General features: G+C 42.1%; 3 protein-coding genes across 7 annotated transcripts; 2 read left to right on the forward strand and 1 right to left on the reverse strand.

The window, feature by feature from the left end:
- Nucleotides 1–8,146: 8,146 nt before the first annotated feature.
- On the forward strand, nucleotides 8,147–53,259 carry LOC147621180 (ubiquitin carboxyl-terminal hydrolase 18-like). Of its 5 annotated transcripts, none has more exons than XR_015269773.1 (12): nucleotides 8,158–8,810; nucleotides 8,944–9,719; nucleotides 16,515–16,767; nucleotides 16,974–17,062; nucleotides 17,378–17,463; nucleotides 17,633–17,795; nucleotides 17,897–18,020; nucleotides 18,113–18,270; nucleotides 18,366–18,450; nucleotides 18,561–18,769; nucleotides 18,882–18,943; nucleotides 52,539–53,259. XR_015269773.1 is itself a non-coding variant. In XM_086823907.1 (12 exons), the coding sequence occupies exons 2-12, from the start codon at nucleotides 9,286–9,288 to the stop codon at nucleotides 52,771–52,773; spliced, it is 1,902 nt and encodes a 633-aa protein (XP_086680033.1). In that variant the 5' UTR covers nucleotides 8,158–8,810; nucleotides 8,944–9,285; the 3' UTR covers nucleotides 52,774–53,259. The 5 variants fall into 5 exon arrangements, 3 of the variants coding, with proteins under 3 accessions (XP_086680034.1, XP_086680033.1, XP_086680032.1); XM_086823907.1 differs by having other exon boundaries at nucleotides 18,557–18,769; XM_086823906.1 differs by having other exon boundaries at nucleotides 8,312–8,449; nucleotides 8,539–9,719; nucleotides 18,557–18,769.
- Nucleotides 27,987–29,544, forward strand: LOC147621181 (uncharacterized). Its single transcript, XM_086823729.1, has 2 exons — nucleotides 27,987–28,933; nucleotides 29,136–29,544. Exons 1-2 carry the CDS (start codon nucleotides 27,987–27,989, stop codon nucleotides 29,542–29,544), a joined length of 1,356 nt encoding a protein of 451 aa, XP_086679855.1.
- A 16,323-nt stretch (nucleotides 53,260–69,582) lies between the features above and the next one.
- Nucleotides 69,583–70,642, reverse strand: LOC147621182 (DNA repair protein RAD5A-like). The gene is made up of 4 exons (XM_086823751.1): nucleotides 70,636–70,642; nucleotides 70,406–70,413; nucleotides 70,245–70,343; nucleotides 69,583–70,144 (listed from the first exon to the last, which is right to left on the reverse strand). The coding sequence occupies exons 1-4, from the start codon at nucleotides 70,640–70,642 to the stop codon at nucleotides 70,022–70,024; spliced, it is 237 nt and encodes a 78-aa protein (XP_086679877.1). The 3' UTR covers nucleotides 69,583–70,021.
- Nucleotides 70,643–72,089: the final 1,447 nt, after the last annotated feature.

The following is a 72,089-nucleotide window of genomic DNA, read 5'->3' on the forward strand; positions in this document are numbered from 1 at the left end:
CCACCAGAGAGCTGTTGTCAAGAACAAGAGGACTCAGCAACATAAAAGGGCAACTGGTCTCTACATATAGGACAAGGGTTAATGCTATGTTAGGCAAGAGTAGAAATGAATGCTTAGATAGAAGGAATGTATGAAAGGTGCAGTAGTTGTATGCTCTTAACAAATAGTTGTCAGTTATATCATGAAGCTTGTTATAATGATAATACTCAGGGAATGTTAGTCTATAATAGGCAATTGCTCTGTATTAGTTTGAAATACTTCTAGAATATAACTAAGAGCAAGTTTGCCATCTCATTATTGTTCTCAATTTGTTCTCTACATTGTGTGGATTGAGTCTGTTGTATCTCAGGGAATGTTAGTCTATAATAGGCAATTGCTCTGTATTAGTTTGAAATACTTCTAGAATATAACTAAGAGCAAGTTTGCCATCTCATTATTGTTCTCAGTTTGTTCTCTACATTGTGTGGATTGAGTCTGTTGTATCTCTATTCTACTGAACATGCTCTCTATTTATGAAAGAGTGAGTGAGATAGTTAGTGGATAGATACATAGTGAGAACTCAGAGAGTGAGAGTGAAGGTTTTCTCAATAGAGTGGTGTTTTGTGTGTCCCCATGACCATAAGAGAGTTGGTGTTCGTACCTAGAAACTCTAGTGGGTGACTATACATCTCCCATGGCATTGCCTGACTGGTCTGTCATACCCACAGACTGATGTCTTGCCATTTTGCTCTGCCATTTTGCTCAGAAGGAAATCAGTGTGAGAAATAGATTGGTATTGAGAAACATCTTGGTTCCTCTGATGAACATGATGTAGAAGGCACGTCTACAAACATGAACTCAGTTTCACATGGTGTATTACCATGCATAGAATACCTCCTATGCAGGAACAAACAAAGTGGGATGGAAGAGATGTGCAGGCACATGCATTGCTTGCTTTGGCAGTCAAAAGGAGTATCATTCCTCAGATTTGGTCATGTAGGACTGCTAAACATATTGCTTATATACGCTAAGCAATTAGAGTGAGAGCATATGGATGAGAGAGACTCTATGGATAGCTTCCTTACAAAAATCAGGGATTTTAAAGAGGAGTTGGTCAGTGTTGAGATGAAGTATATCCTAATAGTTCATTGGTGCTACTATCTTGAATGCGTTGTCGAACTCGTATCAAGGTTTTGTTTCTACCATCAGACTCATGATGAAAGGTAATCCAAATTCCTTGAAATTTGAGAAGTTGGTTTCTATGCTCTTGCAAGAAGAGCAATCCAGGAGGCAAAACAGATCTGTCATGCATACAAGAGATCAGGCTTTTACTGCTAGTTAACAAAGAGGCAAAGATCCTCAGGGTAGTTATAAGCTGAAATCAGAGTCATCAGGCAAGCGTGTCGACAAGGAAGGTGACAAGACAGAGAAAAAGGGAAAATGAAACTATTAGAGGTAAGCTACATTAATGAGTGTAGGAAGCGACTGGAGAAGGAGAAAAAGAAAGACTCCGATATGGTTGTAGCCGAAGTGTCATCATCTAGTGTGAAAAACAAAGAATCTACAAACTAGGCACATGATTATTGGACTTTCATTTTTCAATGCAGCTATGACCCTTCGCATAAGGATGCAGCTATGACCCTTCGCATAAGGATGTATGCATGGCTATTACATATGTACATGTCTGGTATTTTGACAGTGGTGCTAGTAAACACATTACTTCTCATCATAGTTTGTTCTCACCACTTGAATCTTATCCATAGGGAAACACTGTATTGTGTGCAAACAACTCCTCATATTATGTAAAAGAAGTTGGTAAAATTGTTCTCATTGATGCCAATGGTGGAACAATCACGCTTTCATATGTATTCTATGTTCCAGGGATCTGTCTCTGCTAAGGCTGGCTTAGTGGTTAAGTTTGTGGATGACAGATGTATTGTTCATGATCGTCACAATGGCAAGACAACTGTTGCTTTTGATACTTTTTCTCATGACCTTTACAAGCTAGATGCATATGAAAGAAAAAGGCATACTATGTATAGTTTCTACCACAAAGGCAATGGGTGATGCTAAGCTGTGGCATGCACACTTTGGTCACTTGAACTTTGGCAATTTGTTGCGTTTGCATAAACATGACATGGTGTCTGAACTGCCACATCTTGAAGCCCCTATCAAACATGTTTGTGAGGGTTGTATTCTTGGAGAAATGCAGCGGGCATCATTTCCCAAAGATGGTTTAGTTAGATCCATCCAAAAATTGTAACTTATACACAGTGATGTATGTGGTCCTATGAGGACACCATCTATTGGGGGCTACCTCTATTTTGTCACATTCATCGATGATTATTCTAAACATACCTGGGTATATCCATTGAAATAGAAATCAGAGGTTTTTATGTGCTTCAAGCACTTTGCTGCTATGGTTGAAAATGGTTCTACATGTAAGCTTTGGTACCTTGCGTACTGATCAAGGAGGGGAGTATATGTACTGCTATGGTTGAAATCAAAGGTTTATGTGCAAGCATTTTGCTGCTGTGGTTGAAAATACTTTTGCATGTAAGATTGGTACCTTGCATACTGATCAAGGAGGGGAGTATATGTCTAAGGAGTTTCATGCATACATGGCTAATCATGGGATAAAACACCAATATATTGTGCCTTATACACCTCAGCAAAACGGTGTAACTGAATGTAAAAATTGGCCTCTCATAGAGATGGCATAATGTATGGTCAAAAGTCTTGAGTTACGTCATAGTTTCTAGCTAGAAGCAATGTGTGTGCAACATATGTTTTGAGCAAGTGTCCTACAAAGGCATACAATTACACCTCTTGAAGTTTGGAATGGCAGAAATCCCTCTGTGACTCACTTAAGCATTTTTGGATGTCTTGATTACACACTTGTGCCTGAACAAATTTGCAGCAAGCTTAACAATAAGGCTGTTAAATGTATTTTTGTGGGATACAACTTGGAAAGTAAGGGTTATCGTCTCTATCATCTTGCTACCAAGTAGATTCTTATGACTAGAGACGTATCTACTTATGACTAGAGATGTTGTATTTGTGGAAGATATAATTCAACCCTTGCTTTCGTGTAAAAAACAACACTATGTATGTTCGCAGGACATATTCGACACTCTCCTTTCATTGTTCAATGCAGGACACATCAATATAGAGCATTTGGGTCAAAGGAATGCTAAAAATCAGCCCACACAGGTTACAACTCAGCATGTTTTTCAGCCCATAAATCAGCCTATTGATGAGGCAAATGTGGACGATGTAGGGAAATTGAGGAGTCAAAAAGTATGCCAAAATAGCTAGTGCAAACACTACGTGACAACAAATTGGCCACTCCTTTGCCTAGCAGAACACGTGCAAACTCTCATCATGCATCTCTTGTTAAGGCATGTTATGCTCGTATTGCCAGTTTATGTGATGAAGAGGAATCTCTCCTTTGCTGAAGTAAAGGAATCTATAAATTGGATGAGTGCTATGCAATTTGAGTATGATTCGATACTCAAAAAATGATACATGGGATTTGGTAGACTTGCCACTTGGCAAGAAGGCCATTGGTACGAAATGGGTTTACATGCTCAAACGTAGAGCAGATGGCAATGTTGAGCGATACAAAGCTAGGCTTGTTGCAAAGGATTATGCACAAGAGAAAGGCATTGACTATGGTGAAACCTTGCACCCACATGTCATATGATTACCATGCAGACTATCATTCCATTTACAACACATAAAGGTTGGAATCTACATTAGTTGGATATCAAAACTACTTTCTAGAATAATGGAGATTTGCATGAGGAGGTCTATGTCTCTCAATCTTGTGATTTTGTTTAGAAAATTCAGAAATCAAAAGTATGCAAATTGAAGAAAGCTTTATATGGTCTTAAGCAGGCTTCCAAAGCACAGTACAAAAAAACACATGCATACTTGGTTGCACATGGTTTTTGCACAACATCCCTACTGGCAATACCCTCTATATTAAGGGGACTAAGGATGTTTTATTAGTCATCATGTTATATGTTGATGACATGCTGCTCACAGGCCCTAATGATGATCATATTTCAACTTTTATAGCTGATTTAGAGAAGTATTTTGAGATGTCTAAACTTGGACCGTTGCACTATTATTTAGGCATTGACTTTTGGCAGCATAATGATGGCATTGTTATGCCACAAAGGAAATACAGAGATGCATTGTTGAAGAGGTTCAATCTTGAAGACTATAAACTTGTGGCTACACCTATGGAGCAAAGTTTATGACTAAGTCTTGAAGATGCAGGTGACCCTTTTGACGTTGGCTTGTATTAAGAAGCTGTTGGATGCCTTATCTTTTTGTGTAACACCAGGCTTGACATTCAGTATGTGGTCTCAATATTGAGCAGATTTAAGCATAGCCCAGGCACAAAGCATTAGCAGTATGTCAAACAGGTGTTATGTTACCTAAAGGGCACCAAGCACTTTGGGTTATTTTATCCCAAGAGGGTAAATCAGAGTTGCATGCATTTACAGACTTAGTTTGGGCTAGATGTTATGACACACGAGTGTCCACAAGTGGTTTTTGCTTTCGCCTTGGTGATTCATGTATATCATGGCTTAGCAAGCAGAAACCCACTGTGGCCACTTCTAGCTGTGAAGCTGAGTACATGGTAGCATTTATAGCTACAGTTGAGTGTGTTTGGCTCAGGCGTCTTATTGTTGATTTGAGTATTGTGGCGAGTCCTCAGCCACTACCATCTTCCCTGACAGTCAGAGCACTATGGAAGTTGCGAGGAATCCAGTTTTTCATGCTCGCATTGAAGCACATTGAGGTGCACTATCATTATGTCAGGGAAAGATGCTCTGTAGGGGAAATCAGCTTGGCTTATGTGTCGACACAGGACAACTTGGCAGATTTGTTCACAAAGGCTCTCCCATGAGATAAGTTTGAAGCTTTTCACAAAGCTTTAAAATTACTTCCCTTTGGGGACTAGTCCTGGCTCCCTATCACAATCCAAAGAGCCTCGCACATCTACGTACTTGTAGTGCCAATGCACCCCTTGTTCACATCATCACTTCAAGGGGGAATTTGTAGCCATATTTGGTAGCGATGTGTGTGAACACACTAGGACCAGTTGGGGCACTTTGTTCATCTTTATTAGGAGGTTTTTTTCCTTGTGCTAGTATACACCCATCTTGGGATATACTTATCATCTTTGTACACATTCATTATCTATCTACCATCTCATTGTGTGCTCCCTTGAGCACACAATGCGTGCGTGCGTGCGCGCGCGTGTGTGTGCGTGTACATTTTTGTAGCCCTATTTCTAATAATTTTTAGCAGCCAAATGACCTTAGATAGAGACATGGATTTGCACAGGTAAAAAGGGTATCATAAACTCACTTTGTATTAAATGTTGCTTAAATCTGATGAAATCACGTGACTGTTCAAGCATAGGGAAGTTTTTTTGGGTATAAGGTTTGTGAAAATACAAAAAGTTTTGCACCAAGGCTAATCTGTTATCCACGCATGGAGGAATAAGGATCTTCTGGATGACGCAAAAATCTACACAAGCTTGTACACATCTTGTTGATGTCAAAACCTTAAGCATATCAAACCTTGATCAATTTGATCCGTTTTATGTATTTTTTAGACATGTTAAAGTATGCCACGGGGATAGTTTTTTGCATATGGCTATCTAGAACCCAAAAGTTCTTTACACCCAGCCTAAAAGTGGTATTATGGTAATCCAATGAGCATCAGTCTTTGCACGGGCCTCACACTTGAGGAAAACCCTTGGCATATGAAATTTGAAGCACATCTAAAGAGTTTTAGCTAGCTAACTAAAACATACATGAATTTTCGACACTGCTCTTGTGTGGTGGAGAAAGACATAATGGAATCAATAGATGTCCATGCCTGCTTCTACAAGGCCCTTCTCATGGTCTATTCATGGCGGAGAAAGGCATAATGGAATTAACATATGTCCATGCATGCTTCTACAATGACATGCTCAAGTATATAGGAAGCCTAAAGTCAATTTGATACATATGATATGTATACAGGCACACTCGAAAGAGGATACCTGACATTGTTTTTAAAAATGGCTAGGGGACAGGTAATAAGTTCTCCACTTCAAGGCATAAACTAAGCTCATAAGACTTACACATGTCTTTGGGTATATAGTAATGCCAACTTGGGCCAACTTAACCAAATTCAACAATTAATTACTAACATTGACTATGCTCTCTCTCTCTCTCTCTCTCTCTCTCTCTCTCTCTCTCTCTCTCTCTCTCACACACACACACACACACACACACACACACACGCACACGCACACACGCGCGCACACACACACACACGCGCGCGCGAAAATAATACATTTCACGGAGCTTTTTCCTCCATTCAAAAATGACATATTCCTAAGGGTAATGCATTTATAAAGTGTTCAGTCACATTATAATGATGGTCCTAGAGAGTGTATTTGTTCATGATGATGAGACTATGGTGAGTTGGATTATTTTTCTTTGTAATCCAAATTAGATGCATCTTTTGGGTTTACACTCAAAGTGATATTGGTATCTCATAGCTGGCACAATACCATTTTTTCAAGCTTATAGGCTTTATGGACACGTGTTTCTTTAATAAGTTTTTTGTACACCCAAGCATGCAAGTCAATGATTCGTAGCCTTACACTTGTGATATGTGAACTCCTTCCACAAAGAAACTAAACTATTACTTATTGTTAGAAAATGTTGGGTGAAATACCTTAAATGCTATGCTCCATTGATGTGTTTTGTTCTACGAAATGCCAGAAGCTTGTGAGCTATTTCCAAATGGTCCCACAAGCTTACGAGCTATTTCCAAATGGTCCCACTAATAATTTAAATCCCCCTTAAATATTTTAAATGAAACAATACACTTAAGATTAATTTAGTTTATAAAGTAGAATAAGGTGGAAAAAGCGTGTAAGAAGGGGATGATGATATATGCGTATGGTGCAAATGTCATGTTTGAAACTCTCCATTTTGTGCGAGGGTATTAAACAACAATCCAACCTTTTTAGGAGTTAACTTGTTCATGAACAAAAAGAACAAAAAAGGAAAAATCACGAAGTGGAGAACCACCCATTAGTTAAAGGTTTTTTTAAGAGCTTTGATCAATGCTACACTACCTTAAGGGACCTTTTTTTTTGTGTAGTTTTAAAGTAAAGAGAGTATGCCTTTGTAGATAATATGTAGTAGATGATTATTTTTGTGCAAATTTAATTTAGGAATTGTCTCTTTTCAAAAGGCTAGGGCTTTGTGAGCCTCTGGTATTGTAATGTAAGGTAGTTGGGTTACTTCAATTATCTAGCCTTGATCTTTCATGTAGAGACTCCCCACATGGCCAAACTTTCTAGAAGTTTGTACAAATTTTGTTTTAAATGCAAAAAAGTTTAAAGATCGTGATGGTGTGATGAGAAAATGACTCTCTCTCTCTCTCTCTCTCTCTCTCTCTCTCTCTAAGGCAAATGTGCGCGCACATGCACAACCCCCCTTTCTTGTTTCTCTCTCTCTCTCGCACGCTAAGGCAAATGTGCACACACATGCACAACCCTCCCCCTTTCTTGCTTCTCTCTCTCTCTCTCTCTCTCTCTCTCTCACACACACACACACACACACAGTGGCACCAGTGTTAGAAAAAAAGTATTTTCCCAAAAAGTGGAAAACCTTCATCTAAAAATTGTGAAATTATTTATATAGGAAAATCTTGAATTTTGAAGGCTTTTGTTCTATGACTTCTTAAAATCTGGAGGTATTTGTACTTTCAAGTTTAAAATTTGAAAGTATATTTCAAAATATATGCAGGTGCAAACTACTTTTTTCGAACATTGACACACACACACATACACACTAATGTGTTGAAATGTAGCTCTTGCTCATCTTTGCTCCATGGCTCTGAGGTTAAATAGAGAGAGAGTAGGTTGCTATGGGGAAGTATATGCTTGGCCTCTTGCTCACTACCGTCACCAACACCACCTTTTCTCGTGTGTACACAAAGAAAATTCTCATTGTCCTTTCTGGTAGCTTTCCAAAATGATTTTGCGTCTTCTCCTACATGTGCATGTGTGAAGATGAAGGTAAGTTATATATGATCAAATTTGTCCGTCATGACCCATCACAAATATCTTTTGCTCTGTGAATAACAAATACTGCAACATTCATCATAGCCTATAGGCATGGAATCGTCCCCTCTGTCTCTCTCTCCCCTTTCTCTCTGTCTCTCTCTTAGCTTGTTGCTGAACTAAGCAAGAACATCCCAGGCCCCATACAGCTTTGGATGCCCTCGCCCTTCTTCTTTGTTGAATTGGAAACCCTTTTTTTGGCATAAAATTGACCCACCATCTTTTCAACCTTTGCTTTCACCACAAATATAATATGTAGGCCACATACCGATGCTTCCTATCTATAGGAGAGCATGTCATCTGCTGATTTTGCACTAGGTCTGTTCATTGATTCAGACAGAAGGTTTTGTCTCCTCCCGAATTCGTATTCCTTCGCTGGTCGAATTTCATCTCCGTTTTTTTTGCAGTGGGTTTTCCGGTGAAATTCGGGGATTTCGCCTGCATCAGGTCGCAGTTGGGTGCCTTTTTTGTACTTTTTCTGCGACTTTTAATCTGGTTTCTGCGACGTGGGCGAAATAAGGCCTCTCTTTGCTAGTGGGTTTTTTCTATTTAGGCGAGAATTTCCTGTTATTATCAATTAAAATAAAAGAACAATTTATTACAAACCCCCACCCCTTTGAGAAATTTCAAGATACTCTCGTTTTGCCGTTTTCGAAGAACACGCACGCTCAAACAACAGGTTTGATCGAAACCAGCCTCTTTTTGAAGGAAAGCTTGCCTTATTTGGGTACTGTGGCGTAGTTTTATCACAGGTTTTTTTTTGGCGGTTTTCTTCTTTGACATTTGGAGGACTTTTTAGTTACAAAAAAAAGGTCCCATTACATAACAAAAGGAGGAGGAGGTTCCGTTTAAAGCCGGCCAATGCTTCTCACTCACTACCGCTGTACGCTGATAAATGTTGAAGAGCTTCACATGCTGGTTAATTGATTTGGTCAGATATCCTGCAGACAGAAGCTGCCTTACCTGGATCCACAAGGTTTCATAAGACAGGAAAATTTGCCCATTTGGGTTTAAAACCCATAGAGCAGAATCCCCCCATCTGGGTTCTGCATGCCTGGACTAAACTCAACCATTTCTGCATGCTCCTGGCATCGCCCAGTTCATCATTTGGTCACATTGATGCAGGCGAGGCAAGCACCAAGTATCAGTTTTAGATGCATGAGGTGGGGAATGTTGAGATTCCAGCAGTTCTATGGGCCATTGCTCTAGTCTTGGTGGTTTACTCTCTCATCCTTCAGCGCGCCAAGGCTGCAGCTGCCCGCAAGGTCCAAATCCGCAAATTGCAGAGATTGGCAGCAGAAGAGGTCGCCAGGGCAGAGCAGCAAGCAGCAGAGGAGTTCTCATCCATGCTCACACGGACAAGGGGCTCTGTTGTTCAAAATCACAGTTCGTCATCTCTGATCATCAGCCATCCTACTCCTGTTACATCAGCAACACTTGGGCCTTTCTCCACTGCTCATAGCAGTCCAGTTGTGAAGCAGGCATCTTTTTCAGGGACCAGCCGTGCATCTACAGGTCTCGGTGTTTGTGCTGTGTGCTTGAATCCAACCAAGAAGCAATGCTCCAGATGCAAAGCTGTCAAGTACTGGTCAGTTGACAATTCCTGTTTTACCCCTTAGGTTGTATTTGACATTGTTTGAAGAGGAAATTTAACTTATATCAAGCTCAGTCATTATACCGCAACCATATTCATATTTTTTGGAGTAGAGGGCACTTGGGAATAGTTTCACATGAAAGCAGTTTTTACAGGCTTGCTGCATACTGTTTTCAGGCACTTTTTCACTAGTTTCTAACATGCCTTCTACTGAAGAAAGACTTGGTGAGATATGTCTCCATGACTTATAAGGTGTTACATGCATCGGATACCATTGGCATGGATTTACTGTAGGTTTACTTTAGCAGGTTATGGCAGCACAAGCTAAGTAGATAAAGGGGCGCAGTTACCGATGTCTTCTTGTAGCACCTAAGTAGATAAAGGGGTGTAGTACCTATGTCTTCTTGTAGGATTTGAACCTACTCATTCATGTGAATAGCTTGATTAAAGAGTTTTTTTTTGGGAAAATTTGTTGAAAGAAACCTTCCCTGGTGCATAGTTGTGGAGAGTGGTGTGGAGAGTGCATTCAACTTGGTGTGCCCGCCTTTGGTGGTCTTCTCTCTGCTGGTGGTGATCTGCTCTTACTACCTCCCTTTGCAAAGAATTGAGTTTCTTCTGCATCTTTCTGTTGCTTATGGAAAGCTGTGGGAACCTCTTTATGAAGCCTTTCTCAACCAAACCTGCCTCTTGAACATTTTAAGTTTTCCCAGGCTCGCTTCCACAATCACGTGCACAACCGACCTGTACGCTGCCCTTTTCTCTTCGTCTGATTCTCTGCTCGCTGTCCAGACCAGCTGCGCAACCTGTTCAGCCAACGCACGCCGCACAGCCCCCTGTGCATGCTGTCCAACACCCTGTGCCCTGTCCAGGCCTCTGCCTGCACTGCTCATGTCCCCTGTGTGCTAGGGTTTGGCCACCTATGGGTAGGCCTTCTCGCCTTGCAGGCTTGGGCGCCCCTTTGGCAGTGCTTGCTAGCCACTCAAGGCTGAAAGGGGTCTGGTGGACTCCAGGATGTCTAAATATTTGGAAAGTACAAGCTTTGGGAATGGGGGATTATCCTAGAATACAAAGGACCACACTCCTAAAATTTAGGAGAGTTGCTATTTTTGGCCCGACTCCGATGGAAATTCTGTTCGCGTCATTACATCTGGAATTGAGCAAATACCGAGAGTTGGCAAAGTGCCTATGACAGAATGTCTACCAATTGGGATATTTTTAGAGATAAAGTTTATGGAAGGACCCATCTCTTAGATTGGGACATGTGGCAAGAAAGTGGACCAAAGTGAGACAAGTGCCCTGACACTTGTTAGAAAGTGGATCAAAGTGAGACAAGTGGCCTCACACTTGTCACTTCAGCTATTGTGTGGCTCTCCACTTGTCATTGTAGCCTTCTCTTGCCATTTTAGCTCATGGGAGGCCCAAATCTATAAATTGGAGCCCTCTCTCTTCATTAATGGAGGCTCTCTTGCTGCACACTAGCCTCTACCACCGTTGGAGGCTTCCCTAATGATGGCTACTCTCTCTCTCTCTCTTGAAGGCTGCCCATGAAGAATACCGGCTGTTGGGGACTGTTTTGGAGGCTTCCATCGCGAAGAAATACTGAAGGCAAGGGTATTTAATCATTTATTATGATTTCTAGCCATTGTACTTGTTGTACCAGCCTTTGTACTGGCTGTACCAGTCCTTGTACTTGCTGTACCAACTTTTGTACTTGCTGTACCAGCCACTGTACCTACTGTACTAGTCACTGTACATGTTGTACCAACATTTGTACTTGCTGTACCTGTTGTACCAGCCACCGTATCTACTGCACCAACCATCGTACCGGCTGTACTAGCCATTGTACCGGCTGTACCGGCTGAATGGAGAGTTGTACTTGCTGTACTAGCTCTATTGCATGAAGACCCGTGGTTTTTGGAGAAGAATCAGTACCCACACGGAGGTATATGGATTATATTGTTGGCTCGGCATTTCTACAGTCTATGCTCCGGCTTGGTAGCCTCATGTTGGGCTGTGTTATGGCATTTGTATATGGATAATCCGGCATCTCCCGTGGGGAGAGTAAGGCCCTCAAAGCTTGTACATGATATTATTCTCCTTGGGTAATAAAATACTCCAGGGGGGGGATCGGCCTATTCCGGCCTCTATGCGGTGTCATGTGTGGAAGCTCCATTTTCAACATTTATGGATGTTTTGTCCAGCTTTATGTATTATGCAAAGTGATGATGGATATGTGTTAAGGCTGTGGCCATGTTTAAATGTTTTAGTATGCATTGATGGTATCAACAAGTGTGTCAAAGGCCCTGGGCACCCGCCGCGAGTTACAGCTCCCCATCTCACTGGTGAGACAGTCACTTGGTGGCAGCATTGGTCTAGTATTCATACAGACCAGGCCACAGGTGTCACAGCCTTTGACTGGGACATCTTTGTCCATGACCTGAAGACCAGATTTCTCCCGCCCTAGTACATGACCGGTCTGAAAGATGAGTTCTATGGACTCAGACAGAATGGATCCCCAGTGCTTCAGTTTTCCGGTAAGGTTATTACTTTAGCACAGCAGCTAGGATTATCTGTGCAGGCTAAGATGGAGCAATTCATTCGTGGATTGGATCCTAACATTCGGTTCACAGTTCGTAACTTTTATCCCAGTACATATAACCGGGCTTTGACTCTCGCTCAAAATGAAGAAATGAAGATGAACGGAGGCAAGCGCAAGCAGTCATCACAATCCAGTACCAAACCCCAACAGGGGAAGGGTAATTCGTCGTCTAAAGACACTAAGACAGACACCAGTCCTAGCTCTAGTTCAGGGGGTAAGGAATCCAAGCCTAAGAAGACCCTTCAGGAAAAGGCTCAAGTAGGCATCAGTGGAGGTTATCTTCCTCCAGAGGAGCAACGACAGTATCAGTCAGAAAACAGATGTTTTTTCTGTCACATCTTAGGGCATGGTAAGAAGGATTGTCCAAAAAGGTAAACAGAGCAAGCCTCCAAGGAGCCTTCTACCACAGTTGCCGCAGTATCCCTCGCTCCTCTAGACCCGCCTGCTACCACCAATGCGGTTCATATCTTACCTTCTATGCATCCCATGCCATGCGTGGTACTTGATGCTAAGCAAAGGGTTAGGCAACAACCACACAGAAAAGCGTGATCCGAGCTTATGGCTCTGCCAAGGGCCGATAGTTCATAATCCTTTTTAACATGGGCAGTTCTGAGGACGCCATCTCTCCCCAGTTGGTGGCTACCAACATGAGCTCTACCTTAGTGTCCTATCATTTGGAGGTAGATGGGTTTACACCTGGTCTCCGCACCCACATTTCCCAGAAGGCACAGCAATTTGCCTTTGAGGTTCAAAAGGCTTCATTTCATCGAGATTTCATTGTCGCTCCTCTTTTGGGATGTGACATGATCTTAGGAATCCAGTGGTTTCGTCAGTATGAATCTATTCCCAATTGGGGGCAGGACACCTTTATCATCTCTAAAGGTTTTCCTGAGCCTGTCACGACTCAGGGGGGTAGGAGCATTCTTGGTGTTCCTATGATTTCTCATCTCCAAGCCCGACGAGCTATGTGCAAGGGAGCAGAAGGAGCATTGATTTATGCTCAGAGAGCTTCTATCTCATCAATAACCGTTGTCTCATCATCTTCAGTCCCTCAGTTGGCAGATCTCCTTTCTCATTCAGACATTTTTAAGGATGATCTCCCACCCAGTATCCCACAGTTAGCAGAACTTCCTAGTAAGTTTCCCTCTTGTCTTTCCAAGACTTTCACGGGCAAGCTAGAATAGCAGTCAATTCGCAAACATTTGAAACCTGTTCCTTATGGACGCATTTTCACAGTCATCACAGACCACCAAGCACTTAAGTGGCTCCTGACGATGCCAAGTGCCCAGTGGAGTGCTCAGCACACTAGACAGGGTCAGCTCTTCCACCAGTTTGGAGGAATGATCAAGTACATCCCTGGTCAGCATAACCCAGTAGTAGCAGATGTTCTTAGTAGAAAGACTAGCATCCAGACCAGTCAGGAGTCTACTATTCTCAACATCTCTGGAAAAGACTTAGAAGATCAGTATGTCGATTTCGCAGAGTTTGGTACTCAACCCAGTTTGGTCCTCAATTTTGAGCCTGGCCATTATTCAGTTCACAGACATGCATGTAAGTTTAGACGAGATATCCACTTCAAGGAAGGGGATTGGGTCTCTTAGTGCATCATGAAACAAAGATTGAAACCAGGGGGCAAACATTGTCCCAAGCTTTCATTCCATAGTTTTGGCCCTTTTCCAATAGTCAAAAAGTTAAGTGATGTCTCCATGAAGTTAAAATTGCCGACCAGTTGGACAATGCATGATGTTTTCCATGTGTCTTGGCTAAAACCATATGTTGGTTTAGAAGTGTTTGATGTTTTAGATGAACAGCAACCAGACGTGCTAGACGAAGCAGAAGTTATTGAGCCCGAGCAGATCCTTCTTCATCGTTGGAAGCATGGTTCCGGTCGACGGATACGTCAGTTCTATACGAAATTCCGAGATCGAGGTACCCACGAAGCCGTATGGCTAGACGAGGAGTTCTTCCAGGAGTATCCCCAGTTGTTGGCGGACTACTTGGAAGCCATGAACCTACCGCCATGCTAAGCAAGAGGGAATGTCACATGCACTCTGCACTCAGTGCATGGTGACAAACTGGCTCATCATCAGCAGTGCAACATTTGTACATTAGTAGAACCCAGTAGGATGATATTTGTCGTTTGCCGTGACCCCATTGTACATCCTCAGTCCAGGATAACAGGCACGAGCTACGTAGGTCATTCATCAGCCTTAGCGGGTCAGTCAGTCAGTCAAGTCCCTTAACCCACTTGGAGAGAATCATTCATGCATGTAGAGACAGTGGAAGCCTTAGGGTTTGCATCAGAAAGCACTCTGCATCTTGCATAATATGCATTCATATACTTGTGCATCATTTAGAACATCCCAGAAGCCTTAGGGAATTTACTAGGATTTATCTAGTATTTTTTTCATATTTTATGGTATTTATTTAGCATTTAATGTCATTTATAAACATAAACTTTATTAAATAAATGACCAGCCAACTTGACCAGCCCCTTGTTAGTATAAATAGGCTTGCATAGGGCTTAGACATTCATTCAATCTTCAGAAGCCAGGCGCCTCTCATCCTCAGCCTTAGGAGCATACATGCCTGCAGCCATAGACTCATCTAGCCCCTTGGAGCTTCTGTGTTTGCTTCTCCAGTCCCTTGAGAACCTGCGTTTCTGCTTCAGTCAGCCCTAGCAGTCCATGTCACCAATTGGCCGACCATTTGGTCCATCTCCAGATTTGTGTCTCGTTCACTTGAGGCCAGGCCGGTGTCTCATGTGAAGGGGCGAGTATTTTCGCATAACATGGACGGGAGCCAGACTGGTGCCACCCGTGTGTTAGCAGGATGGTGTTGTATGGACGGGAGCCAGACTGGTGCCACCCGTGTATGACCTGGAATGTGTTATATCCATGGGATTGTCACGCCATGGAAGAGCCAGTATTTGTGCCGTGTCTTGCCTATGGGACTGTCACTCCATAGGGAGACTCGTGCCTGCATCCGCGTCTTATCTATGGGACTGTCACTCCATAGGAAGACTGGGATTTATGTTTTCTGTCATGCCATCATTGTGCCCGACAGATGTTTAGTACTTGTTCCATGAACGGGAGATATGTCCATGATACTATTTGCACATGCATTCATGTTTTGCATGTTTGGAACTGTTTTCGCATGACTTGTATTCTTGTGTTTGCTTGTTTGACGTGCCACTTACTCAGCGGGGACGCCTGCCACCAGTGAGTCGTGAAGTTTGCTCTGTCTTCTGACGAGTTTTGTTGTGTGTGAACAGGTGGTAAGTGTATTGCACTTGTTTATTTTATAGCATTCTTTTTAACCTTTGTTTTTATAAGGTTGCAGGTTCACACTCATTAATGAGTGGACACCCTCCCCAAATCTTACTTGGTGTCCTTGGTAGGGTGGGCACCCATTTTTGGGCACCCACGTTTTAATCATGAAGGGTAAGGGAACCCTTTATGTGTGGGGGTGGGTGCATGGCCACCTACGCACCCCCCACCTTGGAACTGACCGCCTCCATGCAAGCTAGGGGGGGGCCAGCTAGCTGTTGGACGTGTGCTCTCTCTCCAACACCTACAAAGGAGAGACCACCTCACCAGCTTGGAAAGGACTGGCAGGCATCATCTCTTCTCCGCTTGCCCTCAGGTTGCTGCACTTCCTTCCACTTTGCAGGCGGCTGCGCTCTCCACAGCAGGCGGCTGCGCTCCTCCCCTCCATAGGCGGCTGCGCACCCCTTGCAGGAGGCTGCGCTCCTCTCCACAGGCGGCTGCCCACTCTGCAGGCGGCTGCGCCACTCCACAGGCTGCTGCAGCCAGGCTTCTTCTGTGACATGCGAGGGATTTGACCGTAGTAATCACAACCTTTGTCTAACTAAACTGCACTTAATGATGTTTAAGAGATAGACAAATATGTGTCAATGCAATGCAATGCAGCTATATTAGATGATGAATGCGGTTACAATGAGATCCAAATGGATCTATGCTGTCCTAGATGATGTCTACCCCTGGAAGAGAGGGAAACATGCTGAAGGATGATGAAGGATGGCTGTCCTTTTGGTGTTTTGTTTTCATCTCTTTTTTACTTTAAGGAAAAAGGGCTGTGGTTGGCTCTAGCACTTGAATAAATGTATTGTCACTATTGTTTGTTCATTGTTTAGGACACAATGTGTTTAATTCTTCTATTCTCTTCAGCTCTCAACAATGTCAAGTTCAGCATTGGCGTGAAGGGCACAAACAGGAATGCCATGATTTGGAGAAACAGTCAGTTAGCACTGCTGCACAATCAAATGCTGTGGCAAATGGTTCGGGATTCCCTGTTGCCAAGGACGATGATTCAAATGCAAACAATACCTCAATAGAAGAGAGATTGCCAGCAGCTCCTTCAAAGCCATCAAGAACCTTAGAGACAGTTACGACAGACGAAAGTCTCCCAAAACCTTACAAAGTAATGTTTTATTCTCAACCTGGCAAAGCAACTTAGTTAACGTTCATTTAGGAATTTTTCTCTAGGTGTTTAATTTATAATACTGGAAAATATGAAAGTTATAGGACAAATTATGAAAGTTAATTCTCTAGGTGGTTATTTTGTCAAGAACTTACAAAAAGTACAAAATTAACATAGAACTCTAACCCTTGATGTTTATCTTGTAGATTTTATTTCCCTACGAGCATTTTATAGAGCTTTTTACCTGGAACAGGCTGAAGCTTGTCCCCTGTGGCCTGATAAACTGTGGTAACAGGTATTTAAATTTTATATACATAAATCAATCTCTCCTTAGCCCTCTCACCCAAACAAACAGCACACACAAATTTGAGATTTTCTTTTCTTTTTTTTTCTTTTTCTTTTTATGGGACATATACATAATATATTTAGGTGTTGGGTTCCTTGACCTTACCCCCTTATGGGCAGCATGTTGCAATAGGCAAGGGCCTGCTGATAATATTAATTTTTATAGTCTAAAAATGTTTGCTTTTGGACTTTCTCTGGTTCTAGTTTCAACGCTGGCTCATAAGCTGATGATGACCTATGTGTGTTTTGTTGGTGGTATGTTCAGTTGCTTTGCGAATGTGGTTTTGCAGTGTCTAACATATACGAGACCCCTCACTGCTTATCTTCTGGAAGGACGCCATTCAGAAGAATGTATACACCTTAGGGCCTTCGTAACCTCATATGTTTTCTGCAATATGATAGTTTTTTGGGCTTGACAGTACAGTCCTCCCAGTTGAGGAGAGCATGCCACACACAAAGCGCACATTTTTTTTCCTGCTTTGTTTTGAGATGTCGTTGGGCTTATATAATGCATGTTCAGGCCGGACGAATGGGTGGTGCTTCATGTGCGAGCTCCAATACCATTTTTCAAGAGTAAGGGAAAGCCAGACTCCCTTTTCACCCATACGAATAGTTTCTCAAATACGCAACATTGGAAATCACTTGGGCTACGGACGGCAAGAAGATGCACATGAATTTATGAGGTAAATTGACCACTTTGGGCCTTATTGGAATACTCTTTTGTAAGAGACTTTTGGGCCTTCTTGCCTTGGATCGATAAAGATGGGAATGGTTTTGGAATCAGGTGTGCAATCGAGTCTATGCAGTCCATTTGTCTTGAAAAAGTGGGTGGTGAGAAGGCCGTCGACCAACGGACACAAGAGACGACCCTCATACAGCATATTTTTGGCGGCCACCTTCAGTCACAGGTATGCATATTCCTGTATCAAAGGCATGCTCAATACTTGTGAGGCATGTTTGTGCTAAACGATTGCTTTGGTTTGTTTTGCATAATGATCAGGTGAGATGTATGCAGTGCCATCATGAATCACACAAGTATGACAACATGATGGACCTTGCCGTGGAGATCCAAGGCAATGTTGAAACATTGGAGGATGCACTGGCTGAGTTTACCGCTCCGGAGTGGCTAGATGGTGATAATAAATACAAGTGCGACAGGTGGGTCTGCTGTGTTTTCTTACCCCTGTATCAAGTCAACAGGCTCCCCTCTTGGGCTCTGAACCGAAAACTAGTGAACAAGTGTGGTTTTACAGGTGCAATGCTTATGTCAAAGCCTGGAAACGACTTGTTGTGCATGAAGCTCCAAACATATTGACCATTGCGCTAAAGAGATTTCAGGTTAGCACATTCCTTTCATGGAGGAATAGAACTTGCTTTTGTGAACTTGAAATTATATGAAAATGGCAGCATTTTTCACTTTGCTTCTTGTTGCACTTTGGATTAGTCAGGGAAATTTGGCAAGCTCAACAAGCGGGTGACATTCCCAGACATTCTCGACATGTCGCCTTATATGAGTGAGGAGGGTGACAAGCCACCCCATTACCAACTATATGGGGTTATTGTCCACATCGATATGCTAAATGCCTCCTTCTTTGGGCATTACATCTGTTATGTCAAGGACCTGCATGGTTCTTGGTACAAGATCGATGACAGTAAGGTCAGTTCAAGTTTGAGGTTTTGGTTTATACCTTTTGTTCCCTCAAGTTTATTTCGATCCTCCAATTTGTGTCCCTGTGATTTTGATGAGTATAAAGTGTGTTGGTGGCTAGGTGAAGGAAGTGGATCTAGACAAGGTGATGCAACAGAGAGCTTACATGCTATTTTACACACGGTAAAGGCTCACACATGCATGCATTCGCATACACATCTGCACGTAAACACATCCATGCACACCTTGGCAAAATGAAGCCTCATTTTTAAGGGCTGTGTGTGTGTGTGTGTGTGTGTGTTTGTTTTTTGTTGGGGGGGGGGGGGGTGTTGGGGGGCTGGCACAGTGGTTTATGCATTTGAGCTCCTAACCCAAATTCAGGTCCTATTCTCTGTACTTGGTGACATCATATGGACATAGTCACCAAAAAACCCGTTTTGGTCTAGCGAAACTTGCTAAACGTTTTGTCACAAAACGTTTCTACAAAACCTTCAAAACTTTTGACAAAACATTTTGTTCACTTTTAAAAAGTCATTTTTTCCTGTTTTTTCTCCCCCAAAAAACACATGCAATTGTCGATTGCCCCCAATTTGCCCGTTGCACGCTTCTGTCAAATCCTCATCTTCGCGCAAGTCTCCACGCTACTGCGCCCAAGCCCCACATCTGCCCACGTTGGAGACCCCAGCACCCCACATCTGCGCCCTGTGCCCCTTGCTGCCGACTGTTGCCCCTGTGCCCTCTAAGCAATGAGCACTTGCCAATGCTGCCCCCTCTTCTCCTCCTCCTCCTCCCTCTCTTTGCCCTCCTTACCCTTATCTTCTCTTTCCTCTCTCTTCCCTCTACTATGTATATGTAAATTAAAATTTCATATATATATATTTCCATAACTTGCGGTTTTGTAGGTGAAGGACGAAACCTTCAAAAAAAAACCTTCAAAACTCAGAAACGTTTTTGGTGCCTATGCATATGGATCATGTGGTCTGCTGGCTTAGCTATGACTTTAAAAGACTCAGTTTTTGGGGGACTTCTTCATTGAGATAAAGTCTGTGAATGCTTTGTCTTCTACTGTTGTGGAGTGGCGCAGCAGTGAAGATGGTGTGTAGAGGGAGATGCTCATAACAGCTCTGATACCATGTTGGTTTACATGGTACTAGGGTGAGGGCTAGATGGGAGAGAGAGAGAGAGAGAGAGAGAGAGAGAGAGAGAGATGACAAAGCTGTAGAGAGAGCTAGATTGCACGACTCAATGATGATTTGATTGATGTGTTGAACCTTCACCAGGTACATGCTTTTTTGTAGGCTTGAAGCCTTATCTTTTCACCCATAGAAATCACAAACACACACTGAACTGATGACGCATGGCACACTTATCCTATACACACACACAGGCGGTGTTCACACCTACTAAGCCCCAAATCCCAACACATCATGTATCACATGTGCAAGTGGGCCAAACCCCTCCCGGGAAAGGCAGGAGAGAGAGAGAGAGAAAGAAAGATTTTATTAACATCTTCTAAAGGCCAAAAAATGGCCTATGAGACAAAACCTGTGTACATCATCATCATCAAATGGATACAAAAGCAAAAAAGAGAGAGAGAGAGAGAGAGAGAGAGAAGGTGAAGCTTCGCCAGGCATCTGCCCTCCCCCCCCCAGGCGCCCCCTTTGCCTCTGTTCTCTATTCCACCCCCCAGGCCGTCAGGCTGCAACAGACTTTCCTCCGCCGCAGTGTCCTCGCCATCGATTTTTCAGCATCAGCAAGGGTTTTGCGTTTTTTGGGCTCAGCAGTCTCTGTTTCTGGCCTTCTCCCCCAGGAGGACTCTATGCCATATGGCAGCCGCTCCATCATCCCTGGCTGAGACCGCCCCAGTGAGCCCCTCATTTTCAGAAGAGGATTTCCAGCTTCTGACTTCAACAGTCGCCTCTTTGGAGGCTTCCACCCTGGTGTGCGAGATTGTGGTTAGCCGCCCTGCACACAGCTAGCTTTGGGTCCTGTTCCAGGCCAGCCTCATTGGCACACCCAGAAAGATCTCAGACATTCACATTCTAGGTCATGGCTACTATCAGGTTGAACTCGACTCCTCAGCGGCTGCAGACCATGTCTTACGGCTGAGCCCCGTGGTGTTGCGCACGGCCCAGGCATTTTCACGGCTTCAAGCCTGCGTTTGACCCCCTGGCAAGAGTAGTGGGCTTTCGGGTCATAGTCTGTTTTCTAGGTCTCTCCCCCTGCTCTCAATGATTGGCAGGGTGATCTGCAAAGTGATGGAACCCTTTGTGACAGCCGCCCGATGCTTGTGCGGGCAGCTGGGATTCCCTTGCTCCACATCTGCATAGCCTCGCTGGAGTCTGCTCCTCATGTCTTATCTCTACTGAGCCTCCATGGGGACCCCATTCTTCGGAGGGTGGAGTATTCTAGTCTTCCAAGCCAGAGTTTCATCTGTCACCAGATGGGACATCTCACGCGAGCCTGCCTGAAAAGGCAGTCTCATAGACCCCCGGCTACAGATCCTCTCCCTCCCAACGGCGTCCCTTCTTCTCCTAACAGAGGAGAGGGCTTGCGAGACAGGAGATCCCAGAGCATTATCAGAACCCCTCTCCTGCTACCACCAGCAAAGGAGAGTGGCAGATTGCCGGCCGTAGGCAGAACCGGCACTGTCCACCGCGTGTGGAACAGCTTCACCATGCCCGTTCTCCAGAGGGGCCCCAGGAGCCTACGGTTCGCTCAGAGAACCGTTTCGAGCATTTATTTCAGCCAGACCCCGTTGGAGAGAGGGGCCCCCACCTGCCCCCCCTCAAGGTCCAGTTCTAGCGACCCCCCTCTGGAAGTAGGTCTCCAGGCACAACCCCATGCTGGAAGCCTCTCCTCCCCCAAGGGATCCTCTTCCTCAGCAGCAGGCTTTTCTTTTCTTTTTTTCCCGGGAAAAAGATTTTCTATTAGTTACCGAAAAAACAGCCAAAATGGCTACATACAAACTCGTCCTCAAATGGGAAATGAGAGTCAAGATGCATAAAAGGGGAGGATTCTCTTCTCCTCCGGCTGGCCGCTCTAGGAGGAGAAGGCTATCTCATACAATGGGGGGCAGGGAAAACAACCACATAGGTGGGTGTATAGTGCTAAGTGGGCTCACCACTGCTGTCAATGAGAAAGGGACCATAATGCCAGGTCCTCAGGAAGGCCTCTTGGCGCTTCCGCATGCGGTTTGAGCCACCTTGAAGCTGCCCCCACTGACCACGGAGGATATGAATGATATCAGGCCAGATGCTCCGGATGGACTCCGTTGGCGGGGTCAGGGTGCCTTCGATGGGTTCGCTACATCGAGCTCTCCATATTGCGCAAAGACCAATTAATGTACTGAATTGGGGCTGAAAATCAGTATTTATAGGGCTGAAATCAGCCTAGGAGGAGGCGCTTGGAAGAAGATAAGGGAGGGAGAGTGTTGCTAGCTATGGCTATACATGGTCTTTTCTCAACCGCACTAAAAACTCGATTTTTAATCTGCAAAAGGAATTCTTGAAGCGCATGTGAGACATTATGCACAAGAAACCTTAGATTGGAGAAACCGGACTACATATGATGGCTCCTAAGTGCAGGGAATGGAACTTGACCAGCCATGAAAAACTGTCGTAGAGAGTGACTTTAGCATGGCTTTTTGGGTCAACATGAGTGGTTAACTGGAAAAGAGCACAACTCGAGTAGATAAAATTGGTAGAAAGGCTTACTTTGCATGCTTTACTTTTGAGTTAACTAACTTGCATGATTTCCTTTGGAGAAAAGTGAGCTTGCATGCCATATTTTTAGGTGCATGAGAGGATAAAGCATTTCATGTTCCATGCATGTAGCCAGAAAAGCTTGCATGTCGCATGCATGGGGGTTTCTGGCTATGCATGCCATATGCATGGGGGTTTCTAGCCATGCATGTTGCATGCATGGAGGTTTCTCTTTATGGAGAAGAAGATCACCAACCATAAATAACTGAACTGCATGCATGTGTGCAGATAGAAAACCCGCATAAGATTGGAATGCCTTCAAATATCTACTATTCTTGTACGAATCCATCAATGCAAGTTAACTGAAGATAGATTATGTAGCTTACTAACCCATGGGTGCAATCCAATCGTCCCCAGATCCATGAGATTCACATGCAATGAAATCTATGCATTGTCCCGGCGAACAAAACAGTGGACACAACTAAAATAAGCCATGCACACAAATGTATGCATCTAAGCACATATTTTGGAAGAAACCCCATCTATTTCCATGTACTTGAAATTCACAAAGGCTATGGCATTTGGCTCTTCAAGATCCATCAAATGTCCATAGCATTATGTATTGCATTTGCTTCTCCAAGATCCATCAAATGCCTCCCAATCTTGTGAGACCGCTCGTAAATTGAGACGTCCGGAAGTGGCACCGATGAGATAGCCCTCGCAAAAGATTGGGATAGACCTTACAAAGCCCCTATCTATGGATGATAGGTAGGTGAGATGTCTTACAAGCTACAACTAAAGCCTCGTTTCGGATCTTTGTGAAAATCCATCCGTGCTCTAGGCCAAGATCAGGGTGCAGGCGGAGATCCTAGCCAGGAGGAAGTCCTTCCAAGGCTGGAAGAAGACCTCGAACAATCAACTTGCCCAACAGGGCACATCTCTGAATGGAGGGGTCAATGATGCCCAAGCCCCCTCTGCGTCTCGATCACTCTCCAAGCCACCTTGGCCCAGGCAGGTCTCCCATCACTGCAAGCCCATAGAAAGTTCCGGATCAAACATTGAACTTGACCAATACATGCCTGGAAGAAGGACCAACTAGAGGTGATGTACCACATGGTGGTGAGAAGAACCTAGTTCGCCACCCAGCCAGCGAAGGAAAGCTTGGCAGAACTCCCGTAAAGCAGCTTCTTCTGAATGCTCAAAAGAAGAGGGGCTAGCTACTGCTTCGGGGAGATGTCAATGCCAACTTGCATCCGAGATAACGAACTGGAGGTCCCCTTGGGACCCACTGAAAAGCCTCAACTAGATGCGAAGTTGGGGTAGTAGGTGATGAGCCAACCCAAAATCCACACGACTTGTGCCAGTTGATCTATGCTTGTGATGCACAACAGAAAATCTCAATCACCTTCGCAAATCTCGGAGGTTCCCCTCGTCCCCAACAGGTATGCTACCATATCATCGGCGAACTGAGAAATTAGCAGCTTCTCTTGTGCTTAGATGGGAAGAAGCAATCCGTGCAGTCCGGTCTCTTGGGCAGAAAGAAAACTACTCATGACATCGGCGACAAACAGGAAGAGATAAGGCACTATAGGGCACCCCTTTCGGAGTGAGCGAGAGGGCGGAAATCTGTCACGTCTACCTCTCTGAATAAGAATCTAGCTGTGTGAAGGGGAGTAGAGTCCCGATACACCTCGGACCTACTCCTCCGAAACCCATCCTGTACATCTCTCCAGAAAGCCCCAATCTACTCTATCATAGGCTTTCTCGAAATCAAGGAGAACTATGAGATCCTACTGATGCATCCTGGTCGGCACGGTCGCCTCCCAGAAGGTGAAGATGTTGTCAAGAATACTCTGATCCTGAACAAAGCCCGTATGTGTATCATGAATCAAGTTGGGGAGAAAGGGCTACAATCTCCGGCTGATGGGCCTTGGCCAGGATTTTATAGGCCGTTCGTAGCAGGGTGATGGGTCTCCATTGCAGAATCTCTCGTCTATCACTACCCTCCTTGGGAATCAAGTGTATCAAACCCTCCATGACCATCATCTCGTGAAAGGCAGCACGGAGGCTGCCTTCCATGAGATCCCAGCGACGAAGAAATAAGGAGGCTAGAAGCCCGTCCTCTCTCAAGCATTTGCCCCTAGTAATGCCGTCACCGCCTCAGGGGGTCAGGAGGAAAGTTTGTAGAGCGTGCGGGACCACCTCTCTCGTATGCTGGCAAACATGCTCACACGCATCCATCACCTATGAGGAAATGGAGGCACCCGTGACAAGGGGGCACCCATGAGAAGGGTGCTGAAGAAATCTGTGGCAATGGCTCTCACATGAGGGGGGTATGTAACAATGGATCCATCCTGGCCTCGTAACCTGTGGATACCCTCTCTCCACCTGTGGGCCTGCAATCTCAAAGAACTCTACAATGATCTTGTCTCCTGCCTGCGTCCAAAAAGAGGCTTTGGCATGATATCTGTACTCCATCCGCCGCTCCTTGATGGATTTGAGCTTTGTATTGCTAACTGGCTCTCAATCCACAAGCTATTTGGTGCACTTTCCTAAAGCCGTTGTACAGAAGCAAGACCCCTACTAATGCTCCTCTCCTACTCTCGGAAGCCAGCTAATCTTCGCTACGGTGCCTCTTGTAATAAACTGATGATGTGTCCAAGGCCTACATCCAAGGCGCGTGTGGTTGCTCTTGACTGAAAATCTAGTCTTTCCCAAATCCCTCTATGCTGTTGCAAATCTCATGGTCCTGGATGAGGCTATTTGGGATCTAGGTGCTTAAAAGTTTGTCCTATCTCTAGGGTCATCCAAGGAGAGAATAATAGATACATGATAAGAGAAAGCAATGCCAGCCAAAATACTAGTCATGCCACCACGGCCACAAGCCCACTCGCTACTTATAACCAATCTAATCTGGATAGGTTGGGGCCTGTCCTCCTGTTGGGTCTAGAAAACACAGACTCCCAGGACTACGTCCAAACTCTGGAGATGCCAAGGGTGCTCTCCCCTGAGAGCTAAAATCAATTCCTCCCAAGCCGAGTACTCTGTGCCTGATACTTTAGCCGTTCCACCACCGAGTCTATCCTTCGTCGACTCTAGCATGTTAAATGTAACTATTTGGTCCTCCAAGCTCTTTTCACATGATGGAACTCATGCCCGGACACTTGGATTGGTTGATGGACACATGGGAACAGGGATCCTCAGGTTGGCATAGGAAAAAGCACCAGTCTTGGTCAAAAAGCAAGAAAAAGAAAAAAGTCAAACTATGTTGACCAAAAGTTAGGGCAGCATTGGAAAGAGGACATCGAATTGAATCAAAAAGCTAAAAGCCGCTTTTTCAAAAAGCAGCTCCAGGGCCAAAAAGCAAGGCCCTGAAGTTGTAAAGCGCAAATCAAGAACTTTGGCTATTAATATTTAAGAAAGAAAAAGCAGAGGCAAATAAAAAGCAAGAAAAATAAAACAAAAGCAAAGAAGCAAAGCAAAAGCAAGGCAAGGCAAGGCAAGGCAAGGCAAAAGCATGGACCCCCCATCAAGTATATAAGAAGCCTGTGCCCTCTTGGTGAGGCATAGAAAGAACTCGTGGAGATCTTGAAGGAGAGCTTGTGGAGACTCATTATCACCTTTATCTCCATCCTCGCCAGCATCGCCCCGCCACTTCCACCGTTGCTCCGCCGCCTAGTGCTAGCCTCCGTCAGTGCCCCGTCGCCCAACACCAGCCTCCACTGGTGCTCCGCCACCCAAAGCCAGATTCCGCCAACTCTGTTGCCGCCGTCCCCAGAGCGTTGTTGCCTTCATTCTACCTACGCCTTCGCCACCTATAATAGTGGCCCTACAGCGCCCCGTTTGAGCCCCCTGGGCTGCTACTGCCTTCAGTCACCGGCCAGCAGCATGTACGGCCCCCGACATAGCCATCTCCGCCTGGTGCCCTTGTGCAGAGACTCCAGCTCCTCCAGTGCCGCCCTGTGCGCCACCTCTGCTGTTGTCTCCAATTGCTGCCTTATATTGTTTGTGGCACCTCCTCTTGCTCGGCTGCTGACAACAGCACTATCCACCGACGGCAATGTCGCTAACGCATCTCTTGTTGCTCAACTGCCGACAACAGTACAGTTAGCCATCCGCCACCTTGAAAGACCTCCTGTCTTGCCCAGTAGTCACCACCATGGTGTTTGCCCTCTTGAGATTCCTTTCCATATTGGGTGCAGAGTTCTTGTGGGTGTTTGAGAACCGCAGAATTTGGTTTAAACATTGGATATTGGTACTAGCCCGGTGTAAGACTTTTGTGGGTCAACCTCGTGGTGAGCTCGGCATCGGGTATCTTGTGCCTCGACATCGACTTCAGCCCAACCTCGACATCGGCACTCTTGTTTGATATTGTATTCATTTGTTGTATTGGTCCTGGCTTGGAAAAGCCTATGGATTGCTCGTGAAATAAATTCCTAAAGAGGGGGCGGGACCTGTTTCCCGCTCAACATGGTGTACTGTGTGAAACCCCTATACCCATCTTTCTCTCCTCCTCCTCCTCCTCTCTCTCTCTCTCTCTCTACCTATATCTCTTGTACACGTGGTTGAATCTGTCACTGCACGCTCTGTTGGGCTTACAGTGGTATTTGAGCTAGGATTTCCCTTGAAGCAATGTTTTTTGGGGTGACAGAACCATGTCAAGAGTTGAGGGAAGAGCCTCAAGAAGGGAACAACTACAAAGCCAACCCAAAACATCAAGGAAGGCCGTCTATTTGTCTCTCATGAGACCATGACATCAACAGAATACCGAGATTTTCAAAAGTTGGGCGAAATCTTCAGGATGAAAGTTCCCAGCCTAGAGAGCCAAGAAGGAACAAGACTACTGAATAGCTCAAATGCTCGAAGAGTGTATCAAAGACCAGGCCACTGAAGCTGAAGGTGTGGAAGCCGCTAAAGCATACTTACGAGCTAAAGGGGTTACCATTGGAGAAGAACCCAAAGCCACCCGATCCATCACTCAAGGAGGACAAAGAGAAGTTACCCCTAGACCTGCTCTATTTAATGTAGCTTCCTCATGCATAGCGAAAGAGAAGAAGGCAAAGGAGCCTTCAACCAACAAAGTGGACTTCAAGCCGGGAGAGAAAAGCGTAAAGTTTGATACCTTTATACGTCAGTCACCGCCACGCCACTCAATTCCAGGCGTGGGTGATCTGGCATATTTACTTGACGTGTCCAGCACACCATCTTGCTCATTACGAGTTTATTTTGGGACGGTACCCACATCTTGCATATTTCCTGGACGAGTGCCGTGTGGATGCAGTAAACCGGATCATCTCGCTTCAGCCCTTGGTTCGAGTATACAGCGAGCTCATTGTGCCAGATTACACTCCCTTAACCCCTGCAGAGACACCTTCTCTCAACGAGGTGGAAGACTTCGAGCCTTCGGAGTTAAGACTCCAATTTCTTAGCAGAATTGGGAGACGATTCACTGTCACTCTCTCCTCCAACAGTACCACATATTTCACCAGCTTCTCCGCGCTACTCCCTCTAGTAGCTCCAACATGCCATCTATCTCAGAGGAAGAGGGCCAGCAACAAGACGAGCAAATGCAGGCCATTACATTACTACGCGAGCAGATGGAGACACTTCAGCAGACTTTTTCGACAAGTCTCTCTACCATCAGCAGACGACTCGACCAGTTGCAGCGGCCCCATCCAGCGCGCACACCAGCCAGTGATCCACAACCATCTTCTTCAGAGACTTCGGTAGCAGAAAATGAAGATGAACCAGATCCAACTACCGAGGTAAACAATGCAGAACTCCAACTTCTTTATAAAATATTTAATGCTGCACAAAAAAAGAAACTCGATGTCAAACTGCCTGCCCCTTATAATGGTCGCCGCGACAAGCGCGTGCTTGACCAATGGATATTCAAAATGCAGGTATATTTGACCAATACCGATTTGGTCGAAAGCAAGAAGGTGGCTTTAGCCAGTTCACTACTCAAGGATACAGCACTTCTATGGTGGCAACGACGTGTTGCAGATGGTAAGCACACTCCTACCTGGGATAAATTCCGGCGCGCCCTCCGCAAGGCCTTTCAACCTGCCAGTGCGGACTACCATGCCCGGTCTGCTCTCCGCTGCCTGAGGCAAACAGGATCCTCAGCCGCATATATCACAGAGTTCCAACGTTTAACTCTGGAAATTGAGAGCCTCAGCCCCGCTGACAAGCTACACAGCTTCATCGATGGGCTTGAACCCAACTTACAGGAAGATGTGCAGAAGTTTAACCCTCTCACCATAGATGCTGCTATTGCCTACGTAGAGCGCCTTGGAGATCTACGACGACAACCCAGGACATCCTTCTTTGGCAATCGGTCCTCGAACAGTGCTCGTTTCTCCCAGCACAATCGCAGAGGAAATTTATCTCAACCTGAGTCTCATTATTCCCAATCCTTTGGTCAGCAATCTACTCGGCAACAGCTCTTTCGGCCTAGATTTTTCAGGTCAGGCAGCAGCCTCCCAAACAGGATCCTCTTCCAACAACAACAATCGGAATCGAGGATGCAACTGGCAAGATCGCCGACCCAACAATCGCCGCAATTTTCGCCGCGATACCTCAGCAAGTCAGCAAGCCTCTACATCGGCACCTTCAACCTCTCAAGCCAACCCTTCAGGTCTTTGCACAATTTGCAATGGACCACACAGGTGGTATGAGTGCCCAAAGCGTAATTCTCGCCAGAATTCCAACATGGAATGTTTCCCAGAAGGTGAACATGGGCATCATCATCCTTCTGCGCCAGAAAGAGGCAAGCAGGTGGTTCATGCAGTGCGAGTTTCTAAAGTTGTCAGTGCTTTAATGCTGAATGCCCACAACCAGACTTCAGTGCCTGTTAACCTTTCCAATCAAGTTTTGAGCTTATTGGGATTTATTGGCCAGCATCCTATCAATGTTCTTGTTGATAGTGGATGCTCAACTAATTTTGTGGGAACTACTCTCGTCAGCAAGTTGCGATTACCTACTCAGCAGAGTGCGGAAGTTTTCCAAGTGGAACTTGCAGATGGTTCTTTCTTGCATTGCAGCAAACAGATTCAGCAATTGCATTTTCAGATTTAGGACTATCAAGATCAGCTGAATTTCTCTATTATGCCTTTGTCACACTATGACATGATCCTTGGACAATCTTGGTTATATGAGTATGATCCTTTGATCAGCTTTCGAGATCATTCCATTCGACTTTATCATAATCATCGAGAAATGGAATTACGAGGTCTGTTTAATTCTAAGCCGATTACTGTGGTTTCTGCTATGCAAGTCAAACGCTTAGTGCGTAAACGCGACAGCACTTCTGCCTTAGTTATGTTGCGAGAAGCAGAAGACAATACAGTTGACCAATCGGAATCCTCGCCATCAGATATTTCTTATTTACAGCAGCCCTTCTTTCAACCTTATAAGGATTTATTTCCTGACGAGCTGCCAACGACATTGCCTCCTCGACGTTCTGTAGATCATACGATTGATCTAATCCCTGGACAACCACCGCCAGTTCGAGCTCCTTATCGAGTTTCTTATTCAGAATCTCAAGAAATTCAGAGACAATTGGCAGAGTTGTTGGATAAAGGTCATATACGTCCAAGCAAAAGTCCTTTTGGTGCTCCAGTTTAATGGTCAAGAAGAAGGATGGATCTATGCGACTTTGCATTGATTATCGTGCCCTTAATAAGCAGACAATCAAGAATAAGTTTCCCTTGCCTCGCATCGATGAGCTCTTTGATCAGTTGCTTGGTGCGAAGGTATTTTCGAAGATTGATCTAAAGTCAGGCTATCATCAAATCAGGATTCGAATTGGAGATGAGTATAAGACAGCTTTCAGAACAAAGTATGGACATTATGAATTTTTGGTCATTCCTTTTGGGTTAACCAATGCCCCAGCTACTTTCATGACTTTGATGAATGACATCTTTGGTCCTTACTTGGATAAGTTTGTCATCGTTTATCTGGATGACATTTTGGTCTTCAGTAAGACTTTAGCAGATCACAAGCAGCATTTGCAGATTGTCTTTGACGTCCTCCGTACGAATGTCTTGTACATCAACAAGAAGAAGAGTCAGTTTTTCAAAGATCATGTGGAATATCTTGGACACATCATCTCTGGACATGGTATTGCAGTTGATCCTAAGAAGATAAAGGTCATTGTTGATTGGCCTTTGCCACTTACAATTTCAGATGTGCGATCTTTCTTGGGATTAGCAAATTTTTACCACACCAAGGTTCACAAGTTCTCAGATATTGCTGCTCCTTTGACGGCCCTTACAAAGTTAGATAAATTGCAATGGTCACTTGAAGCTGAAAAGTCCTTTAATGATCTTAAGCATGCGTTGACAACTACGCCTGTTTTGGCTATTGCGGATCCAACTCAGCCGTTTGACGTCATGACCGATGCTTCGGATAGAGCATCTGGAGGCGTTCTTATGCAGAATGATCGTGTTATTGCTTTTGATAGTCATAAATTTTCGGCTATTCAAATGCGATATCCCGTTTATGACAAGGGATTTTTGGCAATTGTACATGCTTATAGAACGTGGAAGCATTATCTTCTTGGTGCAGATTCAGTGGTTAAGACAGATCATCAGTCTTTGACCTACATCTTTACTCAGCCAGTGATGAATCCTCGTCAAGGACGATGGGTTGAATTTTTGGCGAATTTTCACATGGCAATACTCTATGTTCCTGGATTACGGAATGTGGTAGCAGATGCTTTGAGCCGCATGCCTTGAGCTACGAACTTTGCTATCTCAAATGTGCAGATGGAGATTCCTGCATGTTTTAAGCATGAGTATTTGACAGATAGAGACTTTGGAGATGTCTTTCGAGCTCTCAAATCTCTTCATCCTACTGTTGCAGAAATGAATATGTTTGCCGCATATACAATTGCAGATGATTTACTTTATTGCTTAGATCGCATTTGTGTTCCTCACAATGCATCTTTGCGGAAACTCCTTATTCAAGAGCATCATGAAGTACCCTTTGCAGCTCATCCTGGAATTAACAAGACATATCGTCTGTTATCAGCAACATACTTTTGGCCTCAGATGCAACAGGATGTTATTAAGTTTGTTAAAGCTTGTCACTCTTGTCAAATTATGAAAGCTTCACGACAACTTCCTCAAGGATTGCTTCAGCCTTTGCCAGTTCCTCAGGAAAGATGGGAAAGCATAAGCATGGATTTCATCACTACCTTGCCGCGTTCGCAGAAAGGCAATGCTCAAATTTTAGTAGTGGTTGATCGGTTTTCCAAAATGGCACATTTTATTCCTTGCAAGAAGACAGTTTCTGCTCCAGATCTTGCAGCATTGTTCGTACAGCATATTTTCAGAATTCATGGATTGCCAAGATCTATTGTTTCTGACAGAGATCCAAAGTTTATTGGACATTTTTGGACTTCCTTATTCAAATCTCTGGGTACGAATCTCTTGTTCAGTTCTGCTTATCATCCTCAGACAGACGGACAGACAGAAAGAGTAAATCAAATTTTGGAAGAAATGCTTAGACATTATATTCAGACAAGATTAGCTTCTTGGGAAGAATATTTGCCTCTTGTGGAGTTTGCTTACAACAATTCTCCGCATTCAGTCATTGGAATGACTCCTTTTCAAGCAGCATATGGTCACACTCCGCTTGTGCCTACAAACTTTGTTCTTCAACACAAGGTGGCATTAGCAGATCAGTTGATTCAAGAAATGCAAGATATTCTTGTACAAGTTCGAGACAGACTGGTTCATGTTCAGTAGAAATATCAAAAGTATGCGAATAAGCACAGAAGGCATACTGAGTTTCAAGAAGGTGACTTGGTTTTGCTTTATGTTGCACCGCATCGATATAAGACAGTAAAGTCAGTCTTTCCGAAGTTGCGACCGCGTTTCTATGGTCCATTTAAAGTTATAAAGAAGATTTCAGTTGTCAGTTATAAGTTGGATCTTCCACCATCTTGGGGAAAAATTCATCCGACATTTCACATCTCTTGGCTTAAGGAATACATAAAAGGAGATTCATCTATTCCGGAGTTATCTTCTTATGTTCCTGAGATTGAAGATGATCACATTATTCTTGTTCCTGAGAAGATTCTTGAAGTTCGTCAGAAAGAAACAAGACGGAAGATTACTACAGAATTTCTTGTTAAGTGGATGGACTTGGATGTGTCAGATTCTACTTGGCAGACAGATGAAGAAATGCAACAATATCCTCAACTCCTCCAAGAATTCTTTGGCAGACGACCGACTCTCATTTAATTACATGGGTTTTATTTTAAATGGGAGGGAATGTCACGATTGTGACTTAGTTCATTATACGCAGTCTCCTTATGGTTATAGATACTAAAGTGACATGATTACAGAGGACCCCTACACTCGGATGGTCACGACTATTCACTCTAGAGACATGCCTCTTCATCAAGAGCCACACTCCTTCGACGACTGGTCACACCCCTTCGCTCTAGGGTTGCAACTCTTCATCCAATGGTTGCAGCTATTCGTCCAAAGGATGTGTCTCTTAGCCTAGAGTCATGACTATTGGTCATGGGATGTGTCTTTTCATTCGTGTCTCTTGAACTCCTATATAAGGAGCCTGTTGTATCACAATTTCAATCAATCAATCAAACATCTGTGTTCAAGTCTACTTTCAGTTTCAGTCTTAAATACACAGATAGTGGATGAAATACTAAGTAATAACAGTAATCCTCACATAGGTGGAAGTGTGCACTATCCATGTTCTAGCCCACTGTGTGGATCCACCATGACCTATGGCCACTCGCCAGTAGCCAACTCTTATGCACGAATCTCTCCAAATGAATGAATTTTCTTGCTTATCTAAATTCAAAGGAAAACATGAAAAACATAGAAGAAAGTATAATTATTACAAAGGATACAAAGAATTCTTTCTTTCATTTTGCGTTGAGTCATGACAAAAGCGGGACACCCAGAAAGCCCTATTCTTCATCAAACAGTTTGACACCGCCTTTGGAGGAGAGAACTTCTCTAAAAAGTCCAAACTCCGCATGGTCCGTATGCATTTGAAGGATGCAACCTTGAATTGGTAGCTAAAAGTGGTACAAGATGGGACCAAGCCTACATCATGGACCGATTTCAAAACCATGTTTAACAAGAAGTTCCTTCCCGCAAACTTCAAGGCAAATGTGCAGAAGGAAGGGGATGAGGTAAAGCAAAAGGCCAAAGAAAGCGTGGCAACATATCTTAATAATTTTCAGCCGTCTCTTTGAAGTTTACCTCATATACTTCCATCCCATCATTGATGGAAATGCGTAAGTTTGTTAATGGATTGCAACCAAAGCTTATGCAAGCAGTTTATATGGTGGGACCTAAAACCTTGGAATAAGCTCAAGACAAAGCCTTGTAAGCCGAAGCTCTACACATGCCTTGGATGGTGGGCAAATCAAAGAACGAGAATCAAGATTCATCCCAAAAGAAGAGGTTCAAAGGAGGATCTCAAGCAAGGAACGAGCCATAAGAAAAGAAAAACAAGAATGAGGATAAACCCCCATTGTACTAAAAGAAGCTATCCCGCAAGCGACTCGAGGAGTATGTCAAAGAAGGTAAATGTTTCCAATGTGGAAAGAAAGGACGCATGGCTGTAAAATGTCATGATAGACCAAATCAAGAAGCCAAACCACCCCAAAGTAATGCCTTGCTAAAAGAACATCAAGATGACACACCACCAGAGAAGAGGCAACTTTTCAAAGCTTGGGGCAAAGTGGCAATCCAACTCATGCTTATCCACTTCGATAGTGGTGCTACCCACCACTACATCCATCCTCGAGTGGTTAAGGCCATGAACCTCCCTTCGGATAGGTTCAGACTTCCTATTACTGCAAGTCGGCTTTTAAAGGAATGTTAGATGAGGTGACTCCTATTTTGGGAAAGCTTCGCTTACAGATTGGAGACTATGTGGATCATGAGAACTTTGTTGTTGGCAAAGTTGGACATTGTGATGTGATCTTGGGTATGCCCTAGCATAAGAAGATAGACCCGGCTATTGATTGGGCTAGAAACAAGATTAGGTTTCCTATTAAAGGCAAGAATGTAACTTTTGATGTAGGAGTTGAGGGGTATTCCACTCCGCAGTTCCTAAAGCAATAAAGCAATCTATTTCCTCATACTTGTTGATATATGTAAGGGATCCTAAGGAATCTGAGAGTGATGAGTCACTCTCAACTCTTGATCATGAAAGGAAAGATTTCCTAAAGAAGTATGAAGATTGTTTTGCAGGCACTCTTCCAATAGAGCTACCTCCAAAGAGACCGGAAGATCATCAGATTGACATCATGCCTAGAAGCTCACTTCCTAACAGACCTCCTTATCGAGTGAGTCAGGCTCAACAAGAGGAGATTATGAAGCAAGTGACCGAGCTTTTGGAAAAGGGTTTGATTCGACCTAGCTTATCACTTTTTTGCTCCCCAGTCTTATTGGTTCAGGAAAGGATGGTTCTTGACGTATGTGTATTGATTACAGGGCCCTTAACAAGATCACTGTAAAGAACAGGTTTCCTATTCCTAGGATTGATGATATCCTAGATAGATTGTGTAACGGGAGGCGGACGCGTGTATTGGAATCGTATAAATGTGAACAAGATTCTGAGCATTTAACACTTGAGCATTACAACCACAAAGCTGAAAATGACAGTACACCACATAAAGGGGCCGATGATAGGCTGACCCCCCCCCCCCCCCTTTAGGTTATATTACCAAAAGAGTCTGCAAAGTACAAGATTACGGGTGCCTGGGGATTCACCACCAGCCTGCACCGGATTCTTCCAAATACATCATGAATGAATACATTTCAAACAAGAGAATCTGTAGGTACATCCGCCATACACACAGGTACATCCGCCCTGCACAAGCCTCTTCACAGGTACATCCGCCCTGCACAAGAGGTAAATGGATCTTTAGGCCCTGTTTCCACGCGAGAAATTGATCCAGAAACCTGTGTTCTCCGCGAGCAAGTGTCCCCAATGCTTGCCCTAAGCACCTGTTACACCAGGAATCCTTGAGACACATCCATGCTCACATATTCCATTGCTGTCCAGCCTGTTTTGTGCAATAACCAGTCCAAAACAGCAACTTTCTATTGCGAGAAATCCACCTGTAAGGGGTCCTACAGCCCTGTGGAGGTCCCTAGAGCTGTCCTGTACTGTCCAAGTTGACTTTGGACACCTGTAACCAGCCCAAAACTCGCAATAACCAGAAATTGCAGGTCTGAAATTTACCAACTAGCCCTTTAGAAGAGTGTGGGGATCGTTGTCCAAGCTTGTGTGAGTCCGGGAAGCAAGCAACCAGCCCTGTAGCAACTCCCAAAGCTCCAACCAGCTCTCCAATGTGTTGAATAATGAATAAAACAGCCCAAAAGGCCTCTTGAGGGAGGCGCCTTTTTCCAGTGCCACCTAAGGGGCCTGGTGGGTACACATTCTGGCTGACATGTGTCCCCATAAGGTGTCTAGGTAGGTGTCCAGCCCATAGTGCTCCATTTGTCTTGTTTGTATAAGTTTAGGTCCAACCAAATGGGAAATGGCCATAAGCTGTCCGGACTTCATTAATTTTGGTCCAACCAAATGCGAACGCATTATAAGTTGTCCGGCCACTTATTAATGAGTGTGGACCTGCAAACCAATAAACCTTAGTAGTAAATGAAGTAAGCTGTAAATTGAGTGTGGACGCACTTACCACCTGCAAAACCCATAAGCCCACAGTTTTAGGTCCAGACAGGAGTGCACACACGTGTCCACAAGGTGCCCGGGCGTCCCCGGTCTCTCGGACTTCACAAGCCAAAATAACAAGCATTGTCCAGGCAGCAAGACAATGTCACACAAAGTAAAATAAAGTTATGGCATGCATCATTTATGCATTGTGCACATGTAAACTTGTTTGTTGGCTAGGAGCGCCCTTTGTTATTTGTTGTGGCATGCCAATTTCTAGCTTTAATGGCAATGCACAAGACCGGATGGATCTTATGGGGGAGAACCACCTATCATCATTCTTGTACTTGAAAATATTCCGCCTGCCATCATAACACACCATGTGTGCATGGCCGGAATCCACACGGGCACCGCCCGAAAGTCCACAAATGTCCTGCCATGTCCTTGGACTCATATGCATCCACTCATATGATCCATACACATGCCCAGGTATAATACATACATGCATCCGCATGGCCCTAGAATATAGGGGTTTGTGACATCTCCCCGGCTTCTAATCAGTTGACCGCAACTGAAAAGCCTCCAGATAGGCCTTCAAAAGATCTGGGTAATCCTCGAAGTAGGCCTCATCCATCCATTTCGCATCCAAAGCTGAATAATTCTTGAACTTCACAAGGTACCTACGAACAAGTTTGCCTCCCGCAAGCTTTCGTTCCTTGTGAAAAACAATTTGTTCAGGTTGAAGAATCTCTTCCAGCTCATCCACCTCGGGTGGGTCTTCCAAAACCGGCTCAAACGGTGTCGGTCCCACATAAGGCCTCAATAGGCTCACATGAAAAGCATTATGCATGTTCCAATGATCTGGGAGTACAAGCCGAAATGCAACATCATTGATCTTCTCCAAGATCTGAAAAGGTCCATAGTACCTGTTGGAAAGCTTAGGGTACTTTCCCTCTTTTCCTGGCCTCTTCCTAAGGCGTGCCTTTTCAAATTTCAGCAAGACCCAATCACCTTGTTTGAATTGTACATCCCTTCTATGCTTATCAGCTGCCTTTTTAATCTTGGTTTGAGACCTCTCTATGGCTGTCCGCACCTGTGCAAATGCAGTATCCAAGTCTCTGACATACTCATCTGCTGCAAAAATCTCATCCTTTGTACGAAGGATGGGTGGTAGTACCACCTTGCCATAGATAACCTCAAAGGGCGCCTTGCCCGTAGAAGTATGTACCGTATTGTTGTAGGCAAACTCCACAAGTGGTAAATACTTCTCCCAATCCGATTTGCGGTCGGATACATAAGATTTCAGCAAGTCGAGGATGGCTGAATTTGCTATTTCACTTTGGCTATCTGTCTGTGGATGGTAAGCTGATGAGAAGTTCAGCTTTGTACCCATATTGTCAAACAATGCACGCCAAAATAAGCTTGTGGTTCTAGGATCTCTATCCCCCACAATAGATTTAGGCATGCCATGGTGTTTGAATATCTGTGCCAAAAACATCCTAGCCATATGATCTGGCTTTATTGTCTTGCGCACGGGAATGAAATGTGCCTGCTTGCTAAACCTGTCAATGATGGTCCAAATAGCATCATTTCCCTGTGGCGTCCTTGGCAAATCCATAATGAAATCCATAGCAATGCTTTCCCATGGTTCATTTGGTATAGGCAAAGGCTGAAGCAATCCAGGTGCTTTATGTCGGTCAAACTTGACCTTTTGACATACCATACATTCACGTACATATGCTTCAATATCCTATGACATAAGATGGGACAGCAATACCCTCTTGCAAATCAGCCCTTACATGTGCAAAATCCTCATCCAGATGATAAGTATTACGCATATCCGATAAGTCCTCATGGTATGCAATTGTAATAGCATGAACCTGTGGTCGTCTAGATAAGGCATCCGCCACCACATTCTTTTTCCCTGGAGTGTGTAAAATCTGAAAATGAAACATTGAGAGGAAATTTGCCCATCTCATATGCTTCTCTGAGAGCTTACTTTGAGTCAAAAAGTATCTCAAACTTTGATGATCAGTTTTGACCATAAAATCAGCCCCTAAAAGATAGTGTTTCCAAATAGTAAGGGCATGAATTACAGCCAACAACTCCTTCTCATAACCTGTAAGTGAAGCTCTGCATGTTGCAAGCGTCTGCTCTCACAGGCAATGGCATGTCCTTCTTGGTTCAAAACACCCCCTATGCAGTCCCCACATGCATCACATTCCACCACAAAAGGTTTGTGCAAATCCGGAATAATGAGTACCGGTCCCGAGATGATTGCACTCTTCAACTTTTGAAAGGCATCTCTCTCTTCTTGTGTCCATTTAAAGATTGCTTTCTTCTTCGTTAAGTCATGTAATGGAGCGGCAATGAAAGCAAAATGCTTGACGAACCTCCTGTAGTAAGCACATAAACCAAGGAAGCTCCTCACTTCATGGACTGATTTCAGCTCTGGCCATTCTTGCATGGCTTGTATCTTTGCGGGATCCATGCGCACACCATCCTTTGATACAATGTGACCAAGATAGTGAATCTTTGGGAGGAAGAATTCACTCTTTTTTGCATTTATGTAGAGCTGATTTTCCTTAAGCTCTTTAAACACAATAGCCAGGTGCTCACGATGTTGGGCTTCATTCTTTTAGAATACAATAATGTCATCAAAGAATATACCCGTGAACTTTCTATGCTTTCTGAATACCTTGTCCATCATCCTGTTGAAGGTAGCGGGTGCATTTGTAAGGCCAAAAGGCACCACCAAAAACTCATAAAGACCAAAGGCTGTCCTGAATGCAGTCTTGTGTACATCTTGAGGTGCCACTCTCACTTGATGATACCCACTCTTGAGGTCTATTCGGCTGAAACATGCCGAACCTTCAAGCTTGTCCAAGATGTCATCAATGCGCAGAATGGGAAACCGATTCTTGATGGTTATCTTATTGAGGGCACGGTAATCAACACACATCCTGTAAGTACCATCCTTCTTTTGAACAAGAAGTACCGGCGAGCAATATGGCGAGGAACTAGGCCAAATCAAACCCTTTTCCAAAAGTTCATTCACCTGTGCCATAATCTCTTCTTGTTGACTAGCACTCACCCTGTATGGTGGCCTATTAGGTGGAGAGCTACCGGGAATTAGATCTATGCAATGATCTTCCGGCCTCTCTGGTGGCAACCTTGCTGGCAAAGCATTCGCAAAACAATCTTTGAACTCATTCAAAAAGTTAAGCTTGTCTTGATCTAATGTACTAACATCAACACTAGAATGTTCAATGGTATCACATACAAAAACCAAGTAAGAACAAGCTGATTTCTTTATTGCCTTATTAATTTGTACATGGCTTACAAGAGGTATGGTACTTCCAGTAGTACCAGCATCTATAGAGTGCTCACGGCCTCTATGTACAAAGCTGATTTTCTTCTCTTTGTAAGCTTTAATAGGCTCTAAACGGTGATGCCAAGGCATCCCCTACAAAACATCACAACCTGTAAGAGGAGCCACTAAAAAGCTCTCATGGTCAAGGTAGTCCTGTATATGTACACGGAGCTTACCAATGACCAGAGTTACATCAACCTGTTTGCCCTCAAAGGCGGCATCTGCATTCATTTGCATTCCCATGTCTTCCACATTGAGACCTATGGCGGCAGCCATTTGTACGGATATAAAGTTATCTGTGGAAGCATCATCAATTTGCCCCAAGCCTTGCATATGACTCTACTCTTGGGCTCATGCCCTGTATTACCCTGTACATCGGGTATAACATTCACAAGAGGCTTTTCCACATTAGGCTCAGCATTCTTAGGATTCTGTGGGCATTTAGGATATATATGATCTTTACTACCACACTTAAAGCATTCTCCAGCCTTCCTGTACTCTTCCAATTGCTGTTTTGAGAGTCCAAAATTGTGGCGTTTACCCCCCGGCTTCTTTCTGAAATTTACCAACCAGCCCTTTAGAAGAGTGTGGGGATCGTTTTCCAAGCTTGTGTGAGTCCGGGAAGCAAGCAACCAGCCCTGTAGCAACTCCCAAAGCTCCAACCAGCTCTCCAATGTGTTGAATAATGAATAAAACAGCCCAAAAGGCCTCTTGAGGGAGGCGCCTTTTTCCAGTGCCACCTAAGGGGCCTAGTGGGTACACATTCTGGCTGACATGTGTCCCCATAAGGTGTCCAGGTCATAGTGCTCCATTTGTCCTGTTTGTATAAGTTTAGGTCCAACCAAATGGGAAATGGCCATAAGCTGTCCGGACTTCATTAATTTTGGTCCAACCAAATGCGAACGCATTATAAGTTGTCCGGCCACTTATTAATGAGTGTGGACCTGCAAACCAATAAACCTTAGTAGTAAATGAAGTAAGCTGTAAATTGAGTGTGGACGCACTTATCACCTGCAAAACCCATAAGCCCACAGTTTTAGGCCCAAACAGGAGTGCACACAGGTGTCCACAAGGTGCCCGGGCGTCCCCGGTCCCTCGGACTTCACAAGCCAAAATAACAAGCATTGTCCAGGCAGCAAGACAATGTCACACAAAGTAAAATAAAGTTATGGCATGCATCATTTATGCATTGTGCACATGTAAACTTGGAGAACCACCTATCATCATTCTTGTACTTGAAAATATTCCGCCTGCCATCATAACACACCATGTGTGCATGGCCGGAATCCACACGGGCACCGCCCGAAAGTCCACAAATGTCCTGCCATGTCCTTGGACTCATATGCATCCACTCATATGATCCATACACATGCCCAGGTATAATACATACATGCATCCGCATGTTTCTAGGCCTGACACGCATCCGCATGTCCCTAGAATATAGGGGTTTGTGACAGATTGGATGGAGCCACTATCTTTAGCAAGATCGATTTGAAGAGTGATTAAAGTCAGGATTGTTCTTGAAGACATTCACATGACAGCATTTAGGACTTACCTTTGGACTCTATGAGTATTTGGTGATGCCTTTTGGTCTTACCAATGCCCCCTCTACTTTCAACCGAATGATAGAAAGAATATTTCGAGCACATAGAGAGTTTGCAACTACTTTCTTTGATGACATTATTGTGCATTCAAAGAATAAAGAGGAGCATTGAAAGCACTTGGATATGGTATTTTAGGAATTGGGAAGCACAAGTTGTTTTTGTTTAGCCCTCATATGAGGCGACTTTGTGTTTAGCCCTTCGTGGTTGTACTTAGCTCTTTGTGGCTGTTTTTTCTTTAACTAATTGAAGGATCTCTTTCTCGGGAAAGAAAAAAAGTCGTTTGTGAATGACAAGAAGAGAGTTCTTTTTGTGAGAGATTCACTACTTGGGCCATATAGTGTCCAAGGAAGGGGTCACGATGGACCCAGATAAGGTCAAGGCTATTATGGAATCGCCAGAGTTGAATAGTGTGCATGCAGTTTGAAGTTTCCTTCGCTTATGCTCTTACTACATGAAGTTCATCAAGTGGTTTGTCGTGATAGCAAGTCCATTGCATGATTTGACAAAGAAAGCCGTGGGATTTTGGTGGGCCAAAGCTGAAAAAGAATCCTTTGAAGCACTAAAGTTTTATGCTAGCAAAGGACCAATATTGATTATTTCAGAATTATCAAAACCATTTAGGGTAGAGTGTGATGCCGCATTGGACCAGCCTTGAACCAAGAGAGCCATGCCGTGGCCTATGAGAGTCGAAGACTTCAAGGAGCCGAAAAGATCGCACCCACATACGAGAAAGAATTGATGATTATCATTCATGCCTTAAAGATTTGGAAGCACTATCTTCTGGGTGTTGAGTTTGTTATCAAGACGGATCATCAAAGTCTTAGGTATTTTATGTCTCAACCTAAGATATCAGAAAAGCATATAAGATGGGCTAGTTATTTGGCCCAATTTCATTTTCAGATTATGCATACCCATGGGCCATGGTAAAGACAACAAAGTAGTAGATGCTCTATCTCGAAGACCCATGCCCCATGCAGTTTCTATGGGATTTCACTGTGTTGAAAGATCTTTATGCTACAGCTGAAGATTTCAAGGGCATCTGGGACAGGTTGCAGAATGGAGACTTGGTGACCTCTTATGTCATCAAGGAAGGGTTTCTTATGATGCAAACCCGTTTATGTGTTATCAAGGATTTGAAACCAAAGGTAATGGAAGAATGTCATGTCCCATCCTACATGGGACAGAGGAATCATGACAACAACTCAGGCTTTGGAGAGTTACTTCTATTGGCCTAGCATGAGAAGGGACATCGATCGATATGTTCGAGAATGTTTGGTTTGTGAAAAGGTCAAGTTTGATCAACAAAAACCCGTAGGATTATTACAACCTTTGCCAATTCCCAATATTCCATGGGAAAGTATTGCTGCTATGGACTTCATCATTGGGTTGCCAAAGTCAGGATTTGGGAATGATGGAATATGGACTATTATTGACAGGTTCAATAAGGAAGCCCACTTCATTCGAGTGAAGAAGACCATCCGTACCAGAGCATATGGTGAGATTGTTTATTCAGTAGATTTTCAATCATCATGGATTACCCAAATCCATTGTAGGGGATAGAGATCCTCAGACTACCAGTTTCTTTTGGAGAGCACTTTTTGACAACATGGAGATAAAGCTGAATTTCTCTTTGGCTTATCATCCTCGAACAGATAGGCACAGTGAGATTGCAAACCTCACTATTTTGGATATACTAAAGTGTGATGCTCTCGAAGCCAAAGATCAATGGGAGAAGTACTTGCCATTGGTTGAATTTGCCTACAACAATACTATTCACTCTTCGACAGGCAAAGCTCCTTTGGAGATTATCTATGGCAAACCATTGTTGTTGCCTATTTTAAAGACCAAGGAAGAGATCTTCCATGCGGACGAGCTTGTTCGAGATTTGGATACAGCCTTTGCATAGGTTCGAAAGGCTATTGAGACATCACAAGCCAAGCAAAAGAAAGCTACAAATAAGCACAAAAGAAAGGTCACTTTTGAAGAAGGAGATTGGATCTTATTGCGATTTGAAAAAGCAAGACTTAGAAAGTCAAAAGCCAGCCCAAGATACTATGGACCTTTTCAGGTTACCAAGAACATCAACGATGTATGTTATCAATTGGACCTTCCAAATCATTGGAGGATACATAATGCCTTCCATGTCAATTTATTGCAGCCATATACAGGATTACCCCTAGAGGAGCCTGTATTGGAGGATCCACCAGAAGTGGAAGAACAAGAAGAAATCTTACAACTGGAACAGATTGTTTTCCATTCCGTGAGAAAAAGAGGAAGTACTGTGGTCAGGAAAATCCTCTTGAAGTTTAAGAACTATTCGCCTATGGATGCGAAATGGGTGGCAGATATTCTTCAAGCTTATGAGGAAGCAATTGGTCCAAATGTATTTGAAGTCCAAGCTTAAAACGTCTTGTGATCAAGACAAATTTAAGAGAGAGGGATTGTACCTCTAGCCCTCTTCATTGTATATATTTATATTGAAATGGAATTGATCATTATCTTGCTTATATAATGGTCTTGATTGGATATGCTCTTGTTTGGGTGGCAACGATGCCCGAAAGTTCAAGGAGCAACATTTGTATATGGGAGGCAACGATGCTAGAGGACCCATTGGACGGCAACAATGCCAAATATTTCGGACTTCGCAGTCGGGCAGTCATTGCAACTAGGGCAACTCTGACAGTCGAATCATTGACAGACTTAAGACATGTGGACACCACTCTGTAGTCTATAGGAGGTACCTCTAGGAGACTTGGTGTTCAGCGCCCCCCCCCCCCCCCCCCCCCCCCCCTCGCCGGAACAGCATCATCACGGATGTTCTTGTTCGAATCTAGAGGCCTTGTGCGTTTTGCTTCTTTGGCCACTGATGTTGAAACCCCCATCCCCACTGTTGTATGAGGTAGCCTTCCTCCGAGAGTGGCCAGCCAGAGAGGAAGAGCACCTCCCTCCTTGTTTTCTCTGTTCTACTCCCACCATGGCACTAGGCCCGTTTGTAGCCATCTTTGGCATTTTTCAGTAACTAATAGAAGGACCATTTTCCGGGAAAGAAAAAGGGCTTATTCTCTTCATATCCCTGCGTACAGCAAGGGGGGGACTGATGTAGGCTATCATGAGTGGTCAAGCTCTTGCATCAGACCTGACATGAGGGTTCAGGTGTTGGTGTCATTGTGGCTCTTTTGAGCACATCCTGCAATCTCGAGTCGCGATTTTCACCCGGGATGATTTCATTGAGAGGCCTAGTGATCTCCACAAACACGTGTCCCATGCCATGTGAATTACCATTGATCAGCCGAGGGTGTTGTCATACCACCTAGGGATGCGACAAATTTTGTAGGACAAGAATGGAGTGAGCACCTCCCAAACCCACGGTAGGCTGGTACCACACACAGTTGTTACGAGGGGCGCCTCTAATGGTTCGAGGCGTTCGAGGCGTATGATTGCCTGATCGAGGCGTCCAAAAAAGAAAAAAAGAAAAGAAAAAAGAAGGCTGGTTTGAGTCTTTAGATGGGGGCTTTAAGGGCCCAAGGCAGCCCCTCTCACACACACTCTCTCTCCCTCATTCTCTCCCTCCCTCCCTTAAGCCTTTCTCAAGACCCAAAGTTCAAACTTCAAACTTCAAACACACTAGGATGATGATGTTTTTTATACCCACTTTTGGAGCTCTCTATACTCTATCGGTTCATTTCATTTTACTTTGTACCCTTGAATCTTGATGATGTATCCAGATGATGATGATGGACTATTTTGGTCTCATAGGTCATTTTGGCCTTTTGCAGATGTTTAATACAGCTTTCTTTCTTTCACACACACACTCTCTCTCCCTCTCATACACGCCCTCTCTCTCAAGGCTCATACATACACACACTAATCTCTCTCTCTCTCTCTCACACACACACACAACTTTCACTATATATAGTATATCTATCTATCACTATATATATATAAAACAGACACCTCTAACACGCCTCTAACGTCTCTAAAAAATACGAGTCTTTCGAGGCACGTACCATACCCGCCTCGTACCAAACGCCTCTAACAACCTTGGTACCACGGACCGGGTAGTCCTCCAAGAGAGGGAACACATTCCCTCCAAAAAACAAGATGGCCCCGGTCCTGGAGACCCAGACCCTCCACTCGCCTGATCCAGATTTGGGACTTGCTTTAGCGACGTAGAGGCAGCCCTACATGTGGTGGAAATTGAGGCCAGGTACACAGTTCATGAGGAGGATGAGACATTATGAATTTGGACACACGAGGTTCTTATCCTGCCTATTGTATTGTACACACCTTTCGGTAGCTAGTCTTTTATGTTTTTTCATGTTATCTTGACATCCAGTTTACTCATGGATCCCTATAACAGCTTTTTGGTCTCATAGACACTTTGGGTCTTTCATAGACATAATAACCTCTCTCTCTCTCTCTCTCTCTCTCTCTCTAGCCAGTTCCTTCTGTCTAGGATGAGCCCAAACTGAGACAGCAAATGAGTTTATCCAGATGCCAGATTACTCAGAGATTCATGTGTCACATGCACTAAGGATCTCCATGGGCCAGCTTCGGGTGTCATCACACAGGCTCCACATTGAGGCAAGGAGAACCGTGTTTGCACATCTGAGGACCGAGAGCTACAAATATGCATGAGGTTGAGACTAAGGAGCATACCGTCCTGTGACAGCATACTAGGAGATTAGGGAGTGCTTTCAGTGCCTATTCTGTGAGGGTTTTGGCCTTCTTCGTCGAGTCAGAGTTTGAGGGCCAAAGGTCTTTCTGCATGAGATATAGAGACGCGGAGACCCAACTCATGAGGGGATAGAGAAGGCAAGAAAAACACCTGACATCTTTAGAGCATTGGATGGTGCCGAGTTAGAGATCCAGATGATGATGAAGTGCAGCACCAGATCAGGGCACTGATAGAGAGAGTCTAGCCAGGGAGTTTCCATCCTGATTTTAGACACACAGGCTGCTGCTAGCTGCTCTTGGACAAAAACATGAACAGATCAAAGACCTAAATCAAAGCAAAAGAGGCAACCCACCAGACGACACAATCTCATGGTGATCCATGAGTTTGGATCCCCCTCACTTGATGAGGTTTTGGGAGGGCACTGTAACTGTGTCAGGTCTTGACATACCATGCCTTCATTGTCTGTCATGGTCATCTTGGCACACTCTAAAGTTTACACCTATTTTACATTATGCTTTGTTTAGGTCATAGTGGATGCCCTATGCATCTCCCACCACAATACTCTCACAGCATTGCATGGGCCATCGTTTCAGCTCCCTGTAGACATTGATAAAACCTCTCTCTCTCTCTCTCTCTCTCTCTCTCTCTCTCACACACACACACACACACACTTTTTTGTAAAACTAGTTGAAATTGCATTATATCATAAATGTACAAAAGGGTTTGACATCGGAGGATGTCTAAACCCTAGAACTTAAAAACAGCAGTAAAAAAGTTCTATGCAAGAGCAGGGCAGTGCTCAAGAAAAGAGCCTATGCCCTATCCATCAAAAACAGTAAAAGAAAAGCTGAACACAAGAAACATCCAAATCTCCCTCATGCACGGCATCATATAAGGACTGCCGCAACGAGGCTTGGAAGAACTCATAAGGGTGCTGAAGGGGTGAATTCAGATATGTATGATTTCGCTGTAGCCAGAGGGTCCATAAGGCCCAGTATCTGATCCAATGGAAGAAAAGAGAATACTGTGACAAAGAAGCTGATAAGGTGCCAAACATCCAGAAAAACTTGTAGAACCTGTGTGCAGGAAATCTGAGAGATAAAAAATAGGAGATCTTGTCCAGAAGGATTCTGGAATATGAACAAGACCACAATAAATGCGGAACACTCTCAGTAGTATGATGACATCTTGGACAAATAGGAGAGGCAATCCTTCTTTGAGCCAATTTCACTCCCACTGGAAAAATACCGACAATGCATCTCCAGAGAAAGAGTCTCTGTTTCAATGGCATTTTCAACTTCCATATTAATGTCAGTTTTGCTTTCCACCAAGCTAAAGACTTATCCAGATGCCAAAGAGAATTAGCATGCTGAGCAATCCATGGAGGAGGTAATATCAATCGATAAGCCTGTATAGAAGTCAATAGATGCAAAGATTGAGAGGATAATCTTGAGCCTGAAGACTGAAGATGCCAATCTTGAAGCCTGTCTCTTACATCCAATGTTGGAATCGGAATGAAAGGGTGTAAGAGATCTGCAATAGCTTTCCATATAGATCTATGATGCATCCCAAGATTGTATTGTTGGCATGCTGCCGGAAAAGAAAGAATTTGCCCTGTAGTATCCACTACGTCATCAATGAACCGGATGCCCAATTTCATAAGATTGTAAGCTCTGATTGGTTGTTGTACAGCAAGGGGAGAGTAAAAAACAGCACTCCAATGTATGCTTTCCATTTGAAGCGAGGAAGCTATAGGAGCAGGATGGGGAGACCATTTGATGCAAGAGAGCACTTTCTTCCAATCCTGAATCAAGGAAGTAGAAAATGGACAACCAGGGATTTTACCTTGAAATTTGCCAAGCACTACTTCCGATGGATCAACCAACCAGCGACCATAAGCATTTGTGCGCATCCGACCACACAGAATTGCCAACATGATAGACCAAGGCTGTTCTTGTTGAAAAAAGGTTTTGAGCATAGTGATCTTTCTTGCCAGCACATGAAATTTGATGTTTATAATATTCAAACCACCATGCATTTTTGGCGAGCAAAGCAGGTCCATTTTGAGCAACCTTAAAGCTTTTTTATGAAGCTTAGTTTTCCAAAAAATCTCCATGGCTTGAGACATAAAAGAAGAAAGATCTCGAGATGACCAATGTAAGAGAGGAAGGTAGAATTGGACATAAGCCAGAACAATGGACTGAACAATTCGAAGCCGTACATGTAATGGCCAAGTGGAGATCTTCCAATATTCTAATTTGTTCTTAATTTTGCTTAGCACCCAAGATATTTGTTGCTTATTTCTGATTTTCCAGCCAATGGGATAGCCCAAGTGTCTTACTATGCTTTCCGGATAAATAATCTGGCCGGGCCACAGGATAGCATGCCAGTCACAATGCTTGAGAGGTAAGAGTTTTGATTTCTGAAAATTAATTTTTAAACCACCTGCCAACCCAAAATCTGAAAGAGTATCCATCAATAGACGAAGCTCCAAAGGACTGTTCTTTGGCATGAAGAATGAATCATCTGCATAAGCCTGTGCAATGAAAGGCCGTGAACCAGAAATCTGAAGCCCCTCTAACTGTCTAGTATCAACCAGATGATCCATGTAAAGAAGCAAAGGATGCGAAGCAATAGCATAGAACAGAGCACTGAGAGGGCATCCCTGTCGAACTGATCGTTCTAGAGTCCAAGACTCAGACAAATGTTTCCCTATAAAGCATTGAGCAGTGGAATCTGAGTAAAGCCAATATATGACATTAACTAGCTTTGGCCCAAAACCAAGTTTAGACATGATTTGAGAAACATAATCCCACTGCACCGTATCAAATGCCTTTGCCACATCCACCTGCATGACCAAGATGTCTTGAGCAGAGTATTTTGCATATTCCATTGCAATGAGAGTATTGGAGATATTATCATGTATATGCCTTCTTGGAACAAAACCATATTGCCTGGGATGAAGTCCATCATGAAGGATATCCTTTATCCGGTGTACCAACATTTTAGCAATAAGTTTATATATAACAGGCATCAAAGTGATAGGCCTCCAGTCATCCATTGTTTCACACAGAGGTTTTTTGGGCAGAAGCTTAACCAGACCATGCTTCCAAGCTGAGGGAAGATGTTGATGCTGCCAGGCTACATTAACGAGCTTCAAGATTGGACCCTTCAATTCAGCCCAGAAGGCTACAAAAAATTCAACTGTCAAACCATCCCAACCTGGGGATTTATGTTTACCCAAATGCTTAAGGGCTTCATCCAATTCTGTATCTGAAAAGGACATTTCCAGCATTGAAGCTTTTTGCAAAGAAACAATAGGAGAAACAAGCTCAATAAATCTGCTCCGAGCCAATTTAGCCTGAGATGTAGAAGAAGATGGTAGAGAAAAAAGAAGCCGAAAATGATCCAGACATTGTTTTTCTAGCTGAGATAAAGTCTAGGTCCAAAGACCATCCGATTTCCCGACTCTCATGATAGATTGACTTTGTCTGTACGTGTGTAAATTTCGAAAGAAAGATTTCGAGGAGTAGCCCTTATCTAGCATAGGTTTAACTCTAGCCCTTGTCTGCCATTTGGAAAGCTTGCGTTTATCATTAGCATCAATTATGGAAGAAGCACAAGACAATGAATTCTGTTCAGAAGCAGAAAGAGACCTTTTGATGGCTAATCTGTACCAAGGACTGCTTGTATGATTTTGCCCACTGGATATGCTGTTTGGTTTCTGCCATGTACCATCTTCCATATTCCTTAATGACATTTTGAATACGATGTACAAAGGAGTTCCAAGCAAAATCCAGATCCTCCTGAGCATGAGCTAACAATGGCTTACAAGCCAATCTGATCATTTGCTGGAATTTTTCATGAGAAAGATATAATTGATTAACCTGCAAGTGTCTGACTAAAGAGAGCTGAATGTCGTCCAGAGGCATACCAAAAGAAAGGTTGAGCCAAAGTGGAGTATGATCAGATAGTTGTTGAGAATAATCAGTCCACATTTGACATGTATAATCATCATATTGCTGAGCATGAATAAGATACCATCTATCAAGCCTGGCCCAATATTCTGTAAAAGCATTATGATGATATGTGAATCCCAAAACCGAAGGGTGAGTTGCTGTCCATAAATCTGCAGTATGAAGAGAAGAAGTCATATGTTCCCATCGCTGGATTTCAGAGGGAATCATATGGGATTTATGTGTGGTATTGTCCTTCCAGTGAGGGGAATTATTAAAATCACCACAAAGTAGAGCATTTGAAGACCAAGGATATTGGTTAATGGAGTCCCACATTTGAGCTCTGGAAGCTGAAATTTGAGAGGCATACAAGGAGCCTATTTCAAAAATCTCTCCATTGATCATGCATTGGATAATCATCCATCGGCCACAAGGATCATTAAATGCTACACAGGGCTGCAGATCATGTCTGGCTAAAATGCACAGCCCAGAGAATTGTCCAGATCCTGCATAAAATATATCATAGCCTGAAAAGAACCCATGCTGGCCAGCAAAAGAATGCTGATTATGCTCTTGCAGACACACAACATCAGGATGAGTATTGTTTATATAATGCCATAGGAGTCTCCATTTGTGCTGATTGCAGAGGCCCTGTATATTATAAGAAAAACATTTAAGAGAAGTACGCATGAAAATATGTACAAGAGATGAGCAGTCCTCAAAGAGAAAGGGAGGCATCAAGCCTCTGCCATTGCCACAGGGTCTTGCTGACCCTCAAAATCCAATTCCCTGACTAAATCATCTTCTTCACAAAGTGGAATACCCTTCTTAACTGCATTGACCCATGCTTTTGAGATGGGGCTGTACGAAGAGGTAGAAGGTTGACCAGGAGATGGAGCAGAAGCATCCCAATTGCGAGATTGGAGAGGTCTTTGTTTGAGAGGCACCGTCTTCTTTGCATTCTGCCAACCCTCGTGAGAAGATGAATTATTTTCCACTAGCTTGCTTTTTCCTTTATCCTTATTTTGGGCTAAATTGGCTTGGTTCCCTGTAGGAAGTGAAGGCTTTGCTCCTTTAGCTTCAATCTTTTCCACATAAGTCTTTTGACCTCCTTTATTAGATGGCGGAGGAATGGCAGCTGGAGGAGGCGGATGAAGGATTGAGGGACACTCCGAAGCTAGATGCCCGAACTTGTGACAGAGAAACAAGCTCCAGCAAAAATCCCCCATTTCAAAGTGAAATATTTCTTTCCCAAATTAACACCCTCAATCTCAACTGCAATAGAAGAGGGGGTTGGTCTATCAGTATCCCATAAGATGCAAAAACGATTTTTGTTACCTGTGGGACGAGGGGGACAAATCACTTGTCCCAATGTCATCGCTAAGCCTGGAAGCTCTGTTCTCATGTAATCTGGGAAATCAACGACTTCAACCCATACAGGGCAGTGATGTTTGATGAGATTCTGATAATCCTTATTAGGAGACCAGGGCATGATGTGCACCATTTGACGACCAAAAAATAAAGGGGACATTTCCAGCATCTTTTGTTTTGTCAATGCATCCAAGAGATGAACTTCATAAAATCCTCTGGAGGCAAAATAGACTCCTTCTACATAGCATCCACCTAGGAGAGAATTCACCCATTGTCCCACATCATTAGCAGAGGGTATTTACCTGGAAAAAAGATGATGACTGCAGTTTGAGAGAGCTTCTTCAGAGGATGCACAAGAGAAGGCAACTTCATCTTGTAAGTGAGTTCCGGAGCAGGTAGTATCCATTCTCTTCTACTTTGTTGAAAATCCTCATTCAACATGTCAAACACATAGGAAGCATCTTCAGATGAAGGAGCTATGGGGGGCAGAGATTCCCTTGATTGTCTTTTAGGTTCAGGAGAAAGAGCTCTCTTGACATAATACTTGCTTGATTCTGCCATCGGGACTATTCGATTCAGCAGGAAGACACAGATCAGGAAAAAAAGGGGGGGACAGCACTATTGGAATGCAATCTTACAAGGAGAGGAAAAACAGAGACCTGAAGCGACTTATACAGAAGGGAAAAAACAGACCTGTAGCGAGGCACAAACACACACGCACACACACACACACACACTCCTATACACGCACACAGGTCGTGGAAGAGATGAAGAAGAGCAGATTGGCGATGAGAAAAAAGAGCATCTGGGTACCCTCAGAAGGTCGCGTAGATTACTGCAGGGCCGACACAGTCCTGGGACAAGCACCTCACCACACGTGCTCACCCAAAAGGAGCGAGCAGGTCGAGGGAGCAGGCGAGCAAGTCGACAGAGCAGGCGAGCAGGTCTTCGGCGGCCTATCTCTCTCTCTCACACACACACGCACACACAGACATGCGCACACGCACGCGCACACACACACACATGCATGCACAAACAAGCTGAGAGGTCCTGGGTTCAGGTCCTATTCCTGGCACTTCGGTGCTGTTATATGGGCCATATGTGGTCTTTTGGCTTGGCTTTGGCATTAAGACCTCTCTCTCTCTCTCTCTCTCTCTCTCTCTCTCACACACACACACACACCCCCCACTTTTGCTTATATACACGCGTGCACGCACACAGGCTTGTACATCAGCATTGGTGGTGTTTCTCTTTTGCTTATATACACGTGCACGCACACACCACTTTTGCTTATATACATGCACACATGCACGCAGGCTTGTACATCAGCATTGGTGTTGTTTCTTTTTGCATCTTAAAATCAGTGACCGTCTTCTCATCAAATATTTGATCATGTTGATGTCAAAAATGCTTGGCATGAACAGGTCGAGTCCTCGACACGCACCTATTATTGGCGAGGGAGGGATGCAACCTGTAGAAGGCATGGGTGTTAGTTCTTGTAATTCTAAAAGAACAGTTTTATCTAATGGCAATCACATATTGCCAGAGCCATTGATTTTTCCACATGAAGCTGCCAATGGCAATGGAAGCAATTTTTACGTCTCTGAAAGTAACGGAATTATGTTGTATAGTGAAAACTCTGACATTTTGACACAATGAAGGGGTTGCAGGCTCCAAGGGTGATTGGTATTAATCAATCTCTCCCACTGGTACCACGGGTGTTATTTTTACTCAGCCCGTTTGCAGTACACAGGGTGTGGAGAGAGGAGGGTTTTTTTGGGGGGTGTTGAAGAGCAAGGCAAATAAGAACACAATTTCTTCTTATATGAAAACACCTCTTCATATCTTTGGTGGCTGTGGTGTGACAGTTTTGGCTAAGTTTTCAGATAGTAATAAGCATGACCAACTACTAAGGTTTTCTGGAAGAGGTATGTTGATTCACATACTTGGGAGAAACAATGTCATGCTCAATGAGAGTGTTGTATTTTTATTCACACCATTTATTGCACTACCATTGAAAGAAAGATTGAATATCTTCTGAAATACGAGCAAGAATAAGGTTAAAGGTCACCAGCATGTAATTGACAATCGAATATTTACATCTTTTTTCATTTGCCACTAATAAAGCTTCACCAACTTTGATTTTCTACTGTCATCAGTAGTGCCAACCCCATCACAAGCATTTGAGGTTCAAGAGTTTTCGCAAAGGTAGACATTGTGATAATTTTTCGGTCAATCATTCATGGCCTTTGTGAATAAAAATCTTTCTTTCTTTGGGTTTAGAAAAGAGTGTGTAGCATGCATGCAGCTATGGGCAAACCCTTTTTTAGGGTAAAGAACAGAAGTCGTGTATTCTCTTCTTTTAAATTAATTAGCTATTGTCAATTTATATGTTAAAAATTGTCAGCCTGTCATTGGGTTTAGAAAAGAGTTAGCAGCAATTGCATATTCTCTTCTTTTTAAGTAATTATATTAAAGTTGCTTACAAGTTGAATCCCCTCCTCCCTCCCCAGTCTGCAATATTTTCTATGAGTTTTGAGTTTCAAAAAGGATCTGATAGCCTCTCTCTCTCTCTCTCTCTGCGTGCGTGCACAATGGTCTATCTGTTGACGAGGATGTCACTTCCTCATGCTCATGCAGGATTCTATTGCTCTTGAATGACCATTAAACTAACGTAGTTGTGTATTGACTTTCATAGAATACATGAAAGTATAAAAGCAGAAGAAAAAAACCTATATTTTTATGCATGTGAAATAGAAGAATAACTACCCATAGAAAGTGACTTGGATCCATTTGATAGCCAAATTTGATGTCTGATATTGGAAATTTGTACATCACTCAATGGTGGTACAATGCATCGGTATGGTAGGCGTATGTCAACTCGACATTTGTGAATAGAAATATGTACCATCATTGGATGATAATGCAATGCATCTATATGGTAGGCTTATACCAACTAGACGCTTGTGAGCTAGAATGGATAAAAGCAAATGGAATTGTATTATACCAACCTTTACCAAATTAGTATAGAATGCAATCATTTGCAGCCTATGATGGTAGTGCAAGTTTACAATTTTCAATGCATTTAATTTTTGTGCAAGTTGTATGGTATTGAGATCATGCCAAGCATCCCAAGATCTAGGCGTGGTTATGGTTCATGAAGCAATTGGCTCAAAGACCCTAATGTGTGAGTTCAAGGGAGAGGCTAAGTTATGGTTCACAAAGCAAGTGGCTCAAAGACCTTGAATTGGAGTTCAAGTGGTTTAAGGAACTAGTAGTTCAAGGACAAGCTGCCCAAGGAAACGAAGATGCTAGTATGTGGTAGAGGACCCAAATAGCATGTTTTGTTAAAATGATGAGGAGTCAACTTTTCTTTGATTTCCTATCAATGCCAGTAATGGGGATGCTCATTCCTTACTTGGATTCAAGTGGTTAAAGGAACTAGAAGTTTAAGGGCAAGTTATCTAAAAAGGAGGACGCTAGTGTGTGGTTGAGGACCCACATAGCATGTTTTGTTAAAATGATGAGGAATTAGCTTTTCTTTGATTTACTATCAATGCCAATAATGAGAGTGCTAATTCCTCATGCTTTAGAGACTTAAATTGTAATCATGTCATGACACTTCATGTGCTTACATGCATTATGTTAAGTCAGGACGATTTTGAGGGGTCAAGTAGACTTATGAGTTTACAAGGCATGAATAGAAGAGATACCCTTGGGTTGAGTAGACTTATCTGGAAGTTTTTCTTTGGGAGTTTATCTTTAGAGTGATTATGTAGTAGAGAAAACAAAATATAGCCAAGAATTTGATCTTTTATTAGGAAGTTACTAGGCTAAGAAATAAGGTACCTTTTCTATTGATGGAGAAGGTTTAAGTTTGATAATGCACATTTTATTCCTATAGTGGAGGAGGAGTACAAGAATTATGAAGTGTGTGAGTGCTAAGTAATACTAGTGGAGGTTGTGTAAGGTAGAAGTCAAAAGTTTCTTTAACATGCATAAGGCATATTCCATCCTTGTTAATGAGAAAGGTGTTTAGAATTGATGTAAAAACGGCACTATGATGGGTTTGTGTTTAGCACTACAAACCCATCATCGTGTATAAATGGTACTATGATGGGTTTGTGTTTAGAACTATAAGTGGTACTAATAGGGAGCAAAGCTATTTAGGAAAAAGTTACCAAGAAGGTGCATACATGCATAGTATGAGATGCTTGTGTGTTGCACTTATTCCAAAAGCTGAAAGAAAGCAAAAGATTTCAAGGCTCAAGGAAAATCTTCCAACAATGATGGGAATTGATTGGTTTTAGAAGTGATCAATTTATCATGGACTACAATTGATTTTGGAAGGATAAGATTCCTAGTTATTTTGTGAAGAAAATCATTAAGAGATGCAACTTGGAAAGTTGAAATCATGAGTTGGTAGCTTTGTCCAACCAATGTTTGTTATCAGGATGATGGTAGCTTTGTCCAATGTTTGTACCCTAGTAAGCTAAGCATTTGAATGGCAGTATAGATGTGGACATCAACTGTAAGTGTTCTAAGTATAAATAGTTGTCCCTTTTAGTGTTCTTAAAAGGGGCAAGAATGTTACAGCAAAGCATTAGAAAGCTTGTACATGGCAGTATAGATGTAGACATCAATAGTCAGTGTTTTAACTATGAACGTTGTCCGATAAAGGTGATTCTCGAAGACTCAATAGTGTGTGTGCCATGTGGAACAAGAAACACAGGGTTGCATGAGTATGGCATGATCAATTTTCACATTGGATTCCCAAAAGCTAGTATATACAGGAGGGGTAGTTCATCTTCTCTGTCATGCTAAGGTTTTCATGCTTTTTAGTTTTCTTGAGCTTTTATCTTTCTATAGCTCATCATGGACTATAGTCAATTTTGGAACAAAAATTAAGACACCCATGATGGTTGTAATCCAAATGACTTTGTAAATGGAGTTGTTTTGAGCTAACTGTGAAATTGAGAAAGTAAGACACCCATGACATACAATGATGGTAGTAATCCAAATGACTTTGTAAATGGAGTCGTTTTGAGTTAACTGTGAAATAATTTGAAAAATTAAGAAGTTATGGATTGTATCAAGTGGAAAAAGTGGGGATTATAAAGGGTTCAATATCCAAAAGAAAGGGTTTTTCCAAAAGAGTGGGAATTGTGCATTCCCCCCCCCCCCCCCCCGCGAAAAAAAAGAGATTCTTCTATTAGTTGAAAAAGGGACCTACCTACTAGAGGCTAGAGTGTAAATAATGCAATAGCAACCAATACAAGAAACAAAATAGGGACACTTCCTCCATGGCAAGCCACACTTGGAAGAAGGCTACATCACTAATGCAGACCCTAGCATAGTCACACTTTGGCCAAATGTGATGGAGCCTAGTGGATCTAAGTAGGCAAAGCTATGCTAAGCCGACAAATAAAACCTCAACAAACTTAGGCAAAGAAGGTAAATAACGAAGAAGATTCAATTGCCTCCTGAGTAATTAAATTCCTAGCATATGGGACATAGTAGTACTAGAAGAAGATTTGAGATAAGTGCCTGAGTACTTAAAGTCTTACAACATAGGGGACAAAAGTACATGGCAAGAAGGCTCAAAAATCCTGAGTGGAGAGCCTCATAGCCTTGCTAAGGTCAAGGAAGTAAACCTTGACATAGAAGTACATGGAAAGAAGGCTCAAAGAATCCAAAGTGGAGAGCCTCATAGCCTTGCGAAGTAAACCTTGTTGGACCAAGTGAAAAACCCAAGACAATATTTCATACCAAAGACCTCACTCAGGAATAAGACCTCAATATTTAATACCAAAGACCTCACTTAGGAATAAGAAAGTGAGGAATGATAGCTTTGCTCAAGGAGTATCAAGATGTTTCTACCTACCTCAAGTACATAGATATGAAGGGAATTCCTCCAAAACTGGTAAAACGCACCAACCCTATCTAAACAAAGAGTACAATCATGAATCCCAACAGATCATTAGCACAAGACTCATTTATGAGAAACAGCATACCAAATGGGTATTTCCAATTGTGATCACTCCAAAGGGAAACATATAAATTAGAGTAGTGTGCATCAACCTTTAAAAAGATTAATGCCACTACAATTATCTCCTCCGATGCATTATGTGTTGGTGGATAAAAAGCTAATAGCTTCTTGGATAGCTTCCCAAACGTTCAATCCTATTAATCAACACAAGATAACATTTGCTATAGAATGGTGGAGAGATTACGCATAATTCTGCTATAGTATCTTCTCCCATGCATTATATATTAGGATAAAAATCTTATAGATTCTTGGATAGCTTCTCAAAGGTTATGATTAATCCTACCAATCAACATAAGATAACATTTTCTGTGGTATGGGGAGACTACACATTATGCCACTCGGCCTAACCAACACCTTTAATGTTTTTTATGTGTTTGATGTGTGTAGCATTAAAGAATCTTCTCTAAAATATCCTTGAGATGTTCATAGAAGACATGTACTCAAAGTGGAAAGAGCATCTTTCTTGGCTTTCAATAATCTCCTCTAAAATATCCTTAAGATATAATTCATAGATGACATTTACATTCTTGAAAGCCAGGAAAGAGCATCTTTCTTGGGTTTCAAGAATCTCCTCTAAAAGATTGTTAAAATTTTCATAGATGACATTTACATGCACTCAAAGTGGAAATAGCATCTTGCTTATCTTTGGGAAGTTTTTTGAAAAGATGTAGACTTTATCGCATCTCATTGAACCCAATCAATAACAAGATTGCATAAAGTCATATTATCCAAGCACATTGTCTCTAAGAATGGCATCTCTAGCAACAACAAAAAAGGATACACATGATCTTGGAATTGCCACCATCTACCAACTACAAAAGGGGTGTAGAGATTCATCATGGGTCATGTAGGATAATATAGGAGGTTTATCTTCATGTATGCTGCTAGACCTTTGGATAGGTTGCTAATTATCTTTGATGGATAGATGAATGCTAATGGGCTTATGAAAAACTCAAGAGGACTTTAGCAAGTGCACCACTACTGAGAGCACTAAATTGGGACATGATCTTCCCATCCACACTCATATGTGAGCTTTTACTATTGGATGCATGCTAGCATAGCCAAGGAAAAATATGAACTTCCCTATGAGCTTTGCTAGCCATCAACTCAAATGACGTTGATGAGCACAACTATAGCACCACTAAAGGGAAGGTTAATCTCCATGGTGTATGCTATAAACATGTATAGACACTATCTCATGGGCTAACAAGTTTCTATTCTTTGTCAACCATCAACAAGCATTGTTATACTTGGTGAATAAGCCTTATGCAATAGTGCAGATCACTAGATGGTTGCTTATTGGTTTGGAATTCAACTTTTCTATCACATTGAGAAAAGGGTCCTTGCATGTCGATGCATATTCATGTAGACCATATTTCTAGAATTATAAATGGAGAATCTCCTCTACCAATGGAAGATCATCTTAATATGGACTTCCCTGTGAGCTTTGCTAGCCATCAACTTAAACGACGTGGACCACAACTATACCACCACTAAAAGGGACTATATCCTAGCTAACAAGTTTGTATTCTTTGTCAACTATCAATAAGCATTGTGATACTTGGTGAATAAGCCTTGTGCAGTAGTGTAAATCAAATTGCTTATACTTTTGGAATTCGACTTTTCCATCACATTAGAAAAAGGTTCCTTGCATGTTCATGCAGACCATCTTTCTAGAATTATAAATGGAGAACCTCCTCTAAGAGTGGATTGTGATCTTAATATGGACTTCCCTATGAGCTTTGCTAGCAATTAACTCAAATGATTTTGAGCACAACTATACCACCACTAAAGGGAAGGTTTATCCATGATGTATGCTATGAAAAAGTATAGACACTATCTCCATCAAGAAGTTTGTATTCTTTGTCAACCATCAACAAGGCATTGTTATACTTGGTGAATAGGTCTTGTGTAATAGGGTAGATCACTAGATGGTTGCTTATTCTTTTGGAATTCAACCTTTCCATCAAATTGAGATAAGGATCATTTCATATTTTTGCATGTTCATGTGCCGATTCATGCCGACCATCTTTCTAGAAAAATAAATAGAGAACCTCCTAAACAAGTGGAATATGAACTTCTAGATGCTCCCTTGTTCCATCTTGACCATGTACTTCTAGATGCTCCCTTGTTCCATCTTGACCATGTATTGGAATGGAGTAAATACAACAACATCCACTCACTTGCCAATGTTCTCCCATGAAACCTTCCCGTTAAAAAGGATAAAAGCTAGATGCCTTATCAAGAAGGTTTCCTCCTATCAATTGATAGCAAGAATGCTTTTACAAAAAGGGTCAAGATGGCATTGTGAGAAGGTGCACGAGGATGAATTCCTTGCCTTTCTTGAAAAATCCCATTCTAGCATCGTTGGGAGGACACTTCGTAGCAAACAATACAACTCACAATGTTATCTAAAGAACTACCTTGTAGAAGTTTGCACGAAGATAGAAGTTTCTTAAAGATAGAGTCACTAATGTTGAAAATTTTGTTTGTAACAAATCAACATCCCTCGATTTCCTCTCTTCCAAGAAGAGGATATAGCCTTGAGAATAGAATAGAATGGATCTCACTAGTGAATGATCGAATGTTTTCCTTTTCTTTTGATTCTCCATTTTCACTTCCCTAATAGTGAGGAAGAGTTGCCTTTGACCCTCTACAAGAGATACAATGTCAATTTATCCCTTCACACAAACTGGTGGGGTGACGTAGCATCAATAAATGATGGGACTTTAGACCTCACAAGAAATCCGGGGATCAAATAGTTCTTGAAGTTGGATCTACTAATATTCTAAAAACTCGGAATATCAAGAATTGGGTTCTATTGGGGAATGTGCTTCATAGAGTTCAATGAGAAGGTTCTCAATGAACTTAGGAAATAATATCAAGAATCGGGTTCTCTATTGCGGGATGTGCTTCCTTAAGTTTATTGACAACCTTTTAGTTAGCTCCTTCATATATGCTTCTAGACTTACTTCAATAGCTTTATGAATGTAGCAAGGCTTCATCAGATGGAATGGAGGGCGAAGGATCTAGGAAATAGATCCATATTTAATCTTTATCTTGTCCTTCCCATCACTAATCATGACTATTTTCCTCTTTTTCTTTCTTACTTAATGGTGATCTTACTTAGTGTTTATTGGAAGTTGAAGCATCTAAATCACGAAACCTTTGTCCCCCCCCCTTCAACTAGGCATCTTTAGTGTGTGATCTTTTCATCATTGCATTAATGGGAGTAAGAGTAGGATCCTAAACTTTTTGGTTTTGTAAAACACCTAAGATTTTTAGAGCTACAATAGGCCCAGGTGGTCCTCTACTTTCTGGTTATAATGGCCTATAGGGGCAGTCTTACACGCATTGTTCACCACTATCGATGTATCCTTGTAGCCTCTATTAGGACACTCTGCCTTTATGTGAAGCACTCCACATGCATAACATGAGAGAGGAACACTCTCCTAGTTTAAAGATTTATGTACTTACCATGGGTTGATGTTGCAATAGTCATTAGAGAAGTGTATTCTTCAGATGTAGCTATAGTGTAACCAAGAGGTATGACAAAGTACTTAGGAGTGTAAGCTTTTGACAAGCTTTTGACAGGTGAATCAATAGAGAAGTATTTTCTTGAATACAATTATGGTGTAACAAGGTGTGATGAAGTACTCAAGAGTGTCTGAGCTTTTGAGAAGCAACTCATAAGTGTATTCAGGTACAAGGTCTTTGATCTACCCCCCTCTTCTACTCCCACTTCATGGATTGGAATGACTCTCGGTGGAGTTAGCTGGGGTAGTAAAATAGGTGGAGGAAATTTATCAAGTTTCCAAGTTCCCCCCCTCCCCCTCCCCCTCTTCCCCCATGACTACTAAACTTGGATTCACAACCAGTGGTTCTCATAAGCCTATAAAGAGGAGAAAAAGCCAGAGCTCTCCTATTGCCTGATTGATTTCTCAGAGTTGGGTTAAACAAAACCATGTATCTCCTTAGGTGGAAATGGGGGATTTCCCACATCTTTAGGAGTGAACTAAAATTCATCCTTTAATTGCTTCATCAATTGGACAATGAGATTAAGGTAATCTTTCTTCCCCTGAGCCTTTTATCCCCCTGATTTGTACCATGCAATCAATGTAGGCATTCTTATCGTCAAAGATGAAAATTCCTATTAGACCTTTGCTTCGTAGCAATCCTACCATGTGGAGGGACGTAAAAGAATGGGTTGAGCACAAATAAAGTGATGTCTCCTCATGGAATTAAAGAAAAACACTTTATGTAATTTGATCATGGTCTCAAATCTAGATTCTTTTGATCAGTGTTGCAAAGAAGCAATCCGTTTGGATGATAACATGATGGAAGATGTCGTTGAGATAAACTCTTTCTCATTATGATGATTGTGTTGATGTTCCTTTGTACCCCATCCCTTTTCCATTGCCAACAAATCTTATAATCACCGATAACTTGATATAATCAATGTAATTCTACTTGTGATTGCCATAAAGGAAAAAATGCAATCACTCGTAGAATTCCCCATCCTGTTTACTAACTTCATCATTTACTAACTCGCATCCTTCGCCAAGAGGAAAAATGACCATTGAACATTCATGCAACATCATAAGAATTAAAAAAACAACTTCTCAAATTTCCCCATAACATCTTTTACTCGATCACAAGGACATGATGACATCAAGAAGGGGAAATGTTAACCCATTTTGGGATAAACAAGAGTTTCCACTATCATTCTATATCAAATAGCAAAGAAAAAGACACCAAAAGCATGTATAATCAATCTATGAAAGCAACGGTGTCCAAATCTTCAACTTGGACAAGCACCTGAGGTGACAATGGTCCAATGGAGTACTTATGGTGATTCTCGCTATAAGAGCACGTGGCATCAAGCTAGAATCTTGGGTGTCGGTCGGCCATAGTTTAAGAATTATGGCCTTGTACATGAGTCACTTCTTGTCATAATATAATATACACTCCCATTGTGCAATAGAGCCTTTCTCTTTCTAACCCTCTTGCTATTTCCCTTCTCTAATGCATGCTAGTGAGTGTGTATGAGTGTTTTGAGATGAGAGGAGGGACTGGGACTTGTAATCCAATAGAAGAAGATTGTTTTAGACATAAAGCAACTCAAACCCTTTAAATCATGAGACACTTCTCCACGAATGTTCTAGATCTCAACAAACTCAAATAGAATAACTCAAACCAAGATCCAAAACACCATTACTTATAGACCATGACAAAGATACAAGCTTCAAACTCATTGTTCTCTTCATGAAGAAAAGAAAGAATGTCTCAATAGCCCTGAGACAATCAGTTAAAGCTTATTAAATAAACACACTGAAAACTTGTAGTTTCTCCACTTGTAGGTTTTATCTACTATCCAAGCTACAACGAATTCACTATCAACAGACTCCATGCCTTCCCTACAGAGACCCAATACAGCACCCGACTGACTTACTACAGTAGTAATTGAACATGATTTTTGGATAAAATCTCGTCTCATAAACTAAAAAATGCATTATTTGTAAAATGAAAATAAAATGTTTGGGTAAGAGGTAGAACCTAAACTTGTGGACTACTTAAATGAGAGCTAGTTTGTGCTACTCCATGGTGGCTTCTGCTACTACACCTATTTACATTATTGGTAGGCATAGTAGATGTGCCACACATGAAGCACCCTTCACCTACACATCAAGGTAGCCCTAAGAGCATGAGGCATCTTAGTTGTCGTAACATAGAAATCATCCTTCTAAATAGGAGGCATGAGCACTAGCCTCTTTTGATGATCTCTTTGAGGATTTAAAACCTCATTCCCAACAATATTCTTACTATTGTGACTAAGGTAGGTCAAGGTGGAAGGTAGCATGTGTATGACTTCCACCTTTGTAAGGTCCATCTCTAAGCCATATTTTGATACTAAGTGCCCAAGTAACACAATGTTCTGCTCACCAACAAGCCTACACTTATCTAAATTCAAGCATCTATTAGACCACCTGCTCTAAGGCTACTTCTAATTTCTCACAATGCCTAAGCCATGAATAGAATACAAAAAATCATATAGAAATTCCCTAATGAACTTACCAAGGTAAGGTTAAAATGCCACTCACATATATCTTTGGAATTTATCTGGAGAATCCCTAAGTCCAAATGGCATGACTTGATTAGCAAACAAGGTGTGATGAAGTATTTGCTTGATCCCCTTCATTGATGAGAATAACCTGCATAGATTTTACAAACCAAGAACATATCATGACCAATGACTTGGTCATGAGCTCAAGGTCATGAGATTGATCGAGGATCTTATCTGAGAAGGGGAGAGAGTGGTCCCTCTTAGAACACTTGTGGCCAAAAAGCAACACATACGTGCGCCACTTGTTCCCTTTCTTTAGTGTCACCGTGACTGATGAGATCCAATGGGAGTTCTCCATGGAATATATATTCTAGCCTCCATAACATTATTAGAGATCTCCCTCTTAAGTGCTTCTACTCTTACCTTCTAGACTATGGGTTTGCTTTCCTAGCTTAATATCAAATTTATGCTTCATAATAAACTGCGGCCTTAATTTTTTGTAATAAGAGGAAAGAAGCTTCAAAATACTCTCAAGAATGTGCAAGAATCACTCCCTCTGTTATGTTAGGGAGATAAGGTGTCACCAAGCATCTTCCTATTGTGCTTCCTGTGTTCCTTGTCATAGGAAATCGGACTCCAAAAGGTAAGGCCTCAGTATCTTCCTCCGTACAATGAACCCTCAAGCTATCTCCATTACCAAAGGTAAAGAAGTTAGGAATAGGGGCCACTATGGAGCTTGGGACCTATTTTATGATGCATGTGAACCACTATAAAGCTTTTACACGGACCACTACCTTGTAAGGCAACATGTGCACTCTCACTTTGAGGCTCACTCACCTCCACCTTAAAGCCAACATAAATGGCTATCCTTAGCTATAATTAGGTGCCACACCCAACCAATACTACCAAGTGTTACCTTGTAAGGCAACACTTGGACCACATGTGCACTATCACTTTGAGGCTCACTCACCTCCACCTTGAAGCCAATGTAAGTGGCTATCCTGAGCTATAATTAGGTGCCACACCCAACCAATACTACCAAGCTCTACCTTGTAAGGACACCACATGTGCATTGTCACTTTGAGGCTCACTCACCTCCACCTTGAAGCCAACGTAAATGGCTATCCTCAATTGTAATTAGGTGCCACCCCCAACTAACACTACCAAGTGCTACCTTGTAAGGCCACCACATGTGCATTATCACTTTGAGTCTCATTAACCTCGACCTTGAAGCTAACGTAAATGGCTATCCTCAGTTGTAATTAGGCACCACACCTTACCAATACTACCATCTGCCCCATACTTCCTTCACCAAATCCCACCAAAATTTAAAACCAATATCTTAATTTTTTCAAAAGAAGATGATGTTTACAAACCTTTTAATAAGGAAGTAAGGGTTAATAAAGCTTTCACTCCACTAACACAAAGCCTTCAAACCATTGAAAGGTTAAAAACTATTGCTATACCTCCTTCCACAACATACAATAATTAAATTAATTGTTTTGTCCATCTTAAGGCTTAAATAAACCTTCAAGGAATTTCCTCTTTTTAACTACCCAAAAGACAAAGCAAACCTCTCAATTATTAACAAGGCTCTAAATGTTCATTTGCTTGGGTTTTCCATGCAAACAACATGCATGAAACCACACCCAAAGAACCAAATTCGCACATAATTTTCAACAAACTAGTCAATCAATACCATTGGAATTCAGCTTCACACTCCACATAGGAGACTAAAGCTCTAATACTAAATGAAACACCACAAAGCAATATATGCATGTTTGCCCAAGCTCCAAACACACATAAGAATGTCCATGAGGTTACCCACACATCAATGTAAACCAAGAGAACAACCAATCATAAACTTCAAAACCGAACAAAATGAGAAGCTATAATCCAATGGTTTTTTAGAGAACCCCTCCTAGAATCTGTAGCCAAAAGTTGTGACCCTCCCCCCAAATAAGCCCTTGTCCCCCTTTTTTTAACCTCTCTATTCTTTAAGGCTAATTTTCATTTTTTTAATAGAGTGTGTATACATTCCCTTAAAAAGCCATAACAATTATGAGGAGTTAATTCATGAAATATTTTTCCACATTTCCCATTATTTATGAATTCTACTCGACGTGTTTAAATTGGGACACCTTTGCGATCATGACTTACTTTATGCGTACATCCATGAATCCGTACACGTGTGGGAGTATTAGTGGTTACATCATCTTCATGTTATGAGTTTCACATAGTTATTTATATGTTTAATTAATTTATTTATTGATTGATTGGTATAGTTGATGTAAGTGCAGATCCTTAGATTGGATTATGGAGATAAGCTGGTGGTGGTCAAGAAGATTTTGAGATAAATCGATTTTGAGTGTCGACAAATATTATTTGATTTTGTGACAACACGTGCCAAATTTTCATTTTGGGAGAGTCATCCATATGTATTGACGATATATATTGGAACATGTGAAAGCTCCCTTATGCATATTTGATTTTACAAGAGGTGTACACATTTATATGGTTTTAGGTTTACATCTATTTTTTAGTAGATTAGCTTGCACGTCTAATAAAGAAAACTATTTTTTAAAAAGTTGACATATTTGTAAGGACACTATTTTGAGCCCCACAAGTTATTTCAAGATAAAGTGTGGGCTCACTCTTGTGTGGGGACTATTTTATGCTTTGTGTTTAATACTTTGCAATTACGTTATTGGATTAATGTTAACCTCCCACAACAATAACATTTGGAGACCATCCACTCCCTTGGCCTCTTTATTGATCATTTTTTAAGCAATCACCATATGTAACAGGAGAAGTGATTCCCTTTATTAAAAAATTATAGCCTTCTTTTCTAGATTTAAAAATAATGTAGCTATGTCCAGACCTGGAGATGACAACCTCCCCTCCTCCCCACCAATCCGCATTATCAATGCATGCATCTCCAATCCTTATGTCTGTATTGATGCATGGGTGGCTAGGCCCTTCAAAGTCCCCTCTCCCAAGATCTAAGTCCCATAGAGGAACTCACATTAATGACTCACAACCCAAGCATTATAACTTTTAATCCAATTCACACCAATTGAATTGTCCAAACTCATGTGCTATGTCCAAACACAAGACATAACATTCATGAAGCAATGCAAGTACTTGTAATGAACCAATGATCCAATTCAAACTCATGTGCTATGTCCAAACACAAGACATAACATTCATGAAGCAATGCAAGTACTTGTAATGAACCAATGATCCAATTCACACTATAGCGAACTATCCAACCTCAAGCTAGTCTTGTTATGTCCAAACAACAAGACATAACAAGCGTGTTGGTAGTGCTCTCACTGTAATAGAGAGAGAAAAGGCATAAGCAAAAGTCCCAAACTCATGCATTATGTCTAAACACAAGACATAACATTCATGAATCAATGCAAGTACTTGTAATCCCTCCAATGATCCAGATCACACTATAACGAATTATCCAACCTTAAGCTAGTCTTATTATGTCCAAACAAGACATAACAAGTGTGTTGGTAATGCCCATTGTAATAGAGAGAAAAAAATCCATAAGCAAAAGTCCCAACCTATAACAAATTATCCAAACTGGCTAGTCTCGTTATGTCCAAACAATAAGACATAACGAGCATGTTTGTAATGCCCATTGTAATAGAGAGGAAAAAACCATAAGCAAAAGTTATTAAATATAGAATACCACAAGCATACAAGTTATTGCATGATAAAAGCCTCTACATGATACTTTTTAAAATTCCAACATATGACCAAGGAAAAAAACTCATGCATTAAAGTCATGACCAAGGTGTATATCAATGAAAAGAAAATTTCAATATAACAACTTTTTCCCACAAGCATAGGATATTGTGCTTGGATCAACATAAATGGGAGAGCTTATGTCATCACATTCATGTTGTCACATTAAGAAGATGATTCTAACTAAAGTGGTGAAATCAAGTGTCACTCCAACTTTACAAAATCAACATAGTTGGAAAAGTGATGGTGTCCAATTGAGGATAGCCAAAGTAAATGGCTATCCTCAATTGTAATTAGGCGCCACACCCAAACAATACTACCATCTCCCCCATACTTCCTTCACCAAATCCCAACAAAATTTAAAACCAATGTCTTAATTTTTTCAAAGAAGATAACGTTTACAAACCTTTTAATAACGGCAGTAAGGGTTAATAAAGCCTTCACTCCACTAACACAAAGCCTTCAAACCATTGAAAGGTTAAAAACCATTGCTATATCTCCTTCCATAACATACAATAATTAAATTAATTGTTTTGTCCTCCTTAAGGCTTAAATAAACCTTCAAGGAATTTCCTCTTTTTAACTACCCAAAAGACAAAGTAAACCTCTCAATTATTAAACAAGGCATAAATGTTCATTTCCTTGGGTTTTCCATGCAAACAACATGCATGAAACCACACCCAAAGAACCAAATTTGCACACAATTTTCAACAAACTAGTCAATCAACACCATTGGAATTAAGCTTCACACTCCACATAGGAGACTAAAGCTCTAATACCAAAATGAAGCACCACAAAGCAAGATATGCTTGTTTGCCCAAGATCCAAACACACAAAAGCATGTCCATGAGGTTATCCAAGTACCTATAATCCATGGTCACCAACACATCAATGTAAACCAAGAGAACAACCAATTATAAACTTCAAAACCGAACAAAATGAGAAGCTATGATCCAATGGTTTTTTAGAGAACCCCTCCTAGAATCTATAGCCAAAAGTTGTGACCCTCGCTCTCCAAAAAAAAAGCCTCTATTCTTTAAGGCTAAATTTTATTTTTAAATAAAGTGTGTATACATACACTTAAAAGCCATAATAGTTCTGAGGAGTTAATTCATGGAATATTTATATTTTCACGTTTTCCATTATTTATGAATTCTACTAGACGTGTTTAGATTGGGACACCTTTGCAATCATAACTTACTTTATGTGTACATCGGTGAATCCGTACACGTGTGGAAGTATTGGTGGTTGCATCATCTTGATGTTATGAGTTTCGTATATTTATTTATATTTTTAATTACTTTATTTATTATTTGATTAACATAATTGATGTAAATGATGCAGATCCTTAGATTGGATAATGGAGACGAGCTGGTGGTGGTCAAGAAGATTTTGAGATAAAGCAATTTTGAGTGTCAACAAATATTATTTGATTTTGTGACAACACGCACCATTTTTTCATTTTGGGCGTCATCCATATGTATTGATGATATACATATATATATTGAGACATGTGAAAGCTTCCTTATGCATATTTACAAGAGATGTACACATTTATATGGTCTTAGGTTTACATCTATTTTTTAGTAGATTAGCTTACAAGTCTAATAAAGCAAACTTTTTTTTTTTTAAAGTCTACATTTGTAAGGACACTATTTTGAGCCCCACAAGTTGTTTCAAGTAATATATTTAAATACACCAAGAGAAAACGTGGGCTCACCATTGTGTGGGAACTATTTTATGCTTTGTGTTTAATACTTTGCAATTACTTTATCAAGTTCATCTCAACCTCCCACAACAATAACATTTGGAAATCGTCCACTCCCTAGGCCTCTTTATTGATTATTTTTTAAGCAATCACTCTATGTAACAAGAGAAGTGATTCCCTTTATTAAAAAGATTATAGCCTTTTTTTAAGATTTAGCCAAATTAAAAAACAATGGAGCTATCTCCAAAGCTAGAGATAACACAACCTCCCCTCCTCTGCACCAATCCGCATTGTCAATGCATACCAGGCATCTCCAATCCTTATGATTGTATTGATGCCTGGGTGGCTAGGCCCTTCAGAGTCCTCTCTCCCAAGATCTAAGTCCCGTAGAGGAACTCACATTAATAACTCACAACCCAAGCTTTATAACTTTTAATCCAATTCACACTAAGTGAATTGTCCAAACACAAAGACATAACATTCATGAAACAATGCAAGTGCTTGTAATGATCCAATTCACACTATAGCGAACTATCCAACCTCAAGCTAGTCTGATTATGTCCAAACAAGACATAACGAGCATGTTTGTAATGCCCATTGTAATAGAGAGGAAAAAACCATAAGCAAAAGTTATTGAATATAGAATACCACAATCGCACAAGTTATTGCATGATAAAAGCCTCTACATGATACTTTTTTAAAATTCCAACATATGACCAAGGAAAAAAACTAATGCATTAAAGTCATGACCAAGGTGTATATTAAGAAGAAGATTAAGAAGAAGATTAAGAAGCAGCCCTTTTAAAGGTCTTTTTTAAAGTCATAGTAGGAACAATCCCCAAGAGACCAAATATGAAGAGAGAGGGAGAGTGTGTGTGGTTGTTAAGGTAGAATTATATAAATTATGCTGATTGCCCTTGCTTGTCACAATTTCAATAAGAAAAGTGTTTACAAATTGCAATGATACACAATTAGAGTATGAAAGTTTGAAGAGACTGTCATCATCTGCAGCAGTGGCTATGCGTCCCTCCTTGCCAAACCCAGAACAAGCAACAATCTTGCAGACCCGAAACCCTAAAACATCCAATCGTTTCTTGCAGAATCGTCTGCTTCCCAACAGAAATTGAGATGTTGTGCTCCACCAGTTTCCACCAAACATTGGGGTATCTGAACCCACCAAAAATTAGGGTTTCCAATCCCACTGTTCTTTTTGGTGCCCGCTCTGCTCCTCGCAAGATAGGGTTTCTGAGACCGCTCAGAAGAAAAACTCCAACTCTGCTCCTGCAGAGATTAGGGTTCAGTGTCTATTTGTTGGGTCTTCTATCTATTATCGAAACAGCATCTTAAGCTCTTCTATTCTGGCTGATCTAATCTCTTGATCTGTGAGAGCTCCCGCTATCATGCGCTGCTTTCTGGCCTGGACGTGCTGCATCCTCTCCTCCACAGAATTCTACACAAAAGCCCATTGTTAGTATACAGTACCATACCTCACTAACATACAGACGCTTGAACTGAACATTCGAGACGTTTATCTCTATCTGTTAGGGCACCTTGGTTATGAATCTCTTGATGGACACTTTCTTGGTCTGCCCAATTCTATGGATTCTCATGATGGCCTGCTCTTCCACTGCAGGGTTCCACCAAGGATCCTTCACGACAAAAACACCATCTTCACAACACTCTTAACAATAATAAAACCTAATGCTAGTACCAGACTTCCTGTAAAAAAGCACAAGATTTTACATGCACAATTCTGATACCATGGAACTTAATGCTATGCTAAGGCATTGCATGAGTTCTAATACACAAAATCTGGCTTTTTTTAAGATTATAGCTTTTTTTTTAAGATTTAGCCAAATTAAAAAACAATGGAGCTATCTCCAAAGCTAGAGATGACACAACCTCCCCTCCTCCGCACCAATCCGCATTGTCAATGCATACCAGGCATCTCCAATCCTTATGATTGTATTGATGTGTGGGTGGTTAGGCCCTTCATAGTCCTCTCTCCCAAGATCTAAGTCCCGTAGAGGAACTCACATTAATAACTCACAAACCAAGCTTTATAACTTTTAATCCAATTCACACTAAGTGAATTGTCCAAACACAAAGACATAACATTCATGAAACAATGCAAGTGCTTGTAATGAACCAATGATCCAATTCACACTATAGCGAACTATCCAACCTCAAGCTAGTCTTGTTATGTCCAAACAACAAGACATAACAAGTGTAGGTAATGCCCATTGTAAGAGAGAGAGAAAAAAGCCATAAGCAAGAGTCCCAAACTCATGCATTATGTCTAAACACAAGGCATAACATTCATGAAGCAATGCAAGTACTTGTAATCCCTCCAATGATCCAATTCACACAATAACGAATTATCCAACCTCAAGCTAGTCTTGTTATGTCCAAACAAGACATAACAGGCATGTTGGTAATGCCCACTATAATAGAGAGGAAAAAAGCCATAAGCAAAAGTCCCAACTTATAACAAATTATCCAACCTCAAGCTAGTCTCATTATGTCCAAAAACAACAAGACATAACGAGCATGTTTGTAATGCCCATTGTAATAGAGAGGAAAAAACCATAAGCAAAAGTTATTAAATATAGAATACCACAAGCACACAAGTTATTGCATGATAAAAGCCTTTACATGATACTTTTTAAAATTCCAACATATGACCAAGGAAAAAAACTCATGCATTAAAGTCATGACCAAGGTGTATATCAATGAAAAGAAAATCTCAATATAACAACTTTTTCCCACAAGCATAGGATATTGTGCTTGGATCAACATTAATGGGAGAGCTTATGTCATCACATTCATGTTGTCACGTTAAGAAGATGATTCTAACTACTAAAGTGGTGAAATCAAGTGTCACTCCAACTTTACAAAATCAACATAGTTGGAAAAGTGATGGTGTCCAATTGAGGATAGCCAAAGTAAATGGCTATCCTCAATTGTAATTAGGCGCCACACCCAAACAATACTACCATCTCCCCCATACTTCCTTCACCAAATCCCACCAGAAACCAATGTCTTAATTTTTTCAACAGAAGATAACGTTTACAAACCTTTTAATAACGGCAGTAAGGGTTAATAAAGCCTTCACTCCACTAACACAAAGCCTTCAAACCATTGAAAGGTTAAAAACCATTGCTATATCTCCTTCCATAACATATAATAATTAAATTAATTGTTTTGTCCTCCTTAAGGCTTAAATAAACTTTCAAGGAATTTCCTCTTTTTAACTACACAAAAGACAAAGTAAATCTCTCAATTATTAACAAGGCGATAAATGTTCATTCCCTTGGGTTTTCCATGCAAGCAACATGCATGAAACTACACCCAAAGAACCAAATTTGCACACAATTTTCAACAAACTAGTCAAT

This window comes from Cibotium barometz, chromosome 30 (assembly GCF_041138505.1).
Source record: "Cibotium barometz isolate CiBa-2024 chromosome 30, ASM4113850v1, whole genome shotgun sequence".
NCBI lineage: Eukaryota > Viridiplantae > Streptophyta > Polypodiopsida > Cyatheales > Cibotiaceae > Cibotium > Cibotium barometz.

Bases quoted from the DNA above. Each gene is read 5' to 3' on its own strand.
- LOC147621180 (XM_086823907.1), top strand. From the start codon at position 9,286: ATGCATGAGGTGGGGAATGTTGAGATTCCAGCAGTTCTATGGGCCATT. The intron at 18,021-18,112 runs GTATGCATATTC...CATAATGATCAG, and splicing joins GCGGCCACCTTCAGTCACAG to GTGAGATGTATGCAGTGCCA. The intron at 18,451-18,556 runs GTTAGCACATTC...ACTTTGGATTAG, and splicing joins TTGCGCTAAAGAGATTTCAG to TCAGGGAAATTTGGCAAGCT.
- LOC147621181 (XM_086823729.1), top strand. From the start codon at position 27,987: ATGCCATCTATCTCAGAGGAAGAGGGCCAGCAACAAGACGAGCAAATG. The intron at 28,934-29,135 runs GTCAGGCAGCAG...TGGACCACACAG, and splicing joins TTTCGGCCTAGATTTTTCAG to GTGGTATGAGTGCCCAAAGC.
- LOC147621182 (XM_086823751.1), bottom strand. The intron at 70,145-70,244 runs GTGCCCTAACAG...GCTTTTGTGTAG, and splicing joins TCAAGAGATTCATAACCAAG to AATTCTGTGGAGGAGAGGAT.